General features: G+C 43.0%; 3 protein-coding genes and 1 pseudogene across 8 annotated transcripts; 1 reads left to right on the top strand and 3 right to left on the bottom strand.

Moving 5' to 3' along the window:
• Positions 1-11,758, bottom strand: part of LOC111962680 (laminin subunit beta-4-like) — a 20,218-nt pseudogene extending 8,460 nt beyond the window's left edge.
• A 6,015-nt stretch (positions 11,759-17,773) lies between these two features.
• On the bottom strand, positions 17,774-23,070 carry LOC111962679 (zinc finger protein 658B-like). Its single transcript, XM_023985958.2, has 2 exons — positions 22,949-23,070; positions 17,774-22,611 (listed from the first exon to the last, which is right to left on the bottom strand). Exon 2 carries the CDS (start codon positions 22,569-22,571, stop codon positions 20,937-20,939), a length of 1,635 nt encoding a protein of 544 aa, XP_023841726.1. The 5' UTR covers positions 22,572-22,611; positions 22,949-23,070; the 3' UTR covers positions 17,774-20,936.
• Positions 23,071-27,472: 4,402 nt separating this feature from the next.
• On the top strand, positions 27,473-48,940 carry LOC111962677 (AMP deaminase 3). 5 transcript variants are annotated; one of them, XM_023985953.2, is made up of 16 exons: positions 27,473-27,793; positions 34,063-34,170; positions 42,782-43,004; positions 43,226-43,409; positions 43,557-43,722; positions 43,963-44,182; positions 44,292-44,421; positions 44,561-44,755; positions 45,023-45,154; positions 45,228-45,391; positions 45,872-45,998; positions 46,312-46,475; positions 46,673-46,793; positions 47,617-47,790; positions 48,025-48,135; positions 48,402-48,940. In XM_023985953.2, exons 2-16 carry the CDS (start codon positions 34,113-34,115, stop codon positions 48,576-48,578), a joined length of 2,346 nt encoding a protein of 781 aa, XP_023841721.1. In that variant the 5' UTR covers positions 27,473-27,793; positions 34,063-34,112; the 3' UTR covers positions 48,579-48,940. The 5 variants fall into 5 exon arrangements, with proteins under 5 accessions (XP_023841721.1, XP_023841718.1, XP_023841720.1 ...); XM_023985950.2 differs by having other exon boundaries at positions 27,476-27,793; positions 42,779-43,004; XM_023985952.2 differs by having other exon boundaries at positions 27,722-27,793; positions 34,068-34,170; positions 42,779-43,004.
• Positions 48,941-52,167: 3,227 nt separating this feature from the next.
• On the bottom strand, positions 52,168-58,492 carry LOC111962678 (RING finger protein 141). Of its 2 annotated transcripts, none has more exons than XM_023985957.2 (6): positions 58,402-58,492; positions 54,624-54,809; positions 53,649-53,757; positions 53,291-53,469; positions 53,012-53,119; positions 52,168-52,289 (listed from the first exon to the last, which is right to left on the bottom strand). In XM_023985957.2, the coding sequence occupies exons 2-6, from the start codon at positions 54,758-54,760 to the stop codon at positions 52,256-52,258; spliced, it is 567 nt and encodes a 188-aa protein (XP_023841725.1). In that variant the 5' UTR covers positions 54,761-54,809; positions 58,402-58,492; the 3' UTR covers positions 52,168-52,255. The 2 variants fall into 2 exon arrangements, with proteins under 2 accessions (XP_023841725.1, XP_023841724.1); XM_023985956.2 differs by lacking the exon at positions 52,168-52,289 and adding an exon at positions 52,630-52,902.
• Between the last annotated feature and the right edge of the window lie 13,597 nt (positions 58,493-72,089).

Raw genomic sequence — 72,089 nt, 5'->3', positions numbered from 1 at the left:
CCTACCACCTAGACCACTAACTAACTACTAGCACCAACCCCTGACCCGTACTAACTACTCACCAAACCACCTGCCCTACTAACCTACTCCCACTAAGCTATACTACTCACCCAACCACTGACCACTACTCACTACTCACCAACCAGCTGACCCCTACTACTACTCACACACACTACTCTCGAGCATTCGACTACCTATGACACTCTAAACTACAACCACCTGAAACCACTACAGAACAACGTGACCACCACTCTACTCACCATCCCTACCACTACAAATACCCACTGACCACGTACTAACTACTCCAACCCTTACTTACTACAACCACACTGAACTACTACTCACCACCACTCACTACGATCCTACTCACCAACGCCACTGGACCACTACCTACACACTCCACTGTCACCACTCACTATGCACCACCTACTACCACTACTCACTCAACTCACTAGGACCAACACACGTATCACTACTCACTTACAACACTGACCACCTTTGCAACTAATTCCTAACACGATCCCATAACAGCATCAACCAAACTGACCCCTACTAACTACTCACCACACACTGTCGCACGCTTGACACTAACTTCAACACAACCACTGCCCCTACTACTATCTCTCACCAACACTGACCTATATAACCTGACTCACCAACCCACTGACCCCTACTACTATCAACCAACCACTGACCCTAACTAACTACTCATCAACCACTGACCCTACTAACTACTCACCAAAACACTGACCCCTTACTAACTACTCACCAACCACCTGACCACTACTAACTACTCACAACCACTGACCCACCACTACTAACTACTCACAACCACTGACCCCTAACTAACTTACTCACCAACCAGCTGACCCCTACTACGTACTCACCAACCACTGGACCACTACTATGCTATCACACCAGCTGAACCCTACTAACTACTCACCAACCACTGGACCATATATTACTCACACAAACCACGACACTACTATCTAACTCACGCAACCACTTGACCACTACTATCTACTGCACCCACACTGACCCTACTAACTAACTCACCAACCACTGACCCCTACTAACTTACTCACCACCACTGACCCCTACTACACTACTCCACCAACCCACTGACCCTACTAAACTACTCACCAACCACTGACCCCTACATCTACTCACCAAACCACTGACCACTACTACTCTACTTCACCAACCCACCTGACCCCCCCTAACTAAACTACTCACCAACCACTGACCCTACTAACCTTACTTCACCAACCACTGACCCTACTAATCTCAACTCACCAACCACTGCTGCCCTACTAACTACTCACCAAACCACCTGACCCCTACCTAACTACTCACCAAACCACTGACCCTACTAAACTACTCACAACCCACTGACCACTACTATCTACTCACCACAACCACTGACCCCTATCTAACTTACTCACCAACCACTGACCCCTACCTAACTACTACCAACCACTGACCCCTGACGTAACATACTCACCAACCACTGCCCCTACTAACTACTCACCAACCACTGACCGCACTACTATCTACTCACCAACCACTGACCCCTACTAAACTACTCACCAACCACTGACCCCTACAACTACTCACCAACCATGACCACTACTAACTACTTAGCCAACCACTGACCACTTTACTAAAGTACTCCACATACCATGGCCACTACTAACTACTCCACCAAAAGCAACCACAACCACACTCACTAACTACTCACCAAACCACTTGACCACTACTAACCTACTCACCAACCAGCTGACCCCTAGACTAACTTACTCACCAACCACTGGCCCACTACTAACTACTCACTGGCCACACTAACTACTCACCGACCACTGACCACTTACTAACTCCTCACCAGTCACTGACCACTACTAACTACTCAGCCAACCACTGACCCCTACTAACTACTCACCAACCACTGAACCACTACTAAACTTTACCAAACCACTGACCACTACTAAACTAACTTCCACCAACCACTTGGCCACTACTAAGCTACTCACCAACTAGCAACCACAACCACGACTAACTACTTCACCAACCACTGACCACTACTAACTAGCTCACCAACTAGCAACCACAAACCCACTACTAACTATCTCACCAAACCACTGGACTTACTATCTAATACTCACCAACCCACTTGACCCTACTAACTACTTCACAACACCACGGTCCACTACTAACTACTCACCGGACCACTGACCATACTAACTCCTCACCAGTCACTGACCACTCTACTACTCCACAAACCTACTAACTCACGCAACCACTGACCCCTACTACTACTAACTCCACCAACTCCACGCGACCCTACTAACTACTACCATAACTACTACTACTCACAAACCACTGGCCGACTTACTAAACTACTATAGCAACCACATACCACTACTAACACTCCCCCTCACCACCACGGCCCCCCCCCCCCCCCACACTTCATAACATAAACACTAAAAAACAAGATACAAACTACACAAAAAAAAAAAACCAACAATCAAAACTAAAAAAACATACATACCAACCACTGACCCCTACTAACTACTCACCCTAACACTGACCACTACTAACTACTCACTTGGCCCACTACTTATACTAACTCACCGACCACTTGACCACTACTAACTTCTCACCAGTTCACTGACCACTACTAACTGACTCACCAACCACTGAACCCCTACTAACTACCTCACCAACCACTGACCCCTACTGAACTACTCAACCCAACCACTGACCACTACTAACTACTCACAACTTAGCAACCACAACCACACTAACTACCACCAAAACACTGACTACTACTTAACTACTTCACCAAACCATGACCCTACTAACTACTCACCAACCACTGACCCTACTAACTACTCACCAACCACTGACCCCCTTACTAACTACTCACCAACCACTGACCACTACTACACGTACTCACCAAACCACTGACGCCTACTAACTACTCACCAAACCACTGACCACTACTAACTACTCACCAACACTGACCCCACACTCAACGACATATAATACTAAACCACGAACCACTACTACACCACTAATTACTAACTCACCAACCACTGACGACTTACTAACCTGACCCAACCACTGACCACTACTAACTAGGCTCACCATGAAACTACACTCACAACCGACCACTAACTATCTTAACTCACCAACCACTGACCACTACTAACTACTCACCAACCACTCTGACCACTACTTACTACTCACCCAACCACTGAACCACTACTAACTACTCACCAAAACCACTGACCACTACTAACTACTCACCAACCCACTGACCACTACTAATACTATCTCACCAACCACTACCACACTATAACCTACTCACCAACCACTGACCCATACCTAACTTATCACCAACCACTGACCACTACTACATACTCACCAACCACTGACCCGACTTACTATCTACTCACAACCACTGACCCTACTATACTACTCACCAACCACTGACCCCCTACTAACACTCACCAAACCACTGAACCCTACTAACGTACTCACCAACCAGCTACCAAACTACTAACTAACTCATCCAACACCCTGACCCCTACTAACTACTCACAAACCACTGACCCCTAACTAAGCTACTTCACCAACCACTGACCCCTACTAACTATCACCAACCACTGACCCCTACTAACTACTCATCAACCACTGACCTACTAACTACTCAACGACCACTACTCCACCAACCCACTTGACCCTACTAACTATCACCAACCACTGACCCCTACTAACTACTCACCAACCACTGACCCTCTAACCTACTCACCAACCACTGACCACCTACCTATACTACTCACCAACCACTGACCCCTACTAACTACTCACCAACCACTGACCACTCTTATCTACTCACCAACACAGTGCACCCCTACTAACTACTCACCAACCACTGACCACTACTATCTACTTCACCAACCACTGACCACTACTATCTACTTCACCAACCACTGACCACTACTATCTACCCTAGTGGTTGCTGGTAGGTGAGTAGTTAGTAGGGGTCAGTGGTTGCTGGTTGGTGAGTAGTTAGTAGTGGTCAGTGAGTAGTTAGTAGTGGTCAGTGGTTGGTGAGTAGTTAGTAGTGGTCAGTGGTTGCTGGTTGGTGAGTAGTTAGTAGTGGTTAGTGGTTGCTGGTTGGTGAGTAGTTAGTAGTGGTCAGTGGTCAGTGGTTGCTGGTTAGTGAGTAGTTAGTAGTGGTTAGTAAGTGGACACACACAACGTACCTCCTTTGTGTTAGTAGCGCTACCCAGAGCTGTGATAACATCCACTTTGGCCTGCTCCGCCTGCTCTCTGTTCATCTCTGTCTTCTTCTTCAGAGCCTCAATCTCCTCCAGCATCTCTGGAGGTCTAGTGGAGTTAAAGTTAGTCTATGTGTTATTCAGTTTCTTCTCAATCTGGTGTCATGACAGATATATACAGTTATGAGAAAGAACATACTTTCTTCTGAGAGCTGAAGAGTCTGAATATCTGATGGATGTTTAATACAAATACGTACAAGCAGGAATGGGTAGAGAGAGAGGGAAAGTTGGAGAAAGAGTGTGTGACAGTGAGAGAAAGAAAGAGAGAAAGAGAGAGAGAGAGAGAGAGAGAGAGAGAGAGAGAGAGAAAGCGAGAGAGAGAGAAAGAGAGAATTACCTCTTTAATCATCTCGTGCGCCATGTCATTGCTTTCCTTAGCCTTCTCCAGGTCTTGCTCAACCTCGTCCTGTGATTTCTCAGTGGCCACTATGGCATTCTTGATATCCGTAACGTCAATACCCCTGGTTCTGTCCCTAATACATTGACAACCATGGTACAAATATGGTAATTTAGCAGAAAGGTTTATAGAAAGTGACAGTCACTCATATTCAGTATATGTGGTACTGGCTAACCTGATATCCAGAGCATTCTCCAGTAGGTCCTGGGCTGTCTTGGCTTGGTCCTCCAGTTTTTTCAGATCCTCCTTGAACTCAGTGAAGTTGGCCAGCATGCCCCGGATGTTCTGGATCATGGAGTGGATGTCATCTAGAGAGCCCGGCAGCTGGATAGCCAGAACACTCTTGGCCAACCTTTCTATGTCCTCTGGTGCCACCATCTCATCTGTAAGCAGATACGTCGGATCAACAAGTAAATTCAACAAATCAAGTTTTTTTAAGGGATCCTTGCAAGGAAATGTCAAGCTTATTTCCAGCTAGCCTCCACACTGACCTGTGAGAGTCTTATTTCCAGCTAGCCTCCACACTGACCTGTGAGAGTCTTATTTCTGCTAGTCACCAACTGATGTGAGAGCTTATGTTCCACTACTCCACACGACTGTGAGAGTCTTATTTCCAGCTAGCCTCCACACTGACCTGTGAGAGTCTTATTTCACGCGCCTCCACACTGACCTGTGAGAGTCTAATTTCCAGCTAGCCTCCACACTGACCTGTGAGAGTCTTATTCTCAGCTAGCCTCACACTGACCTGTGAGGTAGTCTTATTTACCAGCTAGCCTCACACTGACCTGTGAGAGTTCTTATTTCCTGCTAGCCACACACTGACCTGTGAGGTAGTCTTATTCCCAGCTAGCCTCCACACTGACTGTGAGAGTCTTATTCAGCTAGCCTCCACACTGAACTGTGAGAGTCTTATTTCCAGCTAGCCTCCCAACTGACTGTGAGAGTCTTATTTCCAGCTAGCCTCCACACTGACCTGTGGAGTCTTATTTCAGCTAGCTCACAACTGACCTGTGAGGTAGTCTATTCCAGCTAGCCTCCACACTGACCTGTGAGAGTCTTTTTCCAGCTAGCCTACACTGCATGTGAGAGTCTTATTTCCGCTAGCTCCACCCTGACCTGTGAGGTAGTCTTATTTCAGCTAGCCTCCAACTGACTCTGATGAGTCCTTATTATCCAAGCTAGCTCCACACTGACGTGTTGAGAGTCTTATTTAGCTAGCCTCCACATTGACCTGTGAGAGTCTTATTCCAAGCTAGTCCACATTGCGCTGTGAGGTCTTCATTTCCAGCTAGCCCCCCATTGGCCTGTGAGGTAGTCTTATTCAGGCTAGCCTCCACACATGACCTGTGAGGATAGTCTTATTTCCAGCTAGCCTCTACACTGACCTGTGAGGTAGTCTTATTTCTGTAGCCTCACACTGACTGTGAGGTCAGTCTTTTTTCCGCTAGCCTCACACTGACCTGTGAGTAGTGTATACAGCTAGCCTCCACACTGACCTGTGAGGTAGTGTTATTTCCAAGCTAGCCTCCAATGACTGTGATAGGTTATTTTCGCTAGCTCCAATGACTGAGGTATGTTATTTCGCTAGCGCTCAACCCTGATTTGGAGGTCCGGGTTATTTCCAGCAGCTCCACTGACCTGTGAGGGCGTTATTTCCAGCTAGCCTCCACACTGACCTGTGAGGTAGGTTATTTCCAGCTAGCCTCCACTGACCTGTGAGGTAGGTTATTTCAGCTAGCCTCCACACTGACTGTGAGGTAGGGTTATTTCCAGCTAGCCTCCACCGATGTGCGGTAGAGTTATTTCCAGCTACCTCCACACTGACCTGTGAGGTAGGTTATTTCCAGCTAGCCTCCACACTGACCTGTGAGAAGTCTTTTTTTCCAGCTAGCCTCCACATTGACTCGTGAGGTAGTCTTTCTCGGCTAGCCTCCCACACTGACCTGTGAGGTAGTCTTATTTCCAGCTAGCTCCCATACTGTGAGGTAGTCTTATTTTCCATCTAGCTCCAATGACCTGTAGGTTAGCCTTATTTCCAGCTACTCCCACTGACCTGTGAGTGATGTCTTATTTCCTAGCGCTCCACTACTGACCTGTGAGGTAGGCTATATTCCTGCTAGTCCACACTGACCTTGAGGTAGTGTATTTCAGCTAGCCTCCACTGACCTGTGAGGTAGTGTTATTTCCAGCTATCCCACTGACCTGTGAGGTAGGGTTATTTCCAGCTAGCCTCCACAACCTGTGGGGTAGGGTTTTTCTCAGCTAGCCTCCACACTAACTGTGTGTAGTGTTATTTCCAGCTAGCCGTCCACAATGATGTGGTAGTGTTATTTCCAGCTAGCCTCCACACTGACCTGTGAGGTAGTCTTTGACCCTCTTAATGAGGTCCTTGGTGTCTTTCTTCTCCCTGTCAAACTTGTCCTTGCTGTCAGTGATCTTCTTCTGTATCTCCTCCAATTGGTGATGGGTGTCCTTGGTCTTCTGTTTGGCCTCATCGAACTGAACAGGATAGATTGAGACTTGTGTCATATATGTATTAAATAGATATTTTCATTTTAAATCAAAAGTAAAAAAAATATATATATCTGTAGAGTTTTTTGGGGGAATATGCCTTGATCTTGGAGTCCTGTAGTTTGTGGAGCAAGTCTACAATGCCATTGTCTAGTTGATCTGCTGTTTTTGTGGTGTTGTGGCTCACAGGGACACTGCCCTTGCATGTAGGACCCCCACATTCTCTCTGTCYCAGGATGTCACGGCACAGCGCACCCCCACACTCTGACTTGGAGAATTCCTCATCCACAGATCTAAGAGCCTCACAGTGTAAGATGGTTTAAAGGTCCAATGTAAGATGGTTTAAAGGTCCAATATAGACGTGTTTAATTATTATCACAAAATCAAATCATTTCTGGGTAACATTTAAGTACATTTCTGTGATTGTTTTCAATTAAAATTGTCAAAAATAAACGAAAATAGCTTAGCAAAGAGCAATTTATCAAGCAAGAATTTGACCAGGACTGTCTGGGAGTGGTCTGAGTGGGGAGGGGAAAACTGAAAATGATGTTATTGGCAGAGAGGTTTGGAACTCTGTTTCTTATTGGTATATTAACTAATTTGCCGCCTGGTGATGTCACCAGGCAGGCCAAAACTCTACCCCACCAAAACAGGCAGAAATTTCAGGCGGTCTTTTCAAACAGTTCTTACACTAAAAGGGAATGATCATTATTTTCACAATTTCACAGTATTATTCCAACCTCATAGTGTGGAAATATATTTGTAAATCACATTTTTGACTGCACTGGGCCTTTAAATCAGAATATTTCCATGGCTGACTATGAACATAGGGTTGCCGACAATTGAAACAGACTGACATTCACGCTAACACATCACTCTTTTGATGCATGCAGTGCAAGCACTACTATAAGGAACACTCACATTTTTGTTGAGTTTGGCCACACTCAGAGCCTTGACATTCTTCTCCAGCGCCTCCATGTCTCCCAAGCGGCTATAGCTGGACAGATGTTCGTTGACCCCCTGCTGTGTGTCCATGGAGTTCTCCAGGGCCCTATTGGCCTCCTTTACATCAGCCATGAAGTCTGCATGCTGCTTCCTGATTTCCTCCAGGGCCTCTGGATCAGCATCAAAATTAAAGTCCCCACTTTTGGGTTCTGATTTCTTGACTTATGAAATATACTTATTCCTTTCACTGAGGGAGAGAGGGTAATTATAACGTTTACATTATGTCAAGATATGTTGTTAGCCGTCAGGGATTGATGGGGGGTCACTTTGGGGTCATGATAGGGGCTGCACCAAATTATTGATGTATTATAATAATTGGTTATGCTTATGTTGTATTAAAAGGGCTATAAGAACCCGCCACTACATTTATAGGATCCTGACTACATATTAGCAATATATATATACATTATAAGGTTTAATATTGTTCCACAGTTCTTTTCTAGTCTCTGCTTCTTATAAAAAACGGTCTGAGAGATATGTGAGTTATAGCAGTCAAAACAGGGTGTCTGTGAGAAAGCACCTCAAGGCTAAAAGAGATTCATAGACACAGAACCCTGCAGGTGAGTGAAAGAGATAAGAGACAAGTCAGACATACCACAATAAAGCAACTTGGGGAGTGAACATCTACTGCTGAGCCCTTAGATAACACTGGAACTATTGTCTCTCCTGCAGGTTTGTATAACTGTATATGCATGGGCTTGGTCTCATGAGTAGAAGGTGTTGACGTAGGCAGTTACATCACTAGGGGTTGACTGCAAGCATATTAAAGCAATTTGGACCCTTTCCTATTTGGCAGAACTTACTCGGAAACATGCGTGCTATGTTCCTGTTGTCAACTTCTGTCTGCAATTGCATTAATAATGTTTTTTGATTGATTTACTTAAAGATATTGTCTGAATGCTGATTTCACCAATAAGCAAATGATTGACAAGGAACAAGGAACCTACCCCAACAGGATACTATGGGAGGAGGAAAGACACCGTCTGGTACGAGTCAACATGACAGCCGTGAGTTGGGGAGGAGTGAGCATTTTGGGGCAGAGGTCAGGTCAGATGACGTGAGGAAGAACAGGTATCACTAAGGTTCTGTCTAGCAACAGAGATGCATTGGCTGTTCAGATGTGTAGGAGGAGACTCAGCATAGGAGAAAGGGTTAAATATCAGTGCTTGTGTGAATATGTATTTTGTCAGTTCAGCTGTTCGATCCTTAGGGTAGAATAAACTTGGTTTAAGCTTTCATAGTGTCCGTCGAGTTCTTACTCTGATAATTAGAACCTAACACCACCAATCAGATACTCACACTTTACATTTTATCAAGTTGCTCTACATACACAGTGAAATTACAGTGAATTCCAAATGATAAAAAAACAAACTATATGGCCATATGTACCTTGCAGTTTCACTGTATCTACTGTTGGCTCCTCGCTGATTTTGTCCTTTAAGTTATCCAATGGTATCTTGAACTTCGGATGTTGTCGATCTCAGTGTTCAGAATAGACGTTAGGTCCATGATGATGCCGTTGGGATCTATGGTGTCTTTGAGCTTCCTGTGAGGAAGGACAAAGAGCAAAGGAAAATGTTTACAGCTCCAAGATAACTGTCAAAGTATAGTATAAATCACTTCAACTCACGGTTTAAGAGTATGTTGAATAATAATATTCAGAAATTAAAAAAGATGAGAAACTGTTATTTACATACGAGATTCTGACACAGAACTTCTCCACATCCTTCACCCGAGGTAGAAATCTCCCAGTCAGGTTCACCAGATAGTCCAACTTGGAGTGCATCTCCAGCATGCGTTCCCACCGACGACTGTATCCTGGCTCCAGTTGCTCACCGTTGCAAGGCATAAAGGTACGCATCCTCTGGGCGGCACGGTGGACGTCGGTGACGTTGTCCGCCCACAGGACGGCACAGGGTTGGCACGGGGTGCAGGCAGGGAAGACTTGGTCATACCCAGGGGCACACTCGTCACAGAAGATGCCCTTCACACCAATGTGCACAGGCACTCACCCGTCAATGGGTCGCAGGCAGGCCGGTCGGTACCCTCCATTTGCAGTCACAGGCTAGGGAGACAGGATAAGGAGGGAAGGGAAATCTATACACAACAGCAATGTCTCTCTTTGTGGTGCTAAGAATTAAAAGACCCATCAATGAATCACTTTTGGCCACAACTTACTGACACAGCGCAGGCCAGGGTTCCCAAAGTGATTCTCCCCACACTCATCACACTGTCTGCTTCCAAACTCAGTACGACACTGGCACTGACCAGACACCTGAAGAGTCAAATAAGAAGGCTTACCAATATAGTGTGGGGAAATAAACCTCAGTTTACCATGCTTTGACATAGAATAGTATAGAATACTGTGCTAGGGAGTATAGAGGCCTTGCCTTGTCACAATGGTAATTGAGGGAGTTGGTAGGGTCACATTTGCACAATTGGCACCCAGACTCTCCCTTAATGTTCCAGAAGCTGTCGGCACACTCGTCACACAGTGTGACCACCGCGCCCGCCCGACACGGGCCCACGACACTGCCCCGTGAGCGGTTCACAGAGACACGGGCTGTCCAGAGGGCACTGGGGAGGTGTGGTGCATCTAGGGGTCAAAACATTGACAGCCCCCCCCCACTTTATTGACCCTCATAGATTTGAACTTCTTTGTAGTCCTGGGCCAGATGATGATTTGTATACTGTGTGCCCCTGCTATACCTTTGCAGTCCTGGGCCAGTCCGTCTCCATAGTAGTCAGGCTTACAGCTCTGACAGTGGGGTCCCTGGGTGTTGTGGAGGCAACGCAGGCACTCTCCTGTCACGCGGTCACTGTCAGTAGGGTCGATGTTGTTGTTACAGAGACACTCTTCGCAGCCGCCGCCCGGCGTGGTCAGGTCGCCATAGAAACCAGCGGAGCAGGCATCACAGCGGAGGCCTGAATGGAAATTGGGCAGGGAGAGAAATTAGGATCAACGGTCAGTAGTGAGCAGTCAAACTAGCAACTAACTTCAACTAATGTTGAAAAGAGTGCACATGCACCGACATAAACACACAAAAACACATTTGTGTCCAGCCAGGCAGTCATAGGTCAGGCTTCCAGACTCTGCGTCATTGTTGCAGGTGCTAGCAAAGAACCGTCCACTGGATTGAGTGTCAGGACACAGACAAGGCTCACAGAGCTCCCTGGAGACTGGGTCACAAAAGTACCCCACCACACACCTGGGGCAACCAAATACACAACCAAATACACAACATTGAAACATTCTGACTGTCACTGTGAACACTGGCAGATCTGTGACTGTAGAAAGAATGATAGTCAGAAAAGTTGGCACACACTTATGGAACCAAGCTATAGATATGGGTTGATTCTAATAGGGAAATGTGAATAACAGCTTTTAAATGAATAAATAAATGAATGAAACCTCACCTCTCACATTTGCCTCTGGTGGAATGCTCCCTGCAGTCCAGACAGGCTCCAGTGTCCTGGTCACACAGTTCAGCGAGGCCATTGCAATCACAGGGCTGACAGGGGAAAGCAGTAGAACCCCGGCAGGCAGCAGTCACAGCGCCGTCCGCCTACCTCCATACAACACGGACACTGACCCCTGACCTGGTCACACAGCTCCGCAAGGGTCACACTCACAGGCTGGAGGGGTGGACGGATTTGGTCACAATCAGAACACAATAACAACTTCATATTTTCAACAACATTGTGGGTATTTACAGTCACCTCAACAAGTAATATTTTCTTCTCTCAAAAAGATAGGTGTCAAAGTTATTGGCACACCTGTTTTCAATACTTTGTGCACCGTCCCCTTGTGAGGATATCGGCACTGAGCCTTTTTTGATAATTTTGATTGGAGAGATTGGAGAACACATTGGGAGAGATCTTAGACCATTCCCTCTTCAACTTCAACCACAGGTCCAAGTCCGGAGACTGAGATGGACATTGCAAAATTATTATTTTGTGGTCAATGAACAATTTATTTATGGATTTTGATGTGTTCTTGGGGTCATTGTCTTGCTGGAAGATCCCTTGTGGCCAAGTTTCAGCCTCCTATCGGAGGCAACCAGGTTTTGGCTAAGATGTCCTGTTACTTGGTAGAGTTCATTATGCCGTTGACCTTAACAAGGGCCCCAGGACCAGTGGAAGCAAAACAGCCACATAACATCAAATATCCATCACCATATTTTACAGTAGGTATTCTTTTTTGCACATGCATCCTTCTTTCAATGCCAAACCCACCACTGGTTTGAGTGGCCAAAGAGCTGTATTTTCCTCTTATCTGAACATAGCACCCGGATCCAATCCAAGTGCCAATGCCATTAGCAAATTCCAAGCGTTTACATTTTTTTGGTTGCTCTTTAAAAAATGCATTTTTTCAGGAAACCCTTCCAAAGAGCCTATTGGCATGGAGGTGGCATCGAATTGTAGATTTGGAGACTTAGACTCCAACTTCTGTAAACTGTGGCCTTTCAATTTTTCTTTGCCTCCCAAACCATCTTCCTCGCTGTGTGTGGGGACAAGATAAACTTGCATCGTCTACAAGGGGATTTTACCATTGTTCCAATGGTTATTTCCAGTGGTGTAAAGTACTTAAGTAAAAATACTCTTGTCAATAGGGGGGCGCTGTTTTCACTTTGGAAAAATTAATGCCCAAATTAAATGGCCTCGTACTCTGTTCTAGATCATACAATATGCATATTATTATTACTATTGGATAGAAAACACTCTGAAGTGTCTAAAACTGTTTGAAATATATCTGTGAGTAAAACAGAACTCATTTGGCAGCAAACTTCCATACAGGAAGTGGAAAATCTGAAAACGAGGCTCTGTCTCAGGGCCTGCCTATTCAACTGGCTTTTATTTATTGATATGTATGCACTTCATACGCCTTCCACTAGATGTCAACAGGCAGTGGAAGGTTGAATGGGGTGTCTAGCTTGATCTGAGGCCGAATAAGAGCTTTTGGAGTGGCAGGTCCGGTATTTTGTTTGTTTTCRACGGCRCGCGGGGAACCTCGACATTGTCTTCTGAAGAGCGTTCGGTATACACGGCGAATTGCTCCGGCTCTGATTTTATTTGATACATATGAGAAAAACATCATAAAGTAGGATTTTTCAACCGAGTTTGATCAGTTTATTCAACGTTTATTGGGAATTTTGGAATTTTTCGTTCCATGCGTCAAGAGATGATGAACACGTGAGCTCGACATGGCTAGCCAAAGTTGCTAATTCGACAGAAGAAATGGACCTTCTAAAACCAAACAACGATTTAATTCAAAAACGATTTAATTCAAAAAAATTCAAAACAAAATATGTGTTGACCAGCTGGCTGGAGTGTTTACGGACATATTCAATCTCTCTCTATCCCAGTCTGCTGTCCCCACATGCTTCAAGATGTCCAGCATTGTTCCTGTACCCAAGAGAGCAAAAGGTTCCTCTGTCATCATGAAGTGCTTTGAGAGACTAGTCAAGGATCATATCACCTTACCTGACACCCTAGACCCACTTCAATTTGCGTAACGCCTCAATAGATCCACAGACGATGCAATCGCCATCGCACTGCACACCGCCCTAGCCCTTCTGGACAAGAGGAATACCTATGTAAGAATGCTGTTCATTGACTATAGCTCAGCATTCAACACCATAGTACCATCCAAGCTCATCATTAAGCTCAAGGCCCTGGGTCTCAACCCCGCCCTGTGCAACTGGGTCCTGGACTTCCTGACGGGTCACCTCCAGGTGGTGAAGGTAGGAAACAACACCTCCACTTCGCTGATCCTCATCACTGGGGCCCCACAAGAATGCGTGCTCAACCCCCTCCTGTACTCTCTGTTCACCCATGACTGCGTGGCCATGTACGCCTCCAACTAAATAATCAAGTTTACAGATGACACAACAGTAGTAGGCCTGATTACCAACAATGACGAGACAGCCTACAGGGAGGAGGTGAGGGCCCTGGGAGTGTGGTGCCAGGAAAATAACCTTTCACCCAATGTCAACAAAACAAAGGAGTTGATCGTGGACTTCAGGAAAGAGCAGAGGGAGCACCCTCCTATCCACATCGACATGACCGCAATGGAGAAGGTAGAAAGGTTCAAGTTCCTCGGCGTACACATCACTGTCAGACTGAAATGGTCCACCCACACAGACAGTGTGGTGAAGAAGGAGCAACAGCACCTCTTCAACTTCAGGAGGCTGAAGAAATTTGGCTTGGCACCTAAAACCCTCAAAATTTTACAGATGCACAATTAAGAGCATCCTGTCTTGCTGTATCACCGCCTGGTACAGCAACTGCACCGCCCGCAACCGCAGGGCTCTCCAGAGGGTGGTGCGGTCTGCCCAACGCATCACCCGAGGCCAACTATCTGCCCTTCAGGACACCTACAGCACCCGATGTCACAGGAAGGCCAAACAGATCATCAAGGACAACAACCACCCAAGCCACTGCCTGTTCACCCCGTTCACCGAGAGACTGAAAAACAGCTTATATCTCAAGGCCATCAGACTGGTAAATAGCCATCACCAGCACTTTAGAGGCTGCTGCCCTATATACATCGACTTGAAATCACTGGCCACTTTAATAATGGAACACTAATCACTTTAATAATGTTTAAATATTTTGCATTACTCATCTCACATGTATATACTGTATTCTATCCTATTCCACTGTATCCTAGTCTATGCCGCTCTGACATTGCTCGCCCAAATATTTATATATTCTTAATTCCATTCCTTTACTTGAGATTTGTGTGTATTGTGTGTATTGTTGTGAAATGTTTTGATATTACTGCACTGTTGGAGCTAGAAACACAAGCATTTCGCTACACCCACAATACTGGGTGTATTCTGCTAAACACGTGTATGTGACAAAAACATTTTTGATATGATTTGAGTTGTTGGTAGGGGTCTTTACGTTAACGTTATTGTGTTTTGATGTAAAGTTGTGGCCAAAAGTTTTGAGAATGACACAAATATTAATTTTCACAAAGTCTGCTGCCTCAGTTTGTATGATGGCAATTTGCATATACTCCAGAATGTTATGAAGAGTGATCAGATGAATTGCAATTAATTAATTTTGCCATGCAAATGAACTGAATCCCCCCAAAAACATTTCCACTGGATTTCAGCCCTGCCACAAAAGGACCAGCTGACATCATGTCAGGGATTCTCTCGTTAACACAGGTGTGAGTGTTGATGAGGACAAGGCTGGAGATCACTCTGTCATGCTGATTGAGTTCGAATAACAGACTGGAAGCTTCAAAAGGAGGGTGGTGCTTGGAATCATTGTTCTTCCTCTGTCAACCATGGTTACCTGGAAGCAAACACGTGCCGGCATCATTGCTTTGCACAAAAAGGGCTTCACAGGCAAGGATATTGCCGCCAGTAAGATTGCACCTATATCAACCATTTATTGGATCATCAAGAACTTCAAGGAGAGCGGTTCAATTGTTGTGAAGAAGGCTTCAGGGCGCCCAAGAAAGTCCAGCAAGCGCCTGGACCGTCTCCTAAAGTTGATTCAGCTGCGGGATCGGGGCACCACCAGTACAGAGCTTGTTCAGGAATGGCAGCAGGCAGGTGTGAGTGCATCTGCACGCACAGTGAGGCGAAGACTTTTGGAGGATGGCCTGGTGTCAAGAAGGGCAGCAAAGAARCCACTTCTCTCCAGGAAAAACATCAGGGACAGACTGATATTCTGCAAAAGGTACAGGGATTGGACTGCTGAGGACTGGGGTAAAGTAATTGTCTCTGATGAATCCCCTTTCCGATTGTTTGGGGCACCTGGAAAAAAGCTTGTCCAAGGTGAGCGCTCCCATCAGTCCTGTGTCATGCCAACAGTAAAGCATCCTGAGACCATTCATGTGTGGGGTTACTTCCCAGCCAAGGGAGTGGGCTCACTCCCAATTTTGCCTAAGAACACAGCCATGAATAAAGAATGGTACCAACACATCCTCCGAGAGCAACTTCTCCCAACCATCCAGGAATAGTTTGGTGACGAACAATGCCTTTTCCAGCATGATGGAGCACCTTGCCATAAGGCAAAAGTGATAACTAAGTGGCTCGGGGAACAAAACATCGATATTTTGGGTCCATGGCCAGGAAACTCCCCAGACCTTAATCCCATTGAGAACTTGTGGTTAATCCTCAAGAGGTGGGTGGACAAACAAAAACCCACAAATTCGGACAAACTCCAAGCATTGATTATGCAAGAATGGACTGCCATCAGTCAGGATGTGGCCCAGAAGTTAATTGACAGCATGTCAGGGCGGATTGCAGAGGTCTTGAAAAAGAAGGGTCAACACTGTATTGACTCTTTGCATCAACTTCATGTAATTGTCAATAAAAGTCTTTGACACTTATGAAATGCTTGTAATTATACTTCAGTATTCCATAGTAACATCTGACAAAAATATCTAAAGAATTAATAAGGGTCCAGTAAACCAGCCCAAAATGTTTTTCACTGTCAAGGAGAAGGGAGGGAGAGGGTCTGTCAAAATGTAATTAGTCAGGTGTTGGTCATAGCCCAGACAGTGAACAACACTTTAGCCAAATTAACTGAGAGGTATACTACAAAACAGGACCAATGAGTTAACCAGCTAACTTTGACCAGTACAATGAGTTGAGAGGGCTTTCACATTATCACAGGTAAGTCAAGGTTTCACCAACATCCACATACTGATGAATAGGTATAGACATGTATAAGTCATTCACTAAATACCTGCAGTGAACGCTATGGCTTTCAATGGAACCTCCTCTGGCAACTACACAAAACCACATGTTTAGATACAGTACTATGTGGTAACCACACTCTTCAAGAGAAAACAAGTCACAAAGACAGAACTACTTAAGACGGAAAAGAGCTTCCATCTCTCCAGGAGCTTCTATCTCAAACTGTTGAACAGCCATCGTCCCATCTCCTGTAGTAAGAGACAATGGTAGACTCACTCACAGAACATATACACGCACACTCGCACGCACACACACACACACTATTTTACTCAGAGTTGGGGAGTAATCAGATGACAAAAAAACAGTAGGTGTAATCAACTATATTACCAGCAAAAATATTGTCATCAGATAACAGATACTTTTGAAAAACTAGATTACTTCTTGGATTACTTTTAAATTCAGAAATATTCAGGACGTTTGCAAAAAAATACATTATGACACCTTTCTGTTTTCTCAATGACATTCAATTCAGCATTGAAAAACAGTTGCAAGTTTAAGTTTGTTCCACCTAAGCAAGTCTGACCATAGGTCAGAGACCACTATGACACACCAAAAGCGTTTGACGGATCCTTTTTGGTTGCCTACTGAGGGGAAAGGAATCCAAAAGTAACTGAAAGTAATCATTACGTTATAGAGTTTGGATAAGGTAACTAGTAACTAATTACATTTAGAAGTAACCTACCCAACACTGTCTGTACTCAGATACACTCCCACACAAGCATTCTCCCATACTCACAAACACACACACAGTAAAAGCTGCTGTCGCATGAACATAGGGACATCAAACACGGGACTGTTTATTTTTTACTGTTTTTCACACTATGTATTAATGTACTGTATTCTTCCCATAACTAATTTTAATATATTTACAACTGTATATTGCAACTGTACAACTGTATATTGCATTTTGTTACACTGTTTATATACTGGATTCTTGAAAGCACACTGTACAATAAAAAGAAATACTATGAATGAAATGTACAGATATTACCATTGGAGGCTGGTGGGAGGAGCTACAGGAGGACGGGCTCATTGTAATGGCTGGAATGGAATAAATGGAAAGTATTAAACAGATGAAACATTTGGAAACCCCACGTTTGACTCCGTTCCATTGACCCTCTATAACATCTGCTATGTCTGCAACTGTGTATGCAACCAATACACWTTGATTTGACTGTTCCCAAGCCACCGTACAATGTTACATACAGAAGGCATGTTTAGGCAATGCCTTGTGAATTCAAAGCTTACACACACCACAGAAGCCATTCACTTCATCAGTAAATATTCCCATCATTCTGGTGATGGGACTCTAATTTGACCGTCTTCCTAATTGTATGGGCTACCTTTCTCACATTGTGGGTCGTATAGCCTATTCACAATGGGAGAAGTAAATGCATGACAGCAAAATAATACGCCCAAGAAACAACATTGGAATGTACAGTGCCTTATCGCACTTTTCCCTACTAAAGTGAACCCTCAAGGGAGGAATTAACTTTATTGGGAATGTATTGGGCCCAAGAGATATTTGTTTGGGGATTTACTCTAGGCTTAGCTTCGACTTGCACCATGAAACCAATACAAACAGTAACTCAAATACCAGGTGAAAAACAATAGCTAGAATTGAATATACAGTAAGCTAACCAACATACTGTAGCTGCACATTGCCTGAATGAACATCAGTCATTTAGTATAATCTATAACTTAGAGTTGTCAATAATGTAAGTTAATGGACAGTATACACGACATTGTAATGACAGAGAGATGTGAACCAAGGATTTAACCCATATTTTCTTGGCATCAAGTTATCACTAATTGCATTAAAGCAGAAGATGACCTCTGTACTTTAGATGGGAGAAACACCAGCAACGATCTTCTCCTTGCTGTTGGCGCATCATCCAACAAATGTGCAACAGAATTAATTGAAGAGCAAGGGAAAAAAACAAAACATGTTCCATTCAAAGCTGTTTACAGACCATATCACAAGATCAGAGCAGCAACACTTTCTCATAACACAAAAGTAGCACTTACAGTACAAGCAGTCTTCCCTGTACGCTTCCAGAATCAGTGCCTACCTGCTCCGGAGCCCGAATGTGATTAGAGCGGTAATGACACTGAGTCTCAGCCTGTAAGTGCACAGCTGAGCACCACACAGAGAGAGCAGGCCAAAACGTAGACCCCGAGGATGTAAGTGAAGGAGGATTACATTTCATTCAAAGCGGACACATTCCTGTCTCCCTCTGATTGATACCCGAAGTACAGTACAGTAAGAGGGAGGAATTTACCTGGACAAAGACATGGAACACAGACTAGTTACTGAGGTATGCTCACCTTGCCTGGGTGTACAGTAGTACAGTACAAGACAGGGGTTTACCTTAGAAACATTGAATACACTGATGTTCTCTCCGTTATGTTAGCCATGTCTTGTGTGAAGTGGATATGATTCAGCAATAACATAATTAGAACATACCTTGTCTTGATAAAATTTACCCAAACATAGAAATTGAACTCATAGTGTGGTCTCTACTAGTGCATCGTCTCTAAATACTAATACAGTTGCAGCAAAGAAAAATAACACAGAGCAGAATTTTTGGGGGGAATACATGTATTCAAATGGTAAAAATAAACGGTGAACAGAGCTAAGCTAGTTTAAGCCATGCTACAGAGGGATGTTTGAGATTATACAAGGCATATTCAGGATTATTTTGTTCTTATTTTACAAAGCAATATACACGAAGTGGCCAGTAGGTACACCAACCCGTTCACGAAAATGGTTTGCTCCTACAGTGAGTCACGTGGACTTCTATATAAAGCAGGCAGACAGGCATCGAGGCATTCAGTTACTGTTCAATTGAATGTTATAATGGGCAAAACGAGTGACCTAAGCAGCTTTGAGCGTGGTATGATTGTCGGTGCCAGGCGTGCCGGTTCCAGTATCTCAGAAACACATGGTTTCCTGGGCTTTTCACGCACGACAGGAGAATGGCAAGAATCGTGTAAGCTAACAGGTGGGTCACAAACAGGCAAATAACAGCGCAGTACAACAGTGGTATGCAGAACGGCATCTTGTGAACGCACAACTCTTTGGTCCTTGTCACGGATGGGCTATTACAGCTATTATCAGCTAAAAACAAGAAGAAGAGGCTCCAGTGGGCACACGATCACCAACATTGGACAATTGAGGAGTGGAAAAAAGTTGCCTGGTCCGACAAATCCCGGTTCCTGTTGCGTCATGTGGTTGCATCAGTCAGAATTTGGCGTAAGCAGCATGAGTCCATGGCCCCATCCCGCCTGGTGTCAACGGTACAGGCTGGTGGCAGTGGTGTAATGGTGTGGGGAATGTTTTCCTGGCACACGTTAAGTCCCTTGATACCAATTGAGCAACATTTCATGCCTGAAGAATTCTATTCTGGAAGCAAAGGGGGGTCTGACGCGGTACTAGATGGGTGTTCCTAATAAGCTGGCCACTGAGTGTATATACAGTATAGCATATTGACAGAAATAATGTAGCTGTATATTCTTTCTAAGTAGTTTTTGAGAATGTACATATCAAGGCATTGAATAAAGCTGGAGGTTTCTCTGCTACAGTGTTATGATAATATCCAGATGCTTGGGTTAGTTCTACCCTCTAGGGTTAATTTTGGACACCACATGTTTACATTTCAAATCAATCATTCTTCACTGAAAGTTACTCATACAGTACTACAAGTATCCCCATCACACAATATGGCCCAGTCAAAGTAGGCTACATAGAGCATGTCATCTACTTTGTTGCATACAGATTATAAATGGATAAAGCAAATGTAATGCAAGTTCAATGCAAAATAAGTCACCACCTTTATTTGATGTATTATTAGACTAGTTTGGCATAGAGCACAATGTATCATAGGCATAATATTACAAACAAGGAGCCCCACAATAACATGCTGTGGAAAGTTCAGTTTGTGGTGAAATGAATCACTGACATATTTTCTTGTGTTGCTTTAAATTCCAAGCACGATTGAAACTCTTCCCACAATTAGAGCAGAGGTAAGGTTTCTCTCCAGTGTGTAGTCGGATGTGTGCTCTTAAATGTCCTGGCAGAAAGAAACTCTTGTCACAGTAAGTACATGTGTGCCGTCGTTCCCCCTTGTGAAATAGCAGGTGCATTCTGAGTCCCTGAGCGTGATGGTATCCCTTCCCACAATCAGGGCATTTATGTGGTTTCTCTCCTGTGTGAATGCGCATGTGAAGCCGTAATGTCTTTGCGATGTTGAATGTCTTGCCACACTCCTTACAAGAGAATGACCTCTCTCCTGTGTGGGTTAACATATGAACCTTCAAGGAGCTGGCCTGCGTAAATGTTTTACTGCACTCTTTGCAAGAGAACGGCGTCTCCCCTGTGTGAGTACGGCGGTGTATTCTCAAACCTCCGATCTGTTTGAATTTTTTACCACACTCCTCACAAGTGTGGGACTTAACATTGGAATGAACTTGTTTATGTCTGGCCAGTTGGGTGAGGTTAAGAAAGCTTTTTCCACACTCCTCACAGAGGCAGGATTTTTCTGGTTTGGGCCTGTGTGTGTACTGGTGCCTCTGAAGACCATCCAGAAGGCCAAAGCTCTTCCCACACTCCTCACAAGAATGCGGTTTGATACCAGTATGGTTTGACTGATGCTCTTGCAATATGGACAGTGTGGAGAAGCTTCGCCCACATTCAGGGCAGGGGAAGGCTGTTCTGTGTACTTGCTTCTGATGCTTTCGCAGACGGTACTCTGAGACAAAACTTTTCCCACATTCAGAGCAAGGCAATGCTTTTTCCTCTCCATGCGCTGCTGACATATGCATTTTCAAGTTGTAGAGGAGTGTGTAGCTCTTCCCACACTGAGAGCAGATGTGAGGACCCTCGTGGACTTTCATATGTTCTTTAAGGAACTTCAGCACACTGTAGCTCTTTCCACAGTCATGGCAGGTGTGCAGCTTCTCCCCTTGGTGATTTAACTGATGATTCTTTAAGCTCTCTGGTCGTGTAAAACTCTTCCCGCAGGCGGTGCAAACATGTGGTCTTTCCCCGCTATGTGTTGTCATGTGCCTTTTTAAGCGAGATGCTGAACAGAATTTCCTATTGCACTCGGTGCAACCGTGATTCTTCTCACCATGCGTTGTCAGGTGCTTCCTTAGGCACGGTGCAGATCGGAAGCTCTTTTCACATTTCGTGCAACAGTATGTTCTGTCAGCATCATGCATTGTTAGGTGCTGCTTTAAGAGTGATGCATAAGGGAAGCTCTTCTCACAAGTTATGCAATAGTGTAGGGTTTTATCAGTGTGAATAATCTGGTGCTTTTTCAAATGTAAGGCGGTACGGAAGCTCTTGTCACACTGGGTACAAGAGAAAGACTCTGAATCAGACTCAGAATCCTCCTGGGATGAATCCGAACTGTCTGCTTGGTTTGCTGGCTGATCACTTAGATTCTCTTCTTCCAGTGTGTTCATCTGTTGAGTGTACTCAATGCGCACCTCATCTATTTCAATCTTTATTTCAGGTGAATCAATGTTATTTGCCTTGTTCTCTGGATCATTGCGGCTTTGGTGTTCATTAATCAAGTTCTCCATCTTGATAGACGGAGGGAAGGGGTGCAGTCTAATTTTCTGTCTGGGGAAAGTGACAGAAAATAATGTGTGACGAGAATATAATATAAAAAGGCATGGCTAATGCAAACAAGACCTCCCTTGACACAGACGTTCAATGTTTCATGGTGTTGTGGATGTGGACGACCACAGATTTCAAAGCAAAAAGTGTACGAACTAAACCAAACGTGAACGTTTGCTGACTAGCTAGCCAACCAGCCAGCTAGTTGGCTAGTTTGATTGCCTGCAGTGCTCATACCGAATGGAAACACAAGATTGTTGGTTTAGCTATATGACTCAACCAGAATGCACAACACGAAAACACACAAAACTACTGCTAACACCTAGAAAAGTCAAAATACCTGTAGCTATGTTCGTTTTTGGACAAAAACAACGGCGCAAAAATCAGCGTCTCGTCAGCAGCACTAAAAAAGTACTTCCTGGTCACGGCATTTTCGTAAATTTTCGAAATAAAAGTCCCCCACGTAATAGTAGAAAAGTGTCATGAACCTGTCTTTATTTATGATGTCTAAAAAAATTATTGTCTAAACATTAACAACAAAGTACTTCCGGGTCACGGCTTTGTGATATCTTTCAGAATAAGAGTCCTGTCTTGTGCACTTTGTACATTAATAATTAGGGCCAAAATTATGGAAAATGTGCACAATTATTAATATATTGTATAATAGTTATTATACAAAGAATTTAAAAAATATTTTCTAAAATATATTACACGATTAAAAAATATATTTGGTCAGCAATGTTTTTTGGTCCGTGTACTCTATGAATCTTTTTGGACTGTACACCACACCCACACACACACAACACACCACACACACCACACACCACACACACACACACACACACACACACACACACACACACACACACACACACACACACACACACACACACACATATATATGGTTACATTAATATATATATATTTAAATGTAACCATATATATGTGTGTGTGTGTGTGTGTGTGGTGTGTGTGTGTGTGTTGTGTGTGTGTGTGTGTGTGTGTGTGGTGTGTGTTGTGTGTGTGTGTGTGTGTGTGTGTGTGTGTGTGTGTGTGTGTGTGTGTGTGTGTGTGTGTGTGTGTGTGTGGGTGTGTGTGTGTGTGTGTGTGTGTACAGTCCAATAAATTATAGGAGTACACGGACAAAAAAACATTGCTGAGTAAATAGGAGTAAATTTAAATATATATATATATATTTAAATGTAACCTTTATTTCGCAGTAAAAGGGGGTCCATTCAGCTAAGGAGCAGCTTTAGTTTCCAAATTCACAGATATTACACCCCAGCATTGTCGCTGCTCATTTTGAGGCCCTTAAAAAGGAGTCAATCAGTTTGTTTTGCATGGCCTGGTGCGCCCGGGTGGGTGGTGATTTTACTTAAGGGCCAATGGAATGGTCTAAAATGTGCAAACTCTGCCCATTCGTTGCATGCAAAACATACATATTGGACCGTACACAATTTCCTGTACATTGTGTCACGGTAAAAGAGGTGTCCATTCAACTCATGAGCACTCTAGTTTCCAAATCCACAGAGTTTACAGGTGCTCCTAAGTAGAATGGACCCCCCTTTTACTTGTGATATAATAACAGAAAATTGTTTACGGTGTAATATCTATGTACACCATTAAAAAACGATTGGATTTCAGCTGATTGCCAAAACTTTAAGGCCACAACTTACAGTGACGATGATTGTGGTGTAATTCTGTGGATTTGGAAACTAGAGGTGCTCCTGAGTAAAATGGACTCCCATTTACTGCGATGCAATGTACAGGAAATTGTATACAGTGCAATATGAATGACAGAACATTGTGTACAGTGTAATATGAATGACAGAACATTGTGTACAGTGTAATATGAATGACAGAACATTGTGTACAGTGTAATATGAAATGAACAGAACATTGTGTACCGAGTGTAATGATGAATGACAGAACATTGTGTACAGTGTATATGAATGACAGAACATTGTGTGTACAGTGTAAATAGAATGACAGAACATTGTGTACAGTGCAATATGAAATGGACAGAACATTGTGTACAGTGTAATATGAATGACAGAACATTGGTTACAGTGTAATATGAATGACAGAACATTGTGTACAGTGGTAATATGAATGACAGAACATTGTGTGCAGTGCTAATATGAATGACAGAACATTGTGTACAGTGTAATATGAAGACAGAACATTGTGTACAGTGCAATATGAATGACAGAACATTGTGTACAGTGCAATATGAATGACAAGAACATTGTGTACAGTGTCAATATGAATGACAGAACATTGTGTACCAGTGTAATATGAATGACAGAACATTTGTACAGTGTAATATGAATGACATACGCATTGTGTACAGTGTAATATGAATGACCAGAACATTGTGTACAGTGTAATATGAATGACAGAACATTGTGTACAGTGTAATATGAATGGGCTAAATAACAACAGGATTTAAATGTGTGTTCTAAAGTTGATTATTATAATTATAAAATTAGTAGTAGTAGTAGTGCTACTACTATTATTGATAATAGTAGCATTTAAACAATGTTTTGTTATTTGTATTGCTGTTGTTATCATCATAACCATTCATCTCAATGCTTCTCGCTAGGTCTTGCTTATTCTTGCTGGCGTCTCAAACGTTCACTTACGTGGAGCAAAACACAGCATGCTGCATAAAGTCGGCTTCCTTTAACGACGAAAAGAAACAGTGGACACTTTGGCGCCATCTGATGTACAGGAGGCGCAAGCAGGAGTTATCAACCTGGGCCCGGTTTCCCAAAAGCATTTTAAGACTAAATTCATCTTCAGAACCTTCGTAGGAGGATCCATCGTTAAATCTCCAATCTTTTTCTTCCTAAACACTTGAAAACGCTCGTAATTTAACTCCTGCCTCAGACCACTCGTAGAACAGCTAAATGCGTTGTTGGATGCTGTTTTGTCCTCCCGCCTCACTGGAGATATCCTCTAAGCATAAAATGACATGGTTTATCTGCCTCTCCGAGACCACCAATAACTACAGAACAAAGTTGACTACAAATAAAAGTTGCCAATGTCTTTGCACTTGATACAAACAATGCTTCAAATTAAAACCGAGATGACTGCATTGAAATGTAAATTGCCTACATTATGCTATAGGCCTGTTTCATTCAAATTGAAATACATTTCATGTTCACTCAATTGAGTTCTATTTTGCAACTTGTATGCTACTGTCTGTAATTAAGAGATAATGTCCAGGAAGCCGGTGTTTAGAGGATATATTGGCGCAGGTGTTGTTAGGCCCAAGATCATTACTAATAGAAAGGCAATCCAAATTCTGATTATAGCTAGTTTTGATAGTGCAGCTACAGTTTGACTGACATTGTGAAATCTCCAATTAGAATAAAGTGTTGTTGTTTCCCCCCCCCACGCACTACATGCAGTTGAGAGGTCTATAGTTGGCTGAGAATAAACATTCACCTAAACGCTTGCTCATAGCGCATATTTTCAAGCAACAAACATTGAAAATATAAGACAGTGCTCTTTTTTTCCCCTTGCCTTTCCGTACCTGAGAGTCCACAATTCACCATCAGCTCTGACACCCAGGATCACCCTCCTGCTCAGGTTAGACATTCTCTGTCCGATGATGGCTTGCAGACCTTCTGACCTTCTGGTACCTACCCCAACTGTCAGCCCAGCATCTGACCTTCTGGTACCTACCCCAACTGTCAGCCCAGTATCTGACCTTCTGGTACCTACCCCAACTGTCAGCCCAGGTCGACCTTCTGTACCCTACCCCAACTGCCAGACCAGCATCTGACCTTCTGGTACCTACCCCAACTGCCAGACCAGCATCTGACCTTCTGGTACCTACCCCAACTGCCAGACCAGTATCTGGACCTTCTGGTACTACCCCAATGTCAGCCCAGTGTCGACCTTCTGGTACCTACCCCAACTGCCAGACCAGCATCTGACCTTCTGGTACCTACCCCAACTGCCAGACCAGCATCGGACCTTCTGGTACCTACCCCAACTGCCAGACCAGCATCGGACCTTCTGGTACCTACCCCAACTGTCAGACCAGCATCTGACCTTCTGGTACCTACCCCAACTGCCAGACCAGTATCTGACCTTCTGGTACCTACCCCAACTGCCAGCCCAGTATCTGACCTTCTGGTACCTACCCCAACTGCCAGCCCAGTATCTGACCTTCTGGTACCTACCCCAACTGCCAGACCAGTATCTGACCTTCTGGTACCTACCCCAACAATTAATCAAATGGCCATCCGGACTATTTACTTTGACCTCCCCCTTTTGTTTTTACACTGCTGCTACTCGCTGTTTATTATCTATGCATAGTCACTTTGCACGTACCTACATGTACAAATTACCTTGACTAACCTGTACCTCTATAGAGCCTCATTACTGTTATTTTCTGTGTTACTTTTTATAAAAATGTTTACTTTAGTTTATTCAGTAAATATTTTCTTAATTCTATTTCTTGAACTGCATTGTGGGTTAAGAGCTAGTAAGTAAGCATTTCACAGTACGGTTGTTGTATTGTTGTTGTATTCGGGACAAATAGAATGTGATTTGACTGGATACCAAATGTCTGTAGACATGTATATGTAAATTCAGTCATGCATTGCACCCAGTTCCTCTCTAAAKATGTGCATGAGGAAGTTATTACATTTAAGTCATTTAGCAGACGCTCTTATCCAGAGCGACTTACAAATTGGAAAGTTCATACATATTCATCCTGGTCCCCCCGTGGGAAATGAACCCACAACCCTGGCGTTGCAAGCGCCATGCTCTACCAACTGAGCCACACGGGTTATGACCAATCAATTTGTGGTGTATAAATAGCTTCAGAACTGGTTCAAGAAAGACAACAAAAAAAAGAGAGAGAAAAAAAGCATATAAGGAAGTTGGCTTACGGACATTGAAACACTTTCCATCATACTCTCAGGAAAGTTAGGTTTAGTTGGGCTACATGTAGTCAAACGTGTATCACTCTTATTGAAACATAACTTTTGTTATTTTACAGTTTCACTTCATGGTGCAATTATTTGCATAAACTGGTTATTTTTGTTTCCCAGCCGGCAGTGAAGGGATTAACTAGCTGTGCGCCTGCTCATTTTGCTTGCACGCACACATCCGTCTAAAGCAGCTGAGAGAGAGGTGTTCTCCACTGTTTAACAACACAGACCAGGTAAGAGCAGCTTCAAACCTAACACACTTGCATATAAATACATACACCTTTGTTTATGTGCATACCCACTGTACCTACAGTACATTCAGAAAGTATTCGTACCCCTTGACTTTGTGTTGTGTTACAGCCAGAATTTAAAATTGATTAAATACAATTATAACGACAGAAGGTGAGACCCAGATGCAGATGGTTTGAGCTCTGATATTTATTATAGTCCAAGGGGGTAGGCAAAAGGCAGGTCGGGGACAGGCAAGAGTTCATAACCAGGTCAGAGTCCAAAACGGTACAGGGCAGTAGACAGGCTCGAGGTCAGGGGCAGGCAGAATGGTCAGGCAGCCGGGCACAGAGTCAGGATGGGCAAGGGTCAGAACCAGGAGGAAGAGAAAAACAGAGACTGGGAAAAACAGGAGCTAGGAGAAAAACGCTGGTTGACTTGGCAAACAAGACGAACTGGCACAGACAAACAGAAAACAAATGTATAAATACACAGGGGATAATGGGGAAGATGGGCGACACCTGGAGGGGGTTGGAGACAAGCACAAGGACAGGTGAAACAGATCAGGGTGTGACAATAATTTTGTTTTCAGAATTATTTGCTAATTTATTGAGAATGAAATACAGATATATCTCATTTACATACGTATTCACACCCCTGAGTCAATACATGTTAAAATCACCTTTGGTAGCGATTACAGCTATGAGTCTTTCTGGGTATGACGCTACAAGTTTGGAACACACCTGTATTTGGGGAGTTTTGCCCATTCTTCTCTGCAGATCATCTCAAGCTCTGTCAGGTTGGATGGGGAGCGTCGCTGCACAGTTATTTTCAGGTCTCTCCAGAGATGTTCGATCGGGTTCAAGTCCGTGCTCTGGCTGGGCCACTCAAGGACATTCAGAGACTTGTCCCAAAGATCTCGACCTGTTCCACAACAGCCCAGTCGATGAGGATGGGGCGTGCTCGGCCCTCCATTTCCTGTAGTCTGTGATCAGCTCCTTTGTCTTGCTGACGATGAGGGAGAGGTTGTTGTCCTTGCTCAACACTGCAATGTCTCTGACCTCCTCCCTGTAGGCTGTCTCATCATCGCCAGGGATCAGGCCTACCACCACTGTGTCGTCTGCAAACTTAATGATGGTGCTGCAGTTGTATGCGGCCATGCAGTCGTGGGTGAACAGGGAATACAGGATTGCCTGTGGGGCCCCCGTGTTGAGGGTCAGCATGGCAGATGTGTTGCCCAGGATCAAGTTGCAGAGTGAGGTGTTTAATCCCAGGGTCCTTAGTTTAGTGATGAACTTGGAGGGCACGGTGCATTCTCACATATGTGTTCCTTTTTTTCCAGGTGGGGAAGGGAAGTGTGGAGTGCAATAGAGATTGCGTCATCTGTGAATCTGTTGGGGCGGTATGTGAATTGGAGTGGGTCCAGGGTGTTTTGAATGACGGTGTTGATGTGAGCCATGACCAGCCTTCCAAAGCATTTCATGGCTACAGACGTGAGTGCTACGGGTCGGTAGTCATTTAGACAGGTTACCTTAGATTTCTTATAAGTTTGAGTTTTTGCTCAAGAGGATAGTTATGGTGAGATTTGCCAAATGGAGGGCGACAGAGAGCTTTGTACGCATCTCTGTGTGTGGAGTAAAAGCGATCTAGAGTTTTTTCACCACTAGAGGCACAGGTGACATGCTGGTAGAAATGAGGTAAAACAGATTTCAGTTTTCCTACATTAAAGTCACCGGCCACTAGGAGCGCCACCTCTGGCCGAGCATTTTCTTGTTTGCTTATGGCCCTAGACAGCTCATGAGTGTGGTCTTAGCGCCAGCATTGGGTTAAAGTGGTTAACCTCTACGGGATCGGTGTCCCTATACTGGGATGGTTTTTGCTAACGTGCGCTAATGTGACTAGAATGAAGTTGTAAGTAACAGCCAACTTTCCAGGACATATGCGTGTCTTATATGTGCAGAAAGCTTGAAATCTTGTTAATTCAACTGCACTGTCCATTTCACAGTAGCTATACAGTGAAAAAATACCATTGTTTGAGGAGAGTGCACAACAACAACAAACACTTTTATCTCGGTAACTGGTTTGATACATTCACCTCTGAAGGTAAATAATGTACTTACATTCAGTAATATAGCTCTCATGTGTCATCCTGAGGGTCCCTGAGATAAAATGTAGCATAGTTTTGTTTGATAAAATCAATTTTTATATTAAAATGTAGGAACTGGGTTTTACAGTTTGAACCCCTGCTGTTTCCGGGGTTTATTGGTCACATACTCATGGTTAGCAGATATTAATGCGAATGTAGCGAAATGCTTGTGCTTATAGTTCCGACAGTGCAGTAAAGTCTAACAAGTAATTTAACAATTCCCCAACGACTACCTAATACACACAAATCTACTGGGGTGAATGAGAATATGTACATATAAATATATGGATGAGCGATGGCCGAGCGGCACAGGCAAGGTGCAATATGGTATAAAATAAATAAAATACAGTATATACATGTAATAGGAGTAATGTAAGATATGTAAACATTATTAAAGTGGCATTATTTCAAGTGGCATTGTTTAAAGTGACTAGTGATCCATTTATTAAAGTGGCCAGTGATTGGGTCTAAGTATAGAAAGCAGCCTCTCTGAGTTAGTGACTGCTGTTTCGCAGTCTGATGGCCTTGAGATATAAGCTGTTTTTCAGTCTCTTGGTCCCAGCTTTGATGCACCTGTACTGTGTAACGGCTGTTTTCCTCCTCTTCTTCTGAAGAGGTGTAGGGTGTAGGGATCGGACCAAAACGCAGCGTGTTGTGAAGACATGATGAATTTATTTAGACAAGACGAACACGAAATACACTTGAGAAATTACAAAACAAAAAACGACGTAGACCGACCTGAACATGAGAACTTACATAAAAACGAAGAACGCACRAACAGGAACAGACTAGACAAACGAAACAGTCCYGTGTGGTAACAAACACTGACACGGAARACAATCACCCACAAACAAACRGTGWGAACAGCCTACCTTAATATGGTTCTCAATCAGAGGAAACGTCAAACACCTGCCCCTAATTGAGAACCATATCAGGCAACACATTGAACCCAACATAGAAACACATAACATAGACTACCCACCCAGCTCACGCCCTGACCATACTAAWCAAATACAAAAACAACGGAAAACAGGTCAGGAACGTGACATACTGGCCTCGCCTTCTGGATGGTAGCGGTGTGAAATGGCAGTGGCTCGGGTGATTGTTGTCCTTGATTATTTTTTTGGCCTTCCTGTGACATCGGGTGCTGTAGGTGTCATGGAGGGCAGGTAGTTTGCCCCCGGTAATGCGYTGTGCAGACCTCACTACCCTCTGGAGAGCCTTGTGGTTGAGGGCAGTGCAGTTGCTGTACCAAGCTGTGATAGAGTGAGACAGGATGCTCTCGATTGTGCATCTGTGAAAGTGTGTCAGGGTTTTGGGTGACAAGCCAAATGTCTTCAGCCTCCTGAGGTTGAAGAGGCGCTGTTGTGCCTTCTTCACAACACTGCCTGTGTGGGTGGACCATTTCAGTTTGTCTGTGATGTGTACACTGAGGAACTAAAAACTCTCCACCTTCTCCACTGCTGTCATTTCGATGTAGATAGAGGGGTGCACCCTCTGCTGTTTCCTGAAGTCCACGATCATCTCCTTTGTTTTGTTGACATTGAGTGAGAGGTTGTTTTCCGACACCACACTCCGAGAGCCCTCACCTCCTCCCTGTAGGCCGTCTCGTCGTCGTTGGTAATCAAGCCCACTACTGTTGTGTCATCTGTAAATTTGATGATTGAGTTGGAGGCATGCATGGCCACGCAGTCGTGGGTAAACAGGGAGTACAGCAGGGGGCTGAGCACGCACCCTTGTGGGGCCCCAGTGTTGAGGGTCAGCGAAGTGGAGATGTTGTCTTCTACCTTCACCACCTGGGGGTGGCCCGTCAGAAAGTCCAGGACCCAATTGCACAGGGCGGGGTTGAGACCCAGGGTCTCCAGCTTGATGATGAGCTTGGAGGGTACTATGGTGTTGAATGCTGAGCTGTAGTCAATGAACAACATTCTTACATAGGTATTTCTCTTGTCCAGATGGGCTAGGGCAGTGTGCAGTGTGATGGCAATTGCATCATCTGGGCAGTATGCAAACTGAAGTGGGTTTAGGGTGGCAGGTAAGGTAGAGGTGATATGATCCTTGACTAGTCTCTCAAAGCACTTCATGATGACAGAAGTGAGTGCTACGGGGCGGTAGTCATTTAGTTCAGTTATTTTTGTCTTCTTGGGTACAGGAACAATGGTAGCCATCTTGAAGCATGTGGGGACAGCAGACTGGAATAGGGAGCGATTGAATATGTCCGTAAACACATCTTCCAGCTGGTCTGTGCATGCTCTGAGGACGCAGCTAGGGATGCCGTCTGGGCCAGCAGCTTTGCAAGGGTTAACACGTTTAAATGTTTTACTCACTTCGGCCACGGAGAAGGAGAGGGGGGTTTGTCTGGATGCGTGACWTCGGTGTCCGTGACGTGGCTGGTTTTCTTTTTGTAKTCCGGGATTTCCTGTAGACCCTGCCACATACGTCTCGTGTCTGATCCGTTGTATTGCGACCCCACTTTGTCCCTGTACTGGCAAGACGGTAGGAGCAAGATGGCATCGTGGTTGGATTTGCCAAAGGGAGGGCTTTATATGCATCGCGGAAGTTAGAGTAGCAGTGATCGTGTGTATTACCCCCGCGAGTACTACAATCGATATGCTGATAGAATTTAGGTAGCCTTGTTCTCAAATTTGCTTTGTTAAAATCCCCAGCTACAATAAATGCAGCCTCAAGATATATGGTTTCCAGTTTATATAGAGTCTAGTGAAGTTCCTTGAGGGCCGTCGTGGTGTCTGCTTGAGGGGGAATGTACACAGCTGTGACGATAACTGACGAGAATTCTCTTGGGAGGTAATATGGCCGGCATTTGATTTTAAGGAATTCTAGGTCGRGTGAGCAGAAGGACTTGAGTTCCTGTATGTTGTTATGATTACACCATGAGTCAGTAATCATGAATCATAAACCCCCGCCCTTCCTCTTCACAGAGAGGTGTTTATCTTTGTCGGCGCGATGCATGGTAGAAGCACGGTGGCTGAACCGATTCCGACAACATATCCCGAGGGAGCCATGTTTCTATGAAACATAGGTTGTTACAATCTCTGATGTCTCTCTGGAAGGCAACCCTTGCTCGAATTTCGTCTACCTTGTTATCAGGTAGTAGGCGAATAGTATACTCGGGAGAGGTGGGCGATGTGCACGTCTACGAAGCCTGACCAGGAGGCCGCTCCGTCTGCCCCTTCTGCGGCACCTTTGTTTTGGGTCGGCTTCTGTGATTAGATCCATTGTCCTGGGTGGTGGTCCAAACAGAGTAACCGCTTCGGGAAAGTCGTATTCCTGGTAAATTGACGTCGCTCTTATATCCAATAGTTATTCCCGGCTGTATGTAATAAGACTTAAGATTTCCTGGTGTAACAATGTAATAAATAATACATAAAAAAACWAAACACTGCATAGTTTCCTAAGGACTCGAAGCGMGGCGACAATCTCTGTCGGCACCATCTTATTCTTTTACCAGATCTAATGTGTTATATAATCCTACATTCATTTCACATTTCCACAAACTACAAAAGCGTTTCCTTTCAAATGGTTTCAAGAATATGCATATCCTTGCTTCAGGTCCTGAGCTGCAGGCAGTTAGATCTGGGTATGTCGTTTTATGCAAAAATTGAAAAAAAATGGTCTGGTGCTTTTTTAAACTTTTTTACTTTATATTTTTACTCCTGAACTTATTTAGGCTTGCCATAACAAAGGGGTTGAGTACTTATTGACTCAAGACATTTCAGCTTTCATTATTTATCAATTTGTAAAAATGTATTAAAAAAATACTTTCACATTATGGGGTATTGTGTGTAGGCCATTGACACAAAATCTCAATTTTGTCCATTTACAATTCAGGCTGTAACAACAAAATTTTGAAAAAATCAAGGGGTATGAATACTTTCTGAATGCACTGTAACCACTTATTCTGTCTCTCGTAGGATGCATTTGCACAGGCAGCCCAATTCTGATATTTTTTCCTCWWATGATTAAATTACTAAATGTATAGCAGTTACAACACTGTAAAGACCCAGCTTTGAGCCTTATGATAATGATAGTGTAGTGTAATCTAGCTAGTGAGTTCTATTTTTATTCTCTGTGAACCATGGTTTTATAATCTTGCCTTGTATTCTGCAGTTTAGGTGTTTCCTGTACATTTTGCATAATTGGCCCAGATATTAAAGAAGATGAAGAGAAGAGACACGCCCCAATTCAAGCAGAAGTCCACTCACAACTTGGGGAAAAGTAAGCAATGCAGTGGAAACCCACTCACACACGCAGAGACGCACCTGCACGCACTTTGCACATGCATATTCGCATGTACTTTTACACACATATCAATGCAAGAAAGACAGCAACTGGGCCAAAATTACGTGATCGCATAAGGAAAATCTAGTGTAGCAGCTTCTACTCTGCGCTCAGATACCATGCCAGCCCTGACATTTCTTGACTCTCTGCCCAAAAATGATCTGAATTCTGAGGTGAGAATGCAGCCCAGGGCATTCCATTGTTCTCTACCAGCATTTATGAGCTAAGAACAGGGCATGAGTGTCCTGGACATACTGTACAGCAGGGTGCAATAACAAGACACACACATTTACGCTGAACAATACTGTGTTGATTGAGTTGATACACATACACTCATAATCATGTGCAGCACCGCAAGCATGGGTGTAACATTGTATTTTATTTGGCGATATTACTACATTAGTATGTCTTGATAGAGGAAATATGGTATGTGGTATGAGTGACCCACAAAATGTGACACATGCCAGGTTGAATGTGGTACTACTGCATGTAACTTCAGCTTTTTTCATCACAGAGAGAGAAACAATTTGGAGAGATTGTCACATGCCAGGCCTTTAAAGAGAGCATAGCCTCTGTACCAACATTCCATATAGTATGTCTGTAAACACTTCCTCTATAACTGAGTTGCTGTTGGTAATAAGGGAGCTGGTTCTCTTATCTCTGCTGAATGGTGTAAGAGACCTTCTCTTTCCTAAATTTAGAGGCCTCGCTGTCACCATACTGTTACGCAGGAGCTGGTTTATCAAGTGAGCTTAAGCCTACAGAGCCCATGCCTACGCTAAGTTTAAGGTGTGTTTTGTGTGCTTTCACACACAACAGTGTAATGATTGACTCTGACTACCATTTGTATGGTGTCTGTCTGGTCTGTCTTCACAATAATTCATAAGAGGTGTTACATAATACAATTGCAATGCCAAAGTTACTCAAACATAACAGTAACTTGAGAGAGGTTGTGGTTATGTGTGGCTCTGAGTGGGAGTGAAAGATGGGGAAGTAGTTTTGTGTCTGGGGAGGGCAAGACAAGACAGGACTGACACACATACACAGAGCTCTGTGGGATGGGCATGTACTACAGCAACACCTCACAGGCTGAGTCAAGTTTCTCCCAATTGTTTTCCTGCAAAGAAAGGAGAGGCCAGGAGATGCCGCTCAGCTGTAAAGAAATTCAAATAAATAGAACTAGTCCCCTGAGAGCACCACACACTCCACTCATCTGATTCTGTAGCAACAGGACACAACTCTGAACAGGTAAACAATGCACAACTTACTGTATCTACCACCTTCTCAGCTTTATTACACTTTGGAGTAAGTAGTAGTCCTGTGTGTCGACATTCTTTTGGGGTTTTGCATGTTTTGACTGGATATGATTTACATATTTCGAACTGCCCTCTAGCTGTCTTTTTCCAGACCCTTTCCATTCCCTGTCAGTGGACTGGTGTTATTATTACACAGCACAAATAGTTCCTAGCATTTGTCACCCTGGTGATTCAGCATACTGCTGCTGGATTACATTATGTTTGCTTATGTAAGGGCTTGGGGGGAAAGCTTGTCTGTTGACACCCAGCGTATAGTAAGGGTAAAGGCGGACACTAGGCCACTCACTGCAAACAAGATTCGGTACTCTATGCCTGGTATCCTACGTCAAGGTCTATCAAAGTATATGGGGTTGGGAATGTATGCAGTTTCCTGCAACATTGTGTCCTGGCTGTTTCGGTGTGTTTCATTCAGTATGGCACAATGTTTCAGGGTCAGTGTTCCATACTGTCACGATCGTTAGAAGCATACTCGGACCAACGTGCAGCGTGATCTGGGTTCCACATCTATATTTATTGAAACGCACAAAACAATAAAGCAAGAACGAAACGACAAGGGAGTGCTGACATACAACTACCCATAAACAATATCCCACAAAACACAGGTAAAAACAAGCTACCTAAATATGATCCTCAATTAGAGACAACGATTACCAGCTGCCTCTAATTGGGAATCATACAAAATCACCAACAAAGAAAAACAAAACTAGAACCCCACATACAAAATATAAACTAGACTAACCCCCAGTCACGCCCTGACCTACTCTACCATAGAAAATAAGGGCTCTCTATGGTCAGGACGTGACACATACATTGCCATTAGCTCTAATGGGCACAGCACATTTTATTCTGTCAGGTACTTGTATTTTTGGTCCTGTTCTGGATTATGGAAACCTGTTTAATCTCAGTTGTCTGGCCAACACAGTAAAGGGCGTGGTTGCTATGCTCCTGGCAGGCAGTCAGGGCCCAGTTCTGGGTATGGCTTTTAGTAGAGGCAGCTGGTACAGACAGACAAGCATGTGTTTTCTCTTTGTCGTTTAGCAGAGCATCTTGCTTGCCTCCCTCAAGGACATGGCTAGAAGATCAAAGGCAAAGAGGTTGCCTCCTGCCAGTAATGATCTATTCAAGAAAGCATTATGTCCTCTGCTCTCCTGTTCCCCTTAGAACTGTTACAGTGCGTTGTGGGTGGTCAAGAAGCCATCAGCCCATACTACAGTAAGTCACTGCCTCACCCTCCGTGCTGAGAGACAGTTGTGATATACACAGCTTGGATTAGCTGGCGCGGTCTCCGTGATGCTCCCAGTCTCCTGAAATAGAGAGGGAGAAGGATACTCAAGACACAGCAACAACCAGCTGCCTCATACAGAGACAGGAGTTGATAAACAACTGAGCAAAGCCAGAGAAAGACACACTGAAAGAGATAAAGACACTGTATCACACTGAAGAGACAGAGGCAGTTAGAGACTACAGTCAAAACAGAGACCAAGACAGTCACAACAAGCAGTTAGAGACTACAGTCAAAACAGAGACCAAGACAGTCACAACAACAGTTAGAGACGACAGTCAAAACAGAGAACAAGACAGTCACAACAGGCAGTTAGAGACGACAGTCAAAACAGAGACCAAGACAGTCACAACAAGCAGTTAGAGACGACAGTCAAAAACAGAGACCAAGACAGTCACAACAAGCAGTTAGAGATTACCAGTCAAAACAGAGACCAAGACAGTCACAACAAGCAGTTAGAGACTACAGTCAAAACAGAGACCAAGACAGTCACAACAAGCAGTTAGAAACGACAGTCAAAACAGAGACCAAGACAGTCACAACAAGCAGTTAGAGACTACAGTCAAAACAGAGACCAAGACAGTCACAAACAGCAGTTAGAGACTACAGTCAAAACAGAGACCAAGACAGTCACAACAAGCAGTTAGAGACTACAGTCAAAACAGAGACCAAGACAGTCACAACAAGCAGTTAGAGACTACAGTCAAAACAGAGACCAAGACAGTCACAACAAGCAGTTAGAGAACGACAGTCAAAACAGAGACCAAGACAGTCACAACAAGCAGTTAGAGATTACCAGTCAAAACAGAGACCAAGACAGTCACAACAAGCAGTTAGAGATACCAGTCAAAACAGAGACCAAGACAGTCACAACAAGCAGTATACTACAGTCAAAACAGAGACCAAGACAGTCACAACAGGCAGTTAGAGAGACTACAGTCAAAACAGAGACCAAGACAGTCACAACAGGCAGCTAGAGACTAGTCAAAACAAGAACCAAGACAGTACAACAGCAGTTAGAGACGACAGTCAAAACAGAGACCAAGACAGTCACAACAGCAGTTAGAGATGACAGTCAAAACAGAGACCAAGACAGTCACAACAAGGCAGTTAGAGAGACTAGTCAAAACAGAGACCAAGACAGTCACAACAAGCAGTTAGAGACTACAGTCAAAACAGAGACCAAGACAGTCACAACAGGCAGTTAGAGACGACAGTCAAAACAGAGACCAAGACAGTCACAAACAGGCAGTTAGAGACTACAGTCAAAACAGAGACCAAGACAGTCACAACAGGCAGTTAGAGACTACAGTCAAAACAGAGACCAAGACAGTCCACAACAGGCAGTTAGAGACTACATCAAAACAGAGACCAAGACAGTCACAAACAGGCAGTTAGAGACTACAGTCAAAACAGAGACCAAGACAGTCACAACAAGCATTAGAGACGACAGTCAAAACAGAGACCAAGACAGTCACAACAGGCAGCAGAGACTAGTCAAAACAGAGACCAAGACAGTCACAACAGCAGTTAGAGACTACAGTCAAAACAAGAGACCAAGACAGTCCAACAGCCAGCGGAGAGCTAGTGCAAAACAGAGACCAAGACAGTCACAACAGGCAGTTAGAGACTACAGTCAAAACAGAGACCAAGACAGTCACAACAAGCAGTTAGAGACTACAGTCAAAACAGAGACCAAGACAGTCACAACAGGGAGCCACACCTGCATCATAGTAGTGATCAACACAGTCATAGAAAAAGATTCACAAGAGAGACAGAGTCACCACTGGGAAATACAGGCTCGTCACTCAGAGCCAGAGAGCCAGGCATGGCCCGGATGACTGCAGAAGGTAAGAGTGAGCGATAAAGCTACCTACTGACCATCTTGTTGTGTTGTGTGATGATGGACGTTATATGAAAGGCAGAGGTCATTGAATGCCTATGGCTTGGGGAACTCTGAGTGTCAGGATCTACGGGATAGAGCACTTCCTATGTGCAGGAAAAGACTGTGACAATAGCCAAACGCAGAGAAAGGGGCATTTTCAGAGGAAATTAAAATCAGTTAGGATAAGTTGACAGTTTGATGATGATGTGTGTTTGGATTCTATGTTATGGTGTGTAGAGGCATTGACCTTCCTCACCATGTACGTTGGGAGTTGGGAAGCAAGTTCAGGGAGTGTATTTTATAAATAAATCAACATAGACCAAAACAAAAAACACAGGTAGTGTACAGACATGAACACTGGAACAGAAACAATAACGCCTAGGGAAAGAACCAAAGGGAGTGACATTTATAGGGAAGGTAATCAGGCAGGTGATTGAGTGCAGGTGAGTCTGATGAGGCGCTGATGTGCGTAGCGATGGTGACAGGTGTGCGTAACAATGAGCAGCTTGATGACTTCGAGCCCTGGGTGAGGGAGTATACGTGATACACAGACACAAAGTCAACAACTAAATCATGACAGCAAGTAAAACACTTAATAAATAACACCGTTTTTTGCTATCATTAAAACTCACCTAATATACACAGTTGTTGACTGTGTTGTATGTAGTCACATCCAAAATGATTGGCACCCTTGATAAAGATGCGCTAAAAAGAAATATATATAAAATAATACAAATACCGAGCTACAGTATATTGTCAATGCAAAAAAAAGGGACAATTATAATATTGTATTCTAATACAATTGCTCAGAGAAAGAGAATAATAATACAATCTAAAATAGATAGGTGTTAAAATGATTGGCACCCCTGTTTTCAATACTCCGGCACCCTCCCCTTGTGAGGATAACGGCACTGAGACTTTTTCTAAAATATTTTATGAGATTAGAGAACACATTGGGAGAGATCTTAGACAATTCCTCAATACAGAATCCTTCCAGATCCTTGATATCCGTTTGTCTGCGCTTATGGACTGCCCTCTTTAATTCAAACCACAGGTTTTCAACGGGGTTCAAGTCCGGAGACATAGATGGCCATTTCAAAATGTTGATTTTGTGGTCAATTAATAATTTCTTTGTAGATTTTGATTTGTGCTTGGGGTTATTTTCTTGCTGGACGATCCACTTGCGGCCAAATTTCAGCCTCCTTCTAGAGGCAACCAGGTTTTTGGCAAAAATATCCTAGTACACGGTAGAGTTCACACGATGCCATTGACCTTAACAAGGGCCTCAGAAACAATGGAAGCAAAACAGCCCCATAACATCAAAGATCCACCACCATATTTTACAGTATGTATAAGGTTATTTTCTGCATTTGCATTCTTCTTTCGAGGCCAAACCCACCACTAGTGTGCATGGCCAAATAGCTATATTTTCATCTCATCTGACCATAACACCCAGTTCTTATCCATGTGCCAATGCCGTTTAGCAAACTCCAGGATTTACATTGGTTGGTTGCTCTCAATAAAGGCTTTTATTATCTAATACCAGGGAATGGTGTCCAATACCAAGCAAGTTTACCATCATTCCAATGGTTTTAAACTTCTTAATTGTTGCCCTAATAGTGGTATATTTGTTTTTTGTTGGGGGGAATGGGGAGGCAGTTCCCCAATATGGTCCATATTAGAAAATATATATATTTTTTGCATCCTGTGCGGTATTCATATTGCCATGATCAGCCATAAGTTCATTAACACTTTATATATTTACATATCCTACTATGTGTCACACACCTCCTCACACACACTTGTATGTTTTTATGCATACTCAGTATGCATACTTATGTATACTCAACCTTAACGGTTTTTATGCATACTCAACCTTTACTGCACCAAAAGTGCACCAAAAGTATGTGGTCACCTGCTCGTCGAACATCTCACTCCAAAATCATGGGCATTAATATGGAGTTGGTCCCCCCTTTGCTGCTATAACAGCCTCCACTCTTCTGGGAAGGCCTTCCCCAATGTTGGAACATTGCTGCAGGGACTTGCTTCCATTCAGCCACAACAGCATTAGTGAGGTGGGGGCACTGATGTTGGGCGATTAGGCTTGGCTCGCAGTCGGCGTGCCGATTTATCCTTAAGGTGTTAGATGGGGTTGAGGTCAGGGCTCTGTGCAGGCCAGTCAAGTTCTTCTACACCGATCTCAACAAACCATTTCTGTATGGACCTCGCTTTGTGCACGGAGGTATTGTCATGCTGAAACAGGAAAGGGCCTTCACCAAACTGTTGCCACAAAGTTAGAAGTTTTGTTGTAGAATGTCATTGTATGCTGTAGCATTGACTTCCCTTCACTGGAACTAAGGGGCCTAGCCCGAACCATGAAAAACAGCACATTATTCCTCCTCCACCAAACGTTACAGTTGGCACTATGCATTCGGGCAGGTAGCGTTCTCCTGGCATCCGCCAAACCCAGATTCATCCGTTAGACTGCCAGATGGTGAAGTGTGATTCATCACTCCAAAGAATGCGTTTCTACTGCTCCAGAGTCGAATGACGGAGCGCTTTACACCACTCCAGCCGGCGCTAGGCATTGCGCATGGTGATCTTAGGCTTGTGTGCGGCTGCTCAGCCATGGAAACCCATTGTATGAAGCTCTCGACGAACAGTTCTTGTGCTGACGTTGCTTCCAAAGGCAGTTTGGAACTCGGTAGTGAGTGTTGCTACTGAGGACAAATTATTTTTTACACGCTATGCGCTTCAGCACTTGGTGGTCCACGTTCTGTGAGCTTGTGTTGCCTACCGCTTCGCGGCTGAGCCATTGTTGCTCCTAGACATTTCCACTTCACAATAACAGCACTTACAGTTGACTGGGGAAGCTCTAGCAGGGCAAAAATTTGACRAACTGACTTGTTGGATAGGTGGCATCCTATGACGGTGCCATGTTGAAAGTCACTGAGCTCTTCAGTACGGCCATTCTACTGGCAATTTTTGTCGAAGGAGATTGCATGGCGGCGTGCTCGATTTTATACACCTGTCAGAAAGGGGTGTGACTGAAATAGAAGAATTCACCAATTTTAAGGGGTGTCCACATACACTACAACATATGCTATTGTACAACAGCTAATGAAACTAAAACTGTAAAAGTGTGATCAGTGTTATTTCCTGATAGTGGTTGGTTTAAATCAGCCTGTTTGCATGGGCGGGAGTTTCGGCTTGCCTGGTGACATTACCAGTTGGTAAATTGGTTAATAGACCGATAACAAGGAGAGTTCCAAACCTCTCTGCCAATAACAGCTAGTTTACATTTCCCCCTCCCCACTCAGACCACAGACAGTCCTAGCAAAATTATTGCTTGAAAAATGTTTTTGTTGCTAAAAAAAAGAAATTCTCAAATTTTAATGGAAAACTATTACAGTAAGGTACATAATTGTTACACATAAGTGTTTTGATGTTGATATACAAACAGCTGCACTGGACCTTTCAATACATTATTTWAAAAAAAATCTAAAATGACTTATAAACTAAATATATATAGTCGCTTACATAATTGGACACAGAGAGGCTGGGTGGGTGAACAATTTTTCTCTTCATACTCAATGAGTGACCTACAACCCAGGAGTGCAATGGTGACAATGTCTCTAGTTGACCTAGTTGGTGAAAAGTTGTGTTCACTGTAACATGATTATGACACTGGCAGCAAATGAAGGCACATAAAAACAGAAGACAAGGACTCGTACACAAGGACACGTGTCCCCAGTACACCATGCTCTCACCATGCTGTACTTGTATTTATTCCCTCTCCTAAGATGTTTTGATTTCCATAACAGCAGTATTAGTTCATATACTTAAACCAAAAGAGTGAAAATATGACTGTAATCAACAAGATATATAATAATCATACCAACAGTCTTCATTTATAAGTCATTTATAAATACATTTTAAGGATATTGAGCATATGTCACAACCATGTGTGTTAAACCTAAAAAAAGGACATTATATTTAATGTATACAGTATGCTCGATCAATCCTGCATAATAAAAGCTCCTGTGTGTTCCTCTGTTTCAGTAGAGATGCCGCGTCAGTTCCCCAAGGTCTTGCTGAGCGAGGTGGATGAGTCAGTGCGTCTGCTGGCAGAGAAGGTGTATGCCTCGGCTCTGAAGGAGGAGGACACCAAGGATTCCCTGTCCATGTACACGGTGTCCGAGGACTGTCCCATTGGCATGAACCAGGTCCGGGAGCGAGAGATGCTCAAGGAGATCGCCGAGCAGTACTCTGAGGAGAGCACTAAAAGGTCAGAGGGCACAAATCAATTAATGGGGTCTAATTGTCAGTTTGATTCCGTTCAAGTCAAATTAACTTAAATTGCTGACTTTTCGTCAGTGAGGTTAATTTTCCTCAAGTGACTTGAATGTCATGGAGTTAAAAAGGAGTTGACCTCACTTGATTTTTAATAGGAGTCGGCATAACGTCTCATTTTCCACTTATCGACTTGTATGATGTTGGTCTCTCCAGGAAGAAGAGTTTCAAAATGAAGCGTTCCCAGTCATTATCTCAGCAGTTCCCCAGTTCCCTCAACATCAGTCCAGAGTGGGCTTTGTCTGTGGTCGCCCCTCTGTTCGCCCCTGGCGCCCACTGTATCACAGAGAACTCCCTAGAGTTCCAGAGGGTCACCATTAGCGGAGACTATTGTGCAGGGGTAAGGGGCATTATACAATCATATACATTCATCATTTAATCACATCACAAATCATTTCCTACTACATGCAATGAATGAAAAGTTATATCAAGGCATGGGCTGGCCATTTCTAATGCCTATGGTTTTGTCAACACATGTTTTTCCCAGATCACAGTGGAGGACTATGAGCAGGCAGCCAAGACCCTGATTAAAGCCCTGTTTATCAGGGAGAAGTACTCCAGGCTGGCCTACCACCGCTTCCCCAGGACCACCGCCCAGTTCCTCCGTAGCGCTGAGAACCAGAAGTGGAACGTGGAGGAGGAGATCTTGCCAGGTAGAAAATCAAACTGTACACAGCCGGGCATCAACCACATACCAATACCTGCTCATCAATCTAACAAGTCCTACAGTGTAGGACTTTGGATCAAAGTGCTCTAGAAACAGCTTTGCCTTGATTACTTCTGAACTCAAGCTTCGAAAAGAACCCAAAGGAAAAGTAACTCCACTCGAGAGACTTCTTAAGCCGTTTCCTCTCTCTCCCCTCTGTTCACCCATCTAATCCTGTCCTCTGCAGACATGTGCCCCTGCCCTCAAGAGGGGGAGGACCCATACACTACGGAGGGCATCCCTGATGATCTGAACTACACATTGCAGATGAAGGACGGTATTGTGTATGTGTACAATGACGCAGAGGCCCTGAAGCAGCAGCAGCCCCGCAGCCTGCCCTACCCTGACCTGGAGACCTTCGCCATTGACCTCAGCCATGTCCTCGCCATGATCGCCGACGGGCCCACGTGAACACCCCACCGCCCACATCACCACCTCACACTGACTGTTGCCTAATTCTCAATGACCCATCTATTACGGTGTTTGCAATATCATCTAATATCATTCTTCTCACAGGAAAACCTACTGCCACAGACGACTGAACTTCATGGCCTCCAAGTTCTATCTGCATGAGATGCTGAATGAGATGGCTGAGCTGAAGGAGCTGAAACGTGTTCCTCACAGAGACTTCTATAATGTCAGGAAGGTTGGTGATATATAAAATCTAAGGTGTAATACAGATAAATAGGGTTGAAAAACTCCCATGATTACATTTCACTGACTCAAGCTGTGCTTTAGAACAAGCTGACACATTTTTTCCGGCTTATGTTTCCTCATACCTCCAGGTAGACACTCACATCCACGCAGCTGCTTGCATGAACCAAAAACACCTGCTGAAGTTCATCCAGACCACCTACAAGACCGAGGCGGACCGAGTGGTGCTGGAGAAGGGGGGCCAAAAGCTCACCTTGAAACAGGTGTTTGACACCCTGTCCATGGACCCCTATGACCTCACTGTGGACTCCCTGGATGTTCACGCTGTAAGAATGTTCCCAAAACACCTAATGTTCTAATGCTTGAAATAATATTGGACAGTATTTAGGTTATTACAGTTTATAGGTTACATCAATTTAACACATTTAAAACACCTATTCTGCTTCACAATTAAACTGTTCATAAGCAGTTTATAGCACCTTTATAATGCACATATGAATATTCAGAATTAAGTCTGTAAACAATTGCAGTTTGGCAGTAGGTTCCATGTAAGTTGGCAGCAGTTTCTCTGAGAATGGTGTTTACTCTCTTAGGGAAGGCAAACATTCCACCGCTTTGACAAGTTCAACTCCAAGTACAACCCAGTGGGAGCCAGCGAACTCCGAGAGATTTACCTGAAAACAGACAACTACATCAAAGGGGAATACTTTGCTCGCATCATCAAGGTATAGCGTCAACTTATGCACAACTTCACCATCATGGGCATCTCTAACATCCTATTCACTTCCTCTATAACAGGAAGTTGCCCATGAGCTGGAGGAGAGTAAGTACCAGCATGCAGAGCCCCGTATGTCCATCTACGGCCGCTCCCCTGTCGAGTGGGAGAGCCTGGCCTCATGGTTCATCCAGCACAAGGTGCACTCCCCCAACATGCGCTGGGTCATCCAGGTGCCCAGGATCTAGTAAGTGCCACGGATAGAAGAATTATACACATCCAAACCTGGCACAGAAGCTTGACAAAATTAAGATAAAGGCAATGCTGCTCTCAATGCTGATTTTAAGACTAGTGACACTATAATGCTTCAACCGTAATGGTCTTTGTAAGACTACACTACTTGTAATTGTTCCATGGCAGTGGACACGTATAAAATGTGACATGTTACATTGTAAACCAGGGTGATGGTCCATTTTTAATAGCTGTTATTTAACTTTTACCCCGTTGATTACCAGCTCTTGTTTGCACATACCAATCAATGGCAGGTGTATAAGACACACAAAGGCTAGAAGGAATGGTGCTGCTACTTGTACAAATAAAGGCAGTGGTCAACATTATTATCAAATCAATCAACAGTTGAACTGAATCCATCATCAGTCTTACAGTGATCAAGCAAATTACATGTCTAAAGATATCCGTTTCACAAATGTATCGTTTTGTCTTGCAGTGACATTTTCAAGTCGAAGAACATAATACCGAACTACGCCAAGCTGCTGGAAAATATTTTCCTCCCACTGTTCAAGGCTACAATCAATCCACAAAAGAACAAGGAGATGCACATTTTCTTGAAATATGTGCGTATTTACAACACACGGCAGGGTGGCTAAACTTTATCAAACTGGTTCTACAAGTCAGAAATGTTGGTGAAAGAGCTATAATTCACATTCATCCTAATAATCAAAATGTTGATATTAGATTGCATTTATACAGTAGTACTTTCCCCTGGGTCTCAAAGCATCTTACAGTGTATGAGAGTAACTCACTACTTCCACCACCAATAGGTAGCACCCTCCTGGGTCTAGCATCATGCATGGCAGACATTGTGCCAGAATGTCTACCGTGCACCAGCTATGGCACATGTTCAGATCCACACCTCCTGTCCTGTAGGTAACTGGGTTCGACAGTGTGGATGATGAGTCCAAGCACAGCGACCACATGTTCTCCTACAAGAGCCCCAAACCTGAGGAGTGGACCTCAGGCGAAAACCCACCCTACAGTTACTACCTCTTCTACATGTACGCCAACATCATGGTGCTCAACAACCTGAGGAAGTAAGTCCATGCTCCGGACCAGGGTGTCAAGTAAACATGTATTGTACTGATAGTATTCCCATGTGTAGCCTACTGCTATGATTAAAGGTAGACTCAGCAATATACGGTAAAATATATATTTATTTGTCCTACTGTTACATAAATATGTCTTCTTTGTCTTTATGTAATGTGACGCGTCATTGTTTGTTTTCCCCCAGGGAACGAGGCCTCAATACCTTCCAGTTCCGGCCCCACTGTGGCGAGGCCGGGTCCATCACCCACCTGGTCTCTGCCTTCCTCACGGCCGACAACATCTCCCACGGCCTCAACCTAAAGAAGGTCCGACACCTCAACTCTGACCCCTAATCATTACCTATGAAATGGCCAAGATTGAGTAGTAACGTAACATGTAACAGGGATTATAATCTTCGAATGTGGTGCTGAGCCACAGCTTTCAGTGGGAATGGAAGCCTTTCACTTCTGTTCTAATCCATTTCAAATCTCCAAAACGGACAAAATTGCTTGCTTGCTTTCTACAGAAACTTTTTTTTAACCCAAAAGGTCAGACAGCCCACTGACTGAGAACTGAGTTATTCCACATTTCATCTTTGTGTCAAAAGGACATTATTGATCAACGCAGCTCCATCCTGTTCAGTTCCCAATGTCTGGGATGATACATGACAAATCAGCTGCTTACTCAGCTATATTTCTAGTTTCAGTGGAAACGAGTACACCAAAAACAACCTGTGTCTTTGCAGACAGATCTACGTGTTTTTGTAAACTTTCAGTCTACAGTCAGAATATTTGCATGATTGATCATCCAAATCATGAAGTAATCAGATTTATCTGGGATCTGTTACATCTGTCTATTTAATGCTTTATCATACCTAACTGTTATGTTAAGGGTTGGTCAGTAAATCAAGACCTATAATTGCACAATCAAAGAATGAGGTTTGGGAAAGCTTTCTCTGGAACTTGACAGTGAAGCTGACCTTTTAGTAGTGATGCCATTTCATCAAGAAGATGCAGCAGACAGCCGAGCCAGCACTTGCCTCAATTAGGTAGGCAGTTAGAAAGGGAACTGATCGGTCATGGCCCTGGACATGGGTCATGGCCAAGACAAAGGGAGTGTTGACATCTCTCCATCTCTCTCCTTCCCCAGAGTCCTGTGCTGCAGTACCTGTACTACCTGGCCCAGGTCCCCATCGCCATGTCTCCTCTGAGCAACAACAGCCTGTTCCTGGAGTACTCCAAAAACCCTCTGAAGGAGTTCCTCCAGAAAGGCCTGTGTGTGTCCCTGTCCACCGACGACCCCATGCAGTTCCACTACACCAAGGTCACTGGGCACTTCAGTAGATAGATCTAAAAGGATTGGATAGGTGTAAGCAATGTGGCAGAAGTTACAACTAGCCCACCAGAAGGCAAGATGAAGCTATCACCATAATGTTTTATATCTATCCAACCCAGCCGCAAGAGAGTAACAATTGTAAAATCAATGTGTGTGAAATAAAATAATATGTTAGCGAAGAAGCTTTGGGAAAACTCCCCCGTCTGTTTGTCCATGCTGCAGGAGGCCTTGATGGAGGAGTATGCCATTGCAGCCCAGCTGTGGAAGCTAAGCACCTGTGACACGTGTGAGATCGCCAGGAACAGTGTGCTGCAGAGTGGTCTGTCTCATCAGGTACAGTAAACAACAGAAAATACTTGGTAAATAGAACTGCTTGATAAATTGTAGTGTTGTGGTAAACACTAGTAATGCCTGGCCTGCTGACTATGACAGATGTCTTCAACATCCTGAAAATGACGCTCATGCCGACAGTTCAGGAGAACACACCATGACGTCACCTCATAAGTGATTTCTGTAGCCATCCCCCTCATGTAATTCCTGAGTATGCCTCAGTGTGCTGTGTCACAGAGGTCACACATATCCCCCTTTACTCCTGCCAGGAAAAGCAGCACTTCCTGGGGCCCAACTACCTGCAGGACGGGCCGGAGGGAAATGACATCAGACGGACCAACGTGGCTCAGATCCGCATGGCCTACCGCCACGAGACTCTGTGCAATGAGCTCAGCTTCCTGGTGGAGGCCGTAAAGACCGAGGCCAGCGGCACTCAGGTAGAGTGACCACAGCACAGAGACCCTTTTCACACTACTGAGCTGAGCCAGGCTTAGCCAAGCTGAGCCGTACAGTGCTTGCCTGGTCAGTGGTTACACATTCACTGCACAGTAGTTGCTAGAACCGTGCTGGAAAGGTCAATGTGAAAAGATAGTATCTGAGACAGCACTGTATGGTTTGGGTCAGGAGATAATGTGACCTCTAGTCTCTCTCTATTTCAGCTCTAGACCACAGCCAAGTACTGTACTGGGTCATTCCATGAAATTAGTGCCTTTTGCATCCCTTTGTTATTTTATGTAGAAATTGTGCACCAATATTGAATTTTAAAAGCCTTTAATATTAAATAATGTGACTTTTAATATAGACCACATGGAGAATTCAATCAGATTTTTTACTTGAACGAAGACTTGCTAAAGTGCCAAAACTCAGCATTTCGACATGTCCCTACATGTCCCTACATGCACCTTCTGTGACTTCTAGGAAGATTCAACCCATTTAACCCCAAAATGTCTCATGTTTCCACCATCATGGTAAAGCCCTAGTTATTTTGACAAAGTAATTTCTAAAAATTATTATTAATTGAATCCGATTAGTGATTTATTTACATCAGTCCCTCATTTTAACGTCAACCATGTTACGTGAACTGAAATTCTGTTTTAATATATTGAAACCATTCCTTTATAAACAGTTTTTTCAAAGAAACATTGAACATTAATTGTCAAATCATAGTGTAAAAGCAAGTGAGCTGGTTCTACTCTTCTTGGCCATTTGCTGGCGTTTAGTGGCAGAAAACCTGAGAAGGTCGAGCATAACACGTCAACCCTGTTACCCATAGATATACAGATAGAAGTTTGCATTCAATTGCCCCTCCCTGTTGTACACAACAAGTTTCCATTCCCCCTCTCACAAGGGGATTTATGGCTGATTTAAAATGAAATCGTCAACCCTGCTACAGTCAACCCTGTCACGGTCAACCCTGTTTGGCACTTAATAGGCTCTAGTAATTTTTTTATTTAACCTCGAGATGGGGAATGTGTTTTTATTAAGTTGAATGTGTACTCTTTATGACAGAATATAAAATTAGGAGAACAGACTTTTTTTATAGCAAGTTACACTTCTCAAAAGGCACCGAATTGGTGGAAAGATCCAACTGTTACGGGCTATGGTAATACTGAGAGAATAAGGCACCATGCTAAATTAATAAGGCCGTACTGTGTAAGCTACACCACATCAAGCCAAGCTAACAGCACCATACTAGGCAAATCACACAGTACCCATGTCCTCGACTCATTTGCATGCAGGTTTTTTTATGATCTTTGAGAAAGCAGAACTTAATCCTTACCTGGTTCTCATGTTCAACTAGAAAACCAGTTTTGTAGTTGAACATGAGAGCCAGAGGGACACTGCCACTCCCAGGTCCTGTTCAACAAATACTACCAACTGTGTCAATACAAGAGTTCTCACGCCAGAATGAAAGCCAATCCGAGAGCATAGCCACTTTTTGTTGTTCTGGCCTTTCTATTTGAATTACAGTACATAATGGTAGAAGGGATATTATTGTGTTCTATCAGGTGAAGTGACTCACATTTAAAGAATAGCCATACATTTTGATGCACTGTTACTAAGTTTGTAGCTGGGTATGAGAGCGAGTGGTGTTTTTTATTATACAACTTTGGTAAGGTTAACTACGGAGGTTTCTATCATTTTGAATGCTTCTCTTATGTGATCATCATATCATTGACAAAAAGCACTTGACAAAAGGTGAACTGTAATCATGTGCCGACTATGACAAACTTTCACCCTAGAATTGGTTCATTGTCTGAATGCAGCATAAATGTCACTCAACTGTACGTGTATGATCGGGACATTTGTTTTTATATGACAATAAAGAGTTACTTAGAATAGGCGTCTGTTTGTGTCAAATACTGTAACAAATGCACCTGAAACACAAAGTTGGTCAAATATGAGACTGACAACCACCTGAGGTTGCCAACATGCAATAAAATAAGACAAAAGACATGTGACCCATAGCCAAAAGACATAACTGCCCTCTTTATTAGCCTGTTGTTGGTTTTTGTTATGAATGTTCAAAGAGACAGTTCAGTTGATCAATTAACCAACCAGGTTGAACACAGGATATTGATGTAACTGAAGACCGCGTTAGCCCACTGAGCTAAAGCCTAGTTGTTAGCTCTGGTTGTTAACACAAGTCCTCAGGCAAAGTTACTCATCTTGTAAGTGTAGAGCCCTACTACACTTCTAAAGGACATCAATTATGGTGTAGTGGATTTTGCTTTACTCAAAGATGCACAACAATAATACGATTGTCACAGCGAAATACAAAAGTGTTCAAAAGTGCAATTGGTCAACATTACAAACCCTAAATACTTTGTCAGATTTGGTTAAAAATGTTCTGTGGACTAATTTTTTAAATAAAAATATGTTAAATCATGTTTAACTAACAGTCAGTCGTGAGTAAAGTGCATATACAAAACAGCTTAAATCTTTAGTTACCTAATGGGAATAAAAATATATATGTATTATTTTAACATTCACTCAGTCTCTCACACTTAATAAAAAGTAAATGATTTAAAACATCCAATGCACTGGCCTGGGTATCTGTGATATAATAAATAATTATTGTAAATAATAATGCAGAAGTTTTGTTTTAATTATGTTAAACAGTAATTTAGACTAAAAGCTAAAAATAGTTGATAGAAATCACCTCACCCTAACATGTTGATTTAAGAGAAAATAGAAAGCTTTATCCTGGCTAAAGCTTCCATGAGATTATTGCACTTATTTTCACATTTCATGAAATTACAAACCATTCCCAGAGTGTGTTGATTTCAAAATTAAAGTATTCATGTGACTACAGTGATTTATGCAAAGTTCAACGGCAGTTACAGAGCTGCCTATAACAGTTATACTAAAACATCTAGTATTATTCAGGATTCAAAGCGTAATTTTAAGAGTAGGTATAACCAAGCCGAACGGAAACAATGTGGTTCCATGTTATATTCTTGTGGACATATTCAGTGGCCAATTTATTAGGTACACTCATCTAGTACCAGGTCGGACCCTCATTTGCCTCGAGAACAGCCTGAATTTTAAAGGGCGTGGAAACATTGCTCAATTGATATTAAGGGACCTAAAGTGTGCCAGGAAAGCATTCCCCACACCATTACACCACCAGCCTGTACTGTTGAAAAAAGGCAGGATGGGGCCATAGACTCATGCTGCTTACGCCAAAGCCTGACTCTACCATCAGCATGACGCCACACGAACCGGGATTCGTCGGACCAGGCAGTGTTTTTCCACTCCTCAGCATGACGCAACACGAACCGGGATTCGTCGGACTAGGCAGCGTTTTCCACTACTCAGCATGACGCAACACGAACCGGGATTCGTCGGACCAGGCAGTGTTTTTCCACTCCTCAGCATGACGCCACACGAACCGGGATTCGTCGGACCAGGCAGTGTTTTTCCACTCCTCAATTGTCCAGTATTGGTGATGGCATTCCCACTGGAACCAATTCTTCTTGTTTTTAGCTGATAAGAGTGGAACCCGGTGTGGTCGTCTGCTGTAAAAGCCCATCTGTGACAAGGACCAACGAGTTGTGAGATGCTGTTCTGCACACCATTGTTGTACTGCGTCGTTATTTACCCGTTTGTGGCCCGCCTTTTAGCTTGCAAGATTCTTGCCATTCTCCTTCGACCTCATGGAAAAATAAAAAAGAGAACATAAAAGAAATATAACCAGTGGTTGTTGCTAAAAGTGAAGATCACATAGGCACATTTCTATAAAGCAAACCAAATCCTATCTACATACCCCAAAACTAGGCCAAGGCCCTACACTAAGTCAGGAAAAAACTACAGGCCCTACACTAAGTCAGGAAAAAACTACAGGCCCTACACTAAGTCAGGAAAAAACTACAGGGCCCTACACTAAGTCAGGAAAAAACTACAGGCCCTACACTAAGTCAGGAAAAAACTACAGGCCCTACACTAAAGTCAGGAAAAAACTACAGGCCCTACACTAAGTCAGGAAAAAACTACAGGCCCTACACTAAGTCAGGAAAAAACTACAGGCCCTACACTAAGTCAGGAAAAACCCCAAACTATTCCCGATGTCAGTTTGTCTGTCACTAGTTTATGAAAGTGTCTTAGTGTTGAGTAGTTTAAGGTCTGTGTGGATGGCCTGCATCGTCAGCCAGGTTGAGGATATAGCCAGCTATGTCCTCCTCTGTAGGGGCATCAGGCATCACCCACGACTCATTAGCAGCTGTCACTTGCAAGCGGCATATCGGACAATTCCTGCTCTGCCCACTCCTATGAAAACAAACCAATTAATTTAATTGACTCAAATTACCCATGAAAATAGACCTTGTGACAACAGATTTATCTGTGGACTGTTGTGGCTAGTGTCCGTCTCTCTTACCACTTGTCAATGCACTTCTGACAGAAGCTGTGAGCACAGGGCAGGATGAGGTCAGATTTCCCATCCATGCAGATACAGCACTCTTCCTCATCAGTCAACTGCTTCACCCTGTATGGGAATAAACACAATGGCTTGCATCACAGACAGATCACTCAGCTTCCAGACTTCCTCTTTCTCACAATTGAGAAGAGCAAAGTAATAAATGAGACTTGGAAGGATGGCAACGCAAGACTACACACAGAAATATGAAAGAAAACACACACACAGTGATGTACTAACCTGCCCATCCACATGCTGGCCTGACAGGAGTCCCCTGATGGGAGGTTTCCAGACGGGAGGCTGGCGCCCTCTGCTGACAGCACCTCTGCTGCCTGGCTGGTAATGTCATGGTACAGCTGAATGAACTGGTACAGGTTCATGATGCGAGACGCCTCCACCATACCATTTTCTTTGTTGATCTGAGAAACCACAGGGCAATAAGACACTTTTCAGTCTCAAAAACATGCACATGCCATGAACACACACTGCAAACAATTTAAGTTTCAAAAACACACACATGCCCCATAAAAAGCGAGCGAGAATGGAGACTGATTCACAATGACAAGTCTCATTCATTTTCAGTTTGACCCTCTCTCACCTTTGTACAAACTATCCTCACAGCCACTTTCCACAGAGCAGAGGCGTCCGAGCCAGTCTGAACTTCAAAGATCAGGTGTTTTTGCTGTCTAACTGCCAGCTTAGCCGTCCTGTCCAGTTCACATTCATGGAGAAACATTGTTTAAATTATTTCACTGTAAGGGAAGGACTCACTAATGGGAACAATGTAATAGTTGTGGAGAAGATTAGGCTCATCCCCACCAATTAAAGGGATATTTGATTATCATGAGTCATGACATTTTTGCAAGGTAAGGTAAGTCACTCTTAAAGTTATCTAAGAGTTTGTTTTATGCCACTGGTTAAGTGCTGTCATCCAACCAAAGCAATGCATTTTCTGTTCAATTCAACACCGACACTAAACTATCCTTATTTTCTGTCACTTACTGCCTATGAGAGCTAAATTTACACTAGCGGCAGCAAGGCCTACTGATTGGGGAAGAGACTATGTTAAATTCCAGTTGGCCGAGAACGCTCTAGCTAGAGCTGGGACAAGAATCGACACCGACCATACCGATCACGTAATGATATCAGCAAAATGCCTGCAATAATAAGCAGCCTATACTATAGAAATGTGAAGTTTGAAATGAAATACATTTACTATTATGTGCGATTGTTAATGGAACAATTGATAGATACAACCGTCAAAACTAGTAGTAGTGGTTTAAATGATAACAAAAAAAAGTAAAACGCTCCATTTATCGTTATATCAATTCAGGCAATTTATCGCCGCTCTCTAGCTCTTGACTATGTTCATAACCTGGATCATGTCAGTTAATAACCAGTGGTGTAATGGGATAATGATCAAGAAATGCCAGAGGACCAGTATGTCACTTTGGGGCCTTAGCCTACCATCTGGAAATGAAAGAGAGCTTTTCTCTTTGCCTACTGACTTATTACAAAGAACAGTGGAAACATAGAGTATATTGACAGTATGACACAACATGGTCAGCCTTACATGTCATTGAGCTCTGCCACCCTGCCCAGGAACTCCTCGTAGTTGAGGTAACCGCTGTCGCGTACCAGCCCAGCATGTTTCACCAGCTTCTCAGGTAGACTGGTCATCACTGCCTGGCCTGAGATCTGCTGGCCCATCCCGACCGCGCTCACGAAAAAGCACTATGAGAAGACGGTGCAGGGGGGCCTGACCGGGGGATACCCAAACAAACACAAGCAAAGTCACCAAGTCATTTACCTACCGCCTGGCCTGAGATCTGCTGGCCCATCCCGACCGCGCTCACACAAAAGAGCAGTGGTTCCCAAACTTGTTATAGTCCCGTACCCCTTCAAACATTCAACTTCCAGCTGTACCCCTTCTAGCACCAGGGTCAGCGCATTCTCAAATGTTTTTTTGCCATCATTGTAAGCCTGCCACACACACACAATACATTTATTAAACATAAGAATGAGTGTGAGTTGTCATCACAACCCAGCTCATGGTAAGTGACAAAGAGCTCTTATAGGTCCAGGGCACAAATAATAATATAATAACAATCAATAATTTTGCTCTTTATTTAACCATCTTACATATAAAACCTTATTTGTTCATTGAAAATTGTGAATAACTCACCACAGGTTAATGAGAAGGGTGTGCTTGAAAGGATGCACATATCTCTACAATGTTGGGTTGAGAGTCTGTCTTAAATCATTTTCCATACACAGTCTGTGCCTGTATTTAGTTTTCATTCTGTGAGGGCAGAGAATCCACTCTCACATAGGTACGTGGTTGCAAAAGGCATCAGTGTCTTAACAGCGCGATTATTCTGGAGCGCAGCCCAATCCAGAAACCTGGCAGTGGCTTATGATTAAATAAAATTTCACAGAACCGCTTGTTGCAGTTTCTCTTGTTCAGATATCGGTAAGTGGACTGGAGGCAGGGCATGAAAGGGATAACGAATCCAGTTGTTTGTGTCATCCGTTTCGGGAAAGTACCTGCGTAATTGCGCACCCAATTCACTCAGGTGCTTCGCTATATCACATTTGACATTGCCCGCTTGAGTTCATTTGCACACACAAAAAAAATCATACAATGATGGAAAGACCTGTGTGTTGTCCTTGTTAATGCAGACAGAGAAGAGCTTCAACTTCTTAATCATAGCCTCAATCTTTCCCCGCACAATGAATATAGTTGCGGAGAGTCCCTGTAATCCTAGACTCAGATCATTCAGGCGAGAAAAAACATCACCCAGATAGGCCAGTCCAGTCGTGTGAGAAACTCGTCATCATGCAAGCGGTCAGACAAGTGAAAATTATGGTCAGTAAAGAAAACTAAGCTCATCTCTCAATTTWAAAAAAACGTGTCAATACTTTGCCCCTTGATAACCAGCTTCTTTCTGTAAGTTGTAAAAGCGTTACATGGTCGCTGCCCATATCATTGCATAGTGCAGAAAATACACGAGAGTTCAGGGGCCTTGCTTTAACAAAGTTAACCATTTTCCCTGTAGTGTCCAAAACATCTTTCAAGCATTCCCTTGGCAGCAAGAGCCTCTCTGTGGATGCTGCAGTGTACCCAAGTGGCGTTGGGAGCAACTGCTTGCACACGCATTACCAGTCAACTATGTCTCCCTGTCACGCCATCAGTGCAGATACCAACATGAGCAGCAGCTACATTTGGCTACATACGGACTGTTAGTGGAATTCCCGCGAGAGAGTAATGGTTAATGTGATTGGATGTTAATTATTTGACTAGGCTACCTGTATTTGACATTGTGTTGTTATTTCACTGAACACTAGATGGTTTAATTTAATTTTTGGCAGTGAAACAAGGCTACTCAGGCGAGAAAAAAAACTCACCCAAATGTATAGCCCCATTGGAAAATATAAATGGACTGTTTGAAAATGTGAAGAAAAATATATATTTTTTTTATGTGAATCACATTTTTGTTTGGCGTACCCCAGACGGCATTGCGCATATCCCTGTAAAACAGCTCATTTCCCTCTCCTCCCCATGGCAAAATGAGTAGAATTCCATGACATTAGCTATATCTTCTCTCCGCCTCATGGCAAAATGTGTAGAATTTGAGATATTAAATAACCTTAGCCATTTTGTAAAAATATCTAAAGGGATGGACTGCTAGGTAACTTTACTTTCAATGTATTGACATGGCAATATAATGTTACAATTACTGTCATATCCACTTGAATATTGAGGCAGTTAGAGCTGCACAAAAAACAGCCATTCTGGGCTAGCTAGTTACTAGCACAGAATTGATAGGTTTATATATCAAAGATGAGTTTACATTAATGTGTCCAGAAAAACTTCATCACCAATATCAATGTTACAATAGTAACTGTAACTAATGATGTCAGGACTGTTATGTAATCAACTCAGACATCAGTTAACATGGTGGCTTCAATTTGTTACTTTGTAACTATAACATTGATAAGATTCCTACAAAATGATCTGCTTTCCATAGACAAGTACCCTTAGCGTGGTCGTTAATAAATAAATAAAAATTCCCCGCATAGGTATTTCATTTGGAACAATAAGGATATTTTGTAGAGAAATAAAGTCTTTATTTTTTTAAGAACTAGTTTAATAATCATATCCTGCTGGTGAGTCAACTTTTTAATGCAGAAGGATTGTTACTCAATTATGAGGAATTTTTTATCTCGTTACAATATCCGTTACACCTAGAGAGTTCGCCATAGTCTTTGATGCTATTCCATCTGGAACTCTCATGTTGTTTAGAGGTGTAACCAGACCTTACCTTCTTGACCTGCCCTTTCTTGATCCAGTTGTCTCTCCAATAGTAAACATGTGTTTCTCATTGCTCCCTCAGAATAACATATCTATACGTGCTTAATTTCAAAGGGATATTGTTTCCATTCCTTATGTCACAACTTACTGAAATACATTTGTCAATAATATCTATTGGGGAAAAAGTCTGGTTATTACCGTACAAATACCTGCTTGTTAACAAGGTCAAAGAGGTCTCTTTCAGAATCATCCGTAAGTATTACCCTGCGAGTTAGTAAATGAAGAAACTCAGACATGAACAGTATTTTTTGTGTTGAGCATCCAGAAACAGTTTCTACATGTAAAGATATTATGGAAAGATATTCATAGTTTAATAATTGTTAATATTCTTGATTACTTGTTTTTTTTAAATGGGATAACGTTCTGCTTCCTTAACTATAAAAAGGATAAAGAAAAACAATTCGCATTCATCTAATTGTGCTAATGGAAAACTTTCATATTGATAAATGTAAATTCACTTGTAATAAATCACTCTTCTGTTTTTTCTATAAGAATTCGAGCAGTACATTATGACCGTTCTACATTCTTCTAATAAGAAAGCTGCTAAAACAATCAATGCGTGCATCTTTTAAGGTATTTGTATAATCTGAAATTTGTTGTACCCCCTAGCATAAGTTATCATTGTCTGTTTGTATACTTCTTGTATGTATACAGATTTTTCTGCTATAAAATAAAATGTGACCTAAAAAAATGAATTAAAAAAACGTCAGTTAGCAAGCTAGCTAGCGTAGTTTGCCTTGAAACGAAAACTTGCTGTCACACGAAAGGCTTGCCCAGCCTTTGGCATTTTATCTACAGTACTGCATCTGGCACATGCATCGCACTAATTATCTACGTTAGCTAACTGACGTTATCACAATTTATTTATTGGTAGGCTCAGATGCTAACTTAGATAGCTAACGCTAGCTAAGAGAAAAACACACACAAGCCCATATAAGAAAATCGGTCTACATTTGGTGACAACAGTTCAGCTTACCTGGTATTGCTACTTGTCAACATCGATATTTCGCATACCACATGCAATCAGCAACGTTTAATTTGTTTGAGAGTCTGTGTTGTGGTTTTTGTGTGCTGGCAAGCCTGTCGCAGAATGATGACGAAAGAAAATAGTACGCAAACGTCGCACTGGATTTTTGATGGAGATCACTGGTGGCGCTCAAACAAAATTACTGCAAACTCAATTAATTAATTCATGAATGTGTTCTTAAAGAAAGAATGAAAGAAATAACTGGAATAGTAATAAAAACATGGACGGGTAAACATTTTGCACAATGTTTTTTATGTTTGTGAATATTAGTATTTTGCAACTAAGCAAATTCATGAATGTAGGCTACACCAGAGAAGAAGAGCCGAAGCGAGAGGGTAAGCAGCAATGCCAGGGTTCAACTATGGGCCCACTGTGCCACCAATTGGAAAAAATGTACACATTGCCTTAGGACAAGTTACTTCTCTACTGTTTACCATGCTTGCCAAATATCAGAACTCAAAATCAAACTGTTCATGCAATATAATACAATTTTGATGTGTTTTGGACCATTTTCAATTATGTTTATAACTTTAAAATGGATTCTTCTACAGAACCGCTGGACCGACCGGCACCAACTTTGGTATATAGCATTTATTTTCCAACTCTTGTATAGACAATATGACCGCTATGAGCCAATGAGCTTGCTTGAATGATTTTTACTGGCCAACAGTGCCTCCATGCGGTCACACTGAACAATACTTTACAGGCTAGATAGATTCATGTCCCTGAGCATGTGTGCCAAATGTCATGACTGAGTCAAACCGATCAAGAGAAACATGTGCCCGTTTATAGAGCCATTGTGTAATTGATCTCAATGTGATTAGAAATGTTGAGTCTTGACAGTGTTTGGAACATGTGTACCAAGTTTTGTTGCAATACGAATATCCATGTTGGAGTTATATGCATTTATGTGCCAGAACAAGCCCACATTGTTTATTGGTCAGTGTTGTTGTTCGAGATGCTATCCTGGAAAAACATAATTTGTGAAAGCTTGGTCCATAGATGCCATGTATCATGTTTTGTGTAGATCGGTCATTTAGTGCCAGAGGAGTAGTGTTTTAAGTGTTTTTTGCTAAATTATATAAAAAAACATTTAATTTTTTTTTTAACCAAATGCAAACATACACATATCAACAACAACTTACAGACGCACACATCTCCTCTGCACAGACCCGAATGCTCACACCTCCATCCCTAGTGCCTGCATTATTTGCCACATGGCCTTAAATTGTACCAATTCGTTTTTCTCGGTCGCCCATGCTTTTTCAATAATAAATCATTTGATTTTTCCATTGTGTGAATGATGGCAAATTAACTGATTTACAAGTTTTTAATATACGTTTTTCTTCAAGATGAGTGATGAGAAGAGAATTGTCCAGCCCATTGGGTATTTCACTACACCCTCATATACCATGTCTTTAAATATGCAGACAGATTCAAAGTAAATTTATAGCATTCCCAGAAAGCATGGATTATTTAATCATTGATGGTTTTATACTCAAGACATGGCTGCCATTTGCTATAGAATTTGTACATTTTGTCTCGTGTAATAAATTGTATACATTAGTTTATACTGATTTTCATTAACCGTAATTTCAGTAGTTACGCGCCAACTTTCTCTCCATCTTGTGCCAACATGAGTTATTTTTAAGTCTTTGTTCCAAGAGATTGTCGGTTGGATATGCTCTCTGCAAGATTTTGTATATCTTACCTATCATAATATAGACAGTACCAGTCAAAAGTTGACACACTTACTCATTCCAGGGTTTTTCTTTCTTTTTACTATTTTCTACATTGTAGAACAATAGTGAAGACAAACTATGAAATAAACACAGATGGAATCATGTAGTAACCAAAAAAAAGTGTTAAACAAATCAAGAATATATTTTATATTTGAGATTCTTCAAAGTAGCCACAGCTCAAATAAGCAAATAGAAACTAACAGTCCATCATTACTTTAAGACATGAAAGTCAGTAAATCCGGAACATTTCAAGAACTTTCAAGTGCAGTCGCAAAAACCATCAAGCTCTATGATGAAACTGGCCCTCATGAGGACCACCTCAGGAAAGGAAGACCCAGAGTTACCTCTGCTGAAGAGAATAAGTTCTTCAGCCTCAGAAATTGCTGCCCAAAAAAATGCTTCACGGAGTTCAGAGACACATCAACTGTTCAGAGGAGACTATGTGAATCAGGCCTTCATGTTCAAATTGCTGCAAAGAAACCACTACTAAAGGAACCAATAAGAAGAAGGGACTTGCTTGGGCCAAGAAAGACAAGCAATGGACATTAGAGCGGTGGAAATCTGTCCTTTGGTCTGATGAGTCCAAATTTGAGATTTTTGGTTCCAACTGCCGTGTCTTTGTGAGGCGCAGAGTAGGTGAACGGATGATCTCTGCATGTGTGGTTCCCACCGTAAGGCATGGAGGAGGAGGTGTGAGGGTGCTTTGCTGGTGACACTGATTTATTTGGAATTCAAGGCACACTCAAGCAGCATGGCTACCACAGCATTCTGCAGCGATACGCCATCCCATCTTGTTTGGGCTTAGTGGGACTATCATTTGGTATGCTCTATTTTATTATTTAACTAGGCAAGTCAGCTAAGAACAAATTCTTATTTACAATGACGGCCTACCAAAAGGCAAAAGGCCTCCTGCAGGACGGGGTCTTGGATAAAAAAAAAGAAGGCAAATCACAAGAGAGATAACACAACACTACATAACGAGAGACCTAAGACAACATAGCATGGCAGCAACACAACATGACAACATGGTAGCAACATATGGCATCAGCACAAAATGGTAGCAGCACAAAACATGGTACAAACATTGGGCACAGACAACTGCACTTAGGGCAAGGTAGATACAGTATATACATAGTGTATATACACATTCAAATACAACACAGTCATGGGAAGCACAAATAAAACATTACAAATCACCCAGAAAAATACTTACATTTCTCCACAAATAAGTCCCCAATCAGTACTTTGATTTGCCCGAACAGCACCAGAACATCCTTGCTTGAAAACCATTTTCAGGTCTTGCTATAGATTCAAATAGATTTAACATTTTAATGCGGTGGGCTAAATCAGGGTCAGTGTTTTTTAGTAGTCAAATAAATTTACTTTGAAACAAAAGTATACACCTCACACATGTCACACCCTGATCTGTTTCACCTGTCCTTGTTATTGTCTTCACCCCCTCCAGGTGTCGCTGGTTTTCCCCAGTGTATTTATCCCTGTGTTTCCTGTCTCTCTGTGCCAGTTCGTTTTGTATGTCCCAAGTCGACCCGCGGTTTTCCCGGTCTCCTGCTTTTTGCTATTCTCCTTTTTCTAGTCCTCCCGGTTTTGACTCTTGCCTGTTTCTGGACTCTGTACCTGCCTGCCTTGACCATGAGCCTGTCTGCCACTCTGTACTTCCTGGACTCTGATCTGGTTTTGACCTCTTGCCTGTCCACAACCATTATCTTGCCAACTTCTTTTGGATTAATAAACATTAAGATTCCAACCATCTGCATCTGGGTCTCGCCTTGATAGATTATGGGTTTAAAAGAATACACATGTACCACGTCGGACAGTTAATGTATTCAAATTTGAGTTTGCATCCCAATATTACACATCATAGAAGACAAATACAATGCCTTCAGAAAGTATTGCGACCCCCTTGACTTTTTCCACATTTTGATACATTATTCTAGAATTGGAGGGGGGGGGGGGGAGGATAATCCAATCTATACACATTACCCCATAATGACAAAGCAACTGTTTTTGAAACTTTTGCAAATGTATTACAAATGAACTGATATCACATTTACATACACTACCGTTCAAGAGTTTGGGGTCACTAAGATGTCCTTGTTTTAAAGAGAAGCACCTTTTTTTTGTCCATTAAAATAATTTCGAATTGATTAGAAATGGTGTAGACAATGTTGAAAATGACTATTGTAGCTGGAAACTGAGTTTTTTGCAGAGTTGCAAAGAAAAAGCCATATCTCAGACTGGCCAATAAAAAGAAAAGATTAAGATGGGCAAAAGAACACAGACACTGGACAGAGGACCTCTGCCTAGAAGGCCAGCATCCCGGAGTCGCCTCTTCAGTGTTGACTGGTGTTTTGTGGGTACTATTTAATGAAGCTGCCAGTTGAGGACTTGTGAGGGGTCTGTTTCTCAAACTAGACACTCTAATGTACTTGTCCTCTTGCTTAGTTGTGCACCGGGGCCTCCACTCTTTCTATTCTGGTTCGAGCCAGATTGTGCTGTTCTGTGAAGGGAGTAGTCTCTCCAGAGATGTTCAATTGGGTTCAAGTCCAGGCTCTGGCTGGGCCACTCAAGGACATTAGAGACTTGTCCCGAAGCCACGCCTGCATTGTCTTGGCTGTGTGCTTAGGGTTGTTGTCCTGTTGGAAGATGAACCTTCGCCCCAGTCTGAGGTCCTGAGCGCTCTGGAGCAGGTTTTCAGCTAGGAAAGCTCATCTTTCCCCCAATCCTCCCAGTCCCTGAAAAACATCCCCACAGCATGATGCTGCTACTATCATACTTCACCGTAAGGTTGGTGCCCGGTTTCCTCCAGAAGTGACGCTTGGCATCCAGGCCAAAGGGTTCAGCCTTGGTTTCATACATTTTTTGTTCCCTTTCCCCAGATCTGTGCCTCAACACAATCGTGTCTCAGAGCTTTACGGACAATTCCTTTGACCTCATGGTTTGGTTTTTGCTCTGACATGCTCTGTCAACTATGGGACCTTATATAGACAGGTGTGTGTCACGTTCTGACCTTAGTCAAGCAGCATGGTATCGGGCAGCAGCGAGTTCTGGACTCATGGACATGGGAGGACATTCTAGATGGCAAGGGATCCTACACATGGGAGGAGATCCTGGCTGGTAGGGATTGCCTCCCATGGGAACAAGTGGAGGCAGCCAGGAGAGCGGAGGCAGCAGGAAAAGGGAAAAGGGAACCGGCGTTACGAGGGAACACGGCTGGCAAGGAAGCCCGAGAGGCAGCCACAAAAATGTATTGGGGGGGGGGCACACGGGGGGTGTGGCTAAGTCAGGTAGGAGACCTGAGCCAACTTCCCGTGCTTTCCGTGGAGACAGGTGGTCCGGCCAGGCACCGTGTTATGCGGAGAAGCGCAGATGTCCCCAGTGCGCACGCATAGCCCGGTGCGCTACATTGCCGCTCCTCGTATCGGCCGGGCTAGAGCGGGCATCGAGCCAGGTGCGATGAAGCCTGCTCAGCGCATCTGGTCTCCAGTGCGTCTCCTCGGTTCGTGTTATATGGCACCAGCCCTACGCACTGTGTCTCCCATGGGTCTGCACAGCCCAGTGCGTCCTGTGCCTGCGCCCCGCAAGTGCCAGGCTAAAATCAACATCCAGCCAGGGCGGGTTGTTCAGGCCCTTAGTTCGAGATCTCCAGTGCGCCTCCACAGACCGGTCTATCCTGTGCCTCTTCCAAGGACCAGGCCTCCAGTAGATCTCTCTCAGCCTGGTGAGTACTGTGCCTGTTCTAAGAACCAAGTCTCCTGTGTGTCCCTCCAGTCCGGACGCTCCAGAGCCTCCCTCCAGTCCGGACCCTCCAGAGCCACCCGTCTGTCCTGAGCCGCCTGAGCCGCCCGTCTGTCTGAGCCGCCTGACCGCCCGTCGTCCTGAGCCGCCTGAGCCGCCCGTCTGTCCTGAGCCGCCTGAGCCGCCTGTCTGTCCTGAGCCCGCCGTCAGTCAGGAGCCGCCTGAGCCGCCCGTCAGTCAGGTGCGCCTGAGCCGCCCGAGTCGGGAGCCGCCCGTCAGTCAGGAGCCGCCTGAGCCGCCCGTCAGTCAGGAGCCGCCGTCAGTCAGGAGCCGCCTGAGCCGCCCGTCAGTCAGGAGCCGCCTGAGCCGCCCGTCAGTCAGGAGCCGCCTGAGCCGCCCATCAGTCAGGAGCCGCCTGAGCCGCCCGTCAGTCAGGAGCCGCCTGAGCCGCCCATCAGTCAGGAGCCGCCTGAGCCGCCCGTCAGTCAGGAGCCGCCTGAGCCGCCCTCCAGTCCGGATCTGCCGGAGTCTCCCTCCAGTCCGGATCTGCGAAGATCTCTCCAGTCCGGATCTGCCGGAGTCTCCCTCCAGTCCGGAGCTGCCCCTCCAGTCCGGAGCTGCCCCTCAGTCCAGAGGCGCCCCTCAGTCCAGCGGTGCCTTTACTAGGGTCTCGAATCCAGGGTCGGTGACGAGGGTCGCCGCTCCTAAGGTAACACAGAAGGGGGCCGAGACTATGGTGGAGTGGGGTCCTCGTCCCGCTCCAGAGCCGCCACCGCGGTAAATGCCCACCCAGACCCTCCCCTATAGGTTCAGGTTTTGCGGCCGGAGTCCACCTTTGGGGGGGGGGGGGGGGGGGGGGGGGTACTGTCACGTTCTGACCTTAGTTCCTTTTTTATGTCTTTATTTTAGTTTGGTCAGAGCGTGAGTTGGGGTGGGCATTCTATGTTGTTTTTCTATGTTTTGTTCTATGGTTATATTTCTATGTGTTTGGCCTAGTATGGTTCCCAATCAGAGGCAGGTGTCAGTCGTTGTCTCTGATTGGGAGCCATATTTAGAGAGCCTGTTTTCCTTTGTGTTTTGTGGGTGGTTGTTTTCCTGTGTCTGTGTTTTCACCATACGGGACTGTTTCGTTTTCGTTTTGTATCATTCACGTTGTTATTTTTGTATTCTTAGTGTCCAGTTATTAAATTGAATATGGACACTTAACACGCTGCGCTTTGGTCCTCACCTCATTCCAATGACAAGCGTTACAGTGTGTGCCTTTCGAAATCATGTCCAATCAATTGAGTTTACCACAGGTGGACTCCAATCAAGTTGTAGAAACATCTCAAGGATGATCAATGGAAACAGGATGCATCCGAGTTAAATTTTGACTCTCATAGCAAAGTGTCTAAATACTTATGTAAATAAGGTATTTCAGTTTTTTATTTGTAATACATTTGCAAACATTTCTAAAAACCTGCTTTCACTTTATCATTATGAGGTATTGTGTGTATATTGAGAACAACACACATTTAATACATTTTAGAATAAGGTTGTAAAGTAACAAAATGTGGAAAAGGGGAAAGGGTCTGAATACTTTCCGAAGACACCGTAGTCATGATTTCTGTATTATCTTTAAAGTTTCCGCGGACGCCCCTGTATAAAACAGCCATAATCCTGGGGCTGCTTTAGCACTCAGTATGCTCTTTCAGGCTGTGATTATGACATCCTGACGCACAACGCCCACTCAGGCGAACCAATCAAAAAGCTTTGCAGAAACTCCCTGCCCTTTCCTGTTCTTCCTAAACAGGAAACCTGCATCTCTTTACACCATTTAAAGGTGCAATATGCAGAAATTGCTCCGCCATTTCCTGGTTGCTGAAATTCTAATAGTTCGCTTAATTTTAGTTTGTGACAAAACAAGCAAATTTAGAAATATATCTTTTCAATAACCAAAAATATTATGTTTTCAGGAGATTGAAGCTGGTGTACAAAACCGAAAGAATGGGAAGCATACAATTAGTGTACATAAAACAGATACTGTATACAGCTTCTTAGACTTGCTTTCAATGAGAATGACAGATCTATAACTTACATTTCAATGTGAATTTGGTTAGGTCGGCTGTTAAGAGAATTATGTTCTCAATGTTCATAAACTGAACTTCAATTAACTACTCAGTCTGCAACACAAAAGATTGTAAGATACTCGTTGAAATGAAAACAGACAGAGGCCCAGCCTACAATAGTCAAATGTTTATTCACGAGAGTACTCTCCCCTGTTGTACAAACCCATCCATTTTATACTGGCTCCTTACGCACATACCTTCACACACAAACAGTAGGTATCCTACGCACATACTGTATCACTACCCAAATCTCTCAGAGGCCTAGCTGACCTGAGACCTTGAGAAATCCACCCTGTCCTCCTAAGTTTTCTCAGTTCCTGCCAGGTGGGTTCAAACACAGTCTAACTGTTCTCGGTATCTTTCTTCGCCCCCCCCCCCCCATACAAGTTCAAATCCTGAGCTACGCCTTGCTCAGACAGTCTGGGTTTTTCCACTATACAGATACATTGTTTTAACCTAATTCTGACTAAAACTACACACATCATCAGAATATAATTTCATGATTCTAATCAATTTCATACAATTATATGGTTTCAGAGTGGAATTATTTCATCATTATCTTCAACATTTAAATTACTTTAACATCGGCAAAAAAGTTACATATCTTCTTATGGCTGCAATCCCGTTAACGGGATGATATGACAACAGCCAGTGAAAGTGCAGGGCGCCAAATTCAAACAACAGAAATCTCATAATTAAAATTCCTCAAACATACCTGTATCTTATACCATTTTAAAGGTAATCTTGTTGTTAATCCCACCAAAGAGTCCGATTTCAAATAGGCTTTACAGCGAAAGCACCACAAACTATTATGTTAGGTCACCGCAAAATCACAGACAAACAGTAATTTTTCCAGCCAAAGACAGGAGTCACAAAAAGCAGAAATAGAGATAAAATGGCTAACATCCATTCAGTATTCAATTCCTAAACTAAAACTAAGAGGCTAAAGTTTAAACTAAACTAAGCTATACTCGAAACGAACTAATCTTTCAACTGTAAGTTTATCATTTATAAACTATAATTTATTTGGACTTAATCACAAACCATTATCCTATACATTCCTCAGCAGTTTGATGTGTCATTGGTGCATGTGTTTCTTTTTCATTTAAAATTCATTGCTAAATTCATTACTGCAATCATGGAGCAAAACTCATTTTCATGCTCAAAGAGCCAATACAGCATCTAAGAGCCTGGCAGGGGTGAGAATCTGGGAGGTGATTGGCCCATTTAAATGTTTGGGCCATAGTAGCCTGCCAACAGAAAGCGTTGTCTCATTTCAATGTTCTCCCCAGCTTGTAGAATGGCGAGTGGATTAGATGGAGCCCCTAATTATTTTGGCTTTAGTTCTGGATTAACCCTCTGTACTGTCGACTTCAATTCACACTCCCCATTTGATGAAATGTGAACTGACATAAATACCGTGGCTCAGTTTCAATCCGATTATGCAGTTAAATCACCTCAATGCTAACCCAAGCATAGGACGCTGGCAGGCCTCCTTTCTACCACTCCTGCTAACAAGTGACAGCCCCTCCCCAGAACACAGGGACCCACGCTACCTCGGCATAGCCCCACGCTACACCCTTCACCCTGCATGAATGGGGCCCATTCAGTGAGGTGACGCACACAATGCACTGAATCAACCTAAATATTGTTTTATGAGCAGCAAATAGGTGGCACCCTGTAAAGAAAACTCCCGTCCTTGGAGTGCTGGAATTTCCACACTTCTTAAAAGGGGTTAACAGAATAGAATAAATAGGAGAAGCTGTTACAATGGCAAGTCTTGTGTCCCTCCACCAAAGAACAAAACCGGGTAGGGAACAACAAGGAGGTAGTCTAAAAGAACCGCATTTTCTGGGTATTGCTCAACCTCAAATTCATTTAGCAGCAATACATTTCCCAGGTTTGAGTGCACAATGGCCTCTCAGTATGGCAAAGCGTTAGGCCAGTTGATGAGGTATATCTGTGTGTGCATGTCTATGAGCTGCGGTGGGAAACAGTTTTTTTCCCACATGTTGTCTATACATATCCATGGTGGTGTGGGTCTGGGGTTACAGGGGAATCCTGAGAGTAACAAAGCTTATGAGAACTCTTTTTATAATCTTTTTAATATCCCACTAGCGTTAGTAAATGTTGTCATTTACAGCTTTTGAGTTAAGATTTTTATTAAATTCATATTATTTCTTGAATAAAATATGTTGCTGAAGTTTGAAGTGTATACCAATACGTCAGTATCACTTATTATTATTTAAGTTATTTCATATTTTATTGTTTTCATAATGTGGACATAAGTTAACAACTGGAATCTTTCTCTGAATACTTAGAGCCATATTTATGAGGAGTTTATGTTGGATCTAAATGCCTGTAAGGGTCGTTCCATGTAATTTCAGCAAGCCACCACACCCACCATCTCAGATTGTTTTGAAATCATTTCTGTAGTAAGAAACGGATAAGATTAGCATTCCTGCAACATTAATTTGTAGAAATATAATTTAATCTCTGAGGAATTAAGCTAAATGATTGCACCCAAATTGGCAATTTTAATTGATAGGATTCATATAATATTCAATAAAATACTATATAGTACCTAATATCCAATTTGGAACAAAAAAACGTATAATATTAAGACATGAGAAATCCAAAGACATTGTAAAAAGCCACCCACGGACCCCCCACACCCCACGACAATCCCACCTAACAACCAGTATACAGTATACAGTATACAGTATACAGTATCACATCTCAGTGTTTGACAAGTAGTATGGCGCTGCAGCTTTGATTATTGTTTCTTCATCTTTTGTAATGTATTCTCAGTGAATTTGGTGATGKTTTTTTCCCCTGTTTGAGAAGTTAGTCATTGAAGTTGTTAGGTTTCTGTCCCATCCTACACCCTGATATGACCAGGTTCTGACCACTAGATGGTGCTGTTCCTGCTATGTTAAAGGGAGAGTTCACCCGAATTACATATTGGTTTCCTTAATCTGTAAGCAGTTTTTGGTCAAGTTATGACAGCAACCCATGCTCTGTTTTGGTTAGGGTTCATGTCCACATCCTGGTTCAACCCCAGCCTCAACAACAACCCTAACTTTAAGCCTATAGCTTCATGCCCACATCCCGGTTCAACCCTAACCGTAGTGTCTACCACAACCGTAACCCTAGCTTCATGTTCACATTCGGGTTCAATCTCAACATTACTGTAGCTTCAACCACAAACCTAACCCAAACCGAAATCTAACCCTAACTTCAGTATTCTATTTCCAAGAAATGTAAGACATTAGGCTTGTTCTCGAAATGACCTTCCTCGAATCTATCAGTAGAGGGCGTACTTAACATTGTTCCTTCAGCGTTTGGACATTGAAATGACAATAATCCGCAATTTACATTTTCATGAGATTTGGTAAATACTTAGGTTGAAACTCTTTCAAAAAGTACAGCAAAAATAATATTTATGGAGTGAATACTGATATGGGACAGACTACTATTAAACATTGGAGTCACCTTAGACGTTAGTAGTAATATATATATATTTTAACAGTAGTAAGAAAAAATATGCATTGCAAGTCTATGCGATACTGTACAGGCCAATGTGCTGCATCGACCTGCTGTAAAAATAGATATATTTCTACAGAACATAACAAAGTGTAATTTCATAGTGTCTAATGACACCCCACTGGCAAAAAAAGACCAAATCTGATTTCCCTGAGAGGGTGCATTTCTATACTTGAAGACAATTAACTTTTAGAAACAAAGACAGTAAGAATGAATCATCAATGCAACAGTCTGAATTCAGGTTCCCCACTGGCCACAGAGTACTGGCCAGTGTAGGAAGCTGACCAGTATTTGCTGAGCCTTGGCTCTGGGTCTTTAGCCCAAGCAGTCACTAATTGTCTGCTCAAGAAAGGGAAATGTTGTGGTATTGTTCTTGTCAGTGGGCAGTAATTGCAGTGAACAGTAGGGAACAGGCTGCTGTAGAGTTTCATGTTGATTCATTGCCATTCATTGATCATTGGACCAAGTGGATGGTGACTTTGTGCATGGTGTCATACATGCATGTGTTATCCACTTTAATGTTCCCAAAGATAGTCATAAATACGCTGCCATTCATCTGCCTTGTTTTTCTGAAAACAAACACATTACAATGTAATAGATTTCAAAATGCAGATAGGATCCACTCAGTCCAGAGCTCCTCCTGAAGGGAGAATCAACAGGTACCACTACTGTTGTTAGCTTAATGAATATGTAGAATGAATATCCATCTCTCCAGCTGGCTGCTTCCTCTCTCTAAAGCAACTGTAGGACTTTTTAACTCTTCAGTCATATCACAGTTTACTAATGTTATTTTATTTTGGAACACGAAGCCAAAATTAAACGTGCTTATTTATATAACGAATGTGAGTTGGGGTGGCTGAAGTTATTAAACGTTAAAGCATTAAACCTCTCACTAAAAGCTTCACTCATACATAGGTTATACTTAAATCTGAACTAGGCGGCAGGTAGCCAGCAGTTAAGAGCATTGAGTCAGTAGCTGAAAGGTCGTTGGTTTGAATTCCAAGCCGACTAGGTGAAAAATCTGTTGATGTGCCTTTGAGCAAGGCTCTTAACCCTAATTGCTCCTGTAAGTCGCTCTGCATAAGAGTGTCTGCTAAATGACATTCTATTCTATTAATTGGTTCTCTAGTAAATTACTAAAACATTCATCAGTAAAAAAAAATATTAAGGCCTTTTTTCCTTTATACTGATTACATCTTGTCATTTCGGTTAATTCTTGAACAAGCCATAAAATCTGGTTACAATTTATATTGTATTCTCCAGAAAAGACAGAACAAATATTGCATTAAATACAATATATGGTTAAACTCAAACACACTGATTGATATATATACATTATATATATATATATATATATATATATATACATACACACACACACACTACCGCTCAAAAGTTTTAGAACACCTATTCATTCAAGGGTTTTCTTATTTTTTTCTATTTTCTACATTGTAGAATAGTAGTGAAGACATCAAAACTATGAAATAACACATAAGGAATCATGTACTAACCAAAAAAGTGTTAAACAAATCCAAATATATTTGAGATTCTTCAAATAGCCACCCATTTGCCTTGATGACAGCTTTGCACAATCTAAGCATTCTCTCAACCAGCTTCATGAGGTCACCTGTTATGCATTTAAATTAACAGGTGTGCCTTGTTAAAAGTAAATATGTGGAGTTTATTTCCTTCTTAATGCGTTTCAGCCAATCAGTTGTGTTGTGACAAGGTAAGGGGGTATACAGAAGATAGCCCTCATTGGTAAAGACAAAGTTCATATTATGGCAAGTATAGCTCAAATACGCAAAGAGAAATGACAGTCCATCATTACTTTAATAACGAGTCACAAACCCGGATCCGGGATCCCCCCCATCAAAAAAGCTGACTAGCATAGCCTAGCCTAAAGCCACAGGGATATCATATAATAAAATGTTCATGAAATCACAAGTCCAAGACACCAAATGAAAGATACACATCTTGTGAATCCAGCCATCATTTCTGATTTTTAAAATGTTTTACAGGGAAGACACAATATGTATTTCTATTAGCTAACCACCATAGCAAAAGACCCCCACCATTTTTTTCCTGCATAGGTAGCTATCACAAATTCGACCAAATAAAGATATATATAGCCACTAAGCAAGAAACAACTTCATCAGATGACAGTCTGATAACATATTTATTGTATAGCATATGTTTTGTTCGAAAAATTTGCATATTTCAGGTATAAATCATAGTTTTACATTGCAGCCACCATCACAACTCTCACCAAAGCAACTAGAATAACTACAGAGAGAAACGTGAATTACCTAAATACATTTATGAAAAATACACAGCGTACAGCAAATGAAAGACAAAGATCTTGTGAATCCAGCCAATATTTCAGATTCTTTAAGTGTTTTACAGCGAAAACACAATTTAGCATTATATTAGCTTACTACAATAGCCAACCACACAGCAGCATTGATTCAAGCCAACAATAGCG

The sequence above is a fragment of the Salvelinus sp. IW2-2015 genome, linkage group LG4q.1:29 (genome assembly GCF_002910315.2).
Source record: "Salvelinus sp. IW2-2015 linkage group LG4q.1:29, ASM291031v2, whole genome shotgun sequence".
In the NCBI taxonomy this organism is placed as follows: Eukaryota; Metazoa; Chordata; class Actinopteri; order Salmoniformes; family Salmonidae; genus Salvelinus; species Salvelinus sp. IW2-2015.
This window is presented reverse-complemented; position numbering and strand designations above follow the sequence as displayed.

What these genes read in the sequence shown, in the direction of transcription:
- LOC111962679 (XM_023985958.2), bottom strand. Translation starts at nt 22,571, where the DNA reads ATGGAGAACTTGATTAATGAACACCAAAGCCGCAATGATCCAGAGAAC.
- LOC111962677 (XM_023985950.2), top strand. Translation starts at nt 34,113, where the DNA reads ATGAAGAGAAGAGACACGCCCCAATTCAAGCAGAAGTCCACTCACAAC. An exon ending in ACTCCCTGGATGTTCACGCT is followed by an intron (nt 44,756 to 45,022) that starts GTAAGAATGTTC and finishes TTACTCTCTTAG; the next exon opens with GGAAGGCAAACATTCCACCG. An exon ending in ACTTTGCTCGCATCATCAAG is followed by an intron (nt 45,155 to 45,227) that starts GTATAGCGTCAA and finishes CCTCTATAACAG; the next exon opens with GAAGTTGCCCATGAGCTGGA.
- LOC111962678 (XM_023985956.2), bottom strand. Translation starts at nt 54,760, where the DNA reads ATGGGCCAGCAGATCTCAGGCCAGGCAGTGATGACCAGTCTACCTGAG. An exon ending in GTGGCAGAGCTCAATGACAT is followed by an intron (nt 53,758 to 54,623) that starts GTAAGGCTGACC and finishes TGAACTGGACAG; the next exon opens with GACGGCTAAGCTGGCAGTTA. An exon ending in CAGAAGTGCATTGACAAGTG is followed by an intron (nt 52,903 to 53,011) that starts GTAAGAGAGACG and finishes TTGTTTTCATAG; the next exon opens with GAGTGGGCAGAGCAGGAATT.